The 60,154-nt window shown below is 43.3% G+C and overlaps 2 protein-coding genes and 1 pseudogene across 2 annotated transcripts; 2 read left to right on the top strand and 1 right to left on the bottom strand.

Moving 5' to 3' along the window:
• The first annotated feature begins 8,879 nt into the window (after positions 1 to 8,879).
• On the top strand, positions 8,880 to 21,897 carry GM2A (GM2 ganglioside activator). Its single transcript, XM_002920754.4, has 4 exons — positions 8,880 to 9,180; positions 14,450 to 14,602; positions 20,949 to 21,131; positions 21,512 to 21,897. The coding sequence occupies exons 1-4, from the start codon at positions 9,091 to 9,093 to the stop codon at positions 21,665 to 21,667; spliced, it is 582 nt and encodes a 193-aa protein (XP_002920800.1). The 5' UTR covers positions 8,880 to 9,090; the 3' UTR covers positions 21,668 to 21,897.
• Positions 14,470 to 51,320, top strand: LOC100472110 (annotated as a pseudogene).
• Positions 35,266 to 59,036, bottom strand: SLC36A3 (solute carrier family 36 member 3). Its single transcript, XM_002920759.4, has 10 exons — positions 58,800 to 59,036; positions 55,668 to 55,758; positions 53,113 to 53,201; positions 50,366 to 50,461; positions 45,726 to 45,810; positions 44,559 to 44,777; positions 42,666 to 42,764; positions 42,121 to 42,287; positions 39,068 to 39,237; positions 35,266 to 35,534 (listed from the first exon to the last, which is right to left on the bottom strand). The coding sequence occupies exons 1-10, from the start codon at positions 58,937 to 58,939 to the stop codon at positions 35,266 to 35,268; spliced, it is 1,425 nt and encodes a 474-aa protein (XP_002920805.2). The 5' UTR covers positions 58,940 to 59,036.
• Between the last annotated feature and the right edge of the window lie 1,118 nt (positions 59,037 to 60,154).

The raw sequence follows: 60,154 nt of genomic DNA, 5'->3' as shown, positions 1-60,154 counted from the left end.
GTAGAGTGCGGGCCCATTCAGTTTTGCTTCGCCAGGCACGAGACCCTTTCATTGCTCTACCCGGTAAATACTTGTTGAATGAATGAGCGAGACAGCTAATGGAATGCTTTGAAAACTGTAAAGGACTTGTGTAGAGGTTGTGACGATGGTCTTGGCTAGTGGAAGTCTGGTGCCAGCCAGGGCTTTGCTAGCCCCTGCCCCAGAGTCCAGGTCCTAGGTTCTGATGATGTCAGAAACAAAGGCAGAAGGAAATGTAGATAAAATTAAATGTCCTTATAACCTGCAGCGCACGGACAAATACTTGAGGCAGGCAGAGTATAACCTTCTTCCAGGAAGCTCCCAGCAGTCTTAAAGCCTTGTTAGAGGGAAAAAACCTTGGTTTGACTATAACAAGGCCTCAGGTTTCCTGCATCTTCTTTTAGCATATGAAAATCCTTTTGGAACTTCCCTTATCTTTACTTCCCTCAGCCCCAAAGTATATCATCCGTTGCTCTTCACAGTCCTGGGGCGGCAGCTGCTCTTCCTGCCCATGGGTCCTGTCCCTGTGCTTTAATAAAACTATCTTTTTGCACCAAAGAAGTCTCAAGAATTTTTTCTTGGTCTTCGGCTCCGGACCCCACCAACCTCATCTGTATTCCAAAACTACATCACTAAGAAGCGGCAAGATTCTTACACTCCCACCCCCACCCCCCAACCCTGTTGGGAGTTACCAGACAATTAAGGTTCTTTTAAAGACATTGCCTGGACCTCCTGAGAAGTCAGGGGGATTGTCCTTGGTTGGAAAATTACTGACAGAAACAGCCAAGGTCTGTTAAACTCAATCTTTCAGAACTACTTTGGCGACAAGTGCAGGGGAGCAGAGAAAGCAGCAGGAGGGAGGAAGGGTAGGAAAGGTAGAGCAGAGCTTTTTAAAGAACAGGCTTCTGGTCAGCCTGCTTGGACTCACCCAACTCACTGGAGCTGGATGCTGCTTCTGGACTGACCCTCAGACATCAAGAATGCCATCTCGCCTCAACATGCAGTAGTGTAATGTGCAGAGAAGGGAACCTAGGAACGCCAGGCTGTGTCCTTCCTGCTCTGTCTCAGTAAACCAGGAGGAGTCACCCGACGCCTTCCTTGGAAGGAAGCAGTGACTCTGTATCCTATCTCTGCCACTCAATGGTGGAGAAAAGTCAGTCTGGACCCTTGCTACTCTCATTGTGGTCCTCAGACCAGCAGCGCTGGCTTTAAGAGTAGTTTGTTAGAAATGCACATTCTTGGGCTCCACCTCAGATCTGGGGAATCATAATCTGCATTTTGACGAGATCCCAGGTGTTCTGTGTGCATTTTACCGTTAGGTAAAAGCAGCTTTAGACCAGTGGTTCTCTGTGTTGGCTTCACCTTAGAATCCCCTCAGGGGACTTTTAAAAATGCGGATGTCTGGGGTGCCTGGGTGGCTCAGTTGGTTAGGCATTCAACTCTTGATTTCGGCTCAGGTCATGATCTCAGGGTCGTGAGATTGAGCCCTCCATTGGGCTCCACCCTCAGTGGAGAGTCTGCTTGAGATTCTCTCCTTCTCCCTCTGCCTCTCCCCCACAAAATCAATCAATAAATCAATTTTTTAAAAATGCTGGTGTCTGGGTCCCACCCTCGGGTGCAGCCTGGGCATGGTCTCTCAGGTAATTTGTTTAAAGCTCCTCAGGTGATTTCAGTGTGTGCCAGTATTGAGACCACAGCTCTAGGCAAAGGCTCTAAGGCGATGAAAATCTTTGGGAGTCAGAGCCATGCAAATTTGTACAGGGGCCTCCCACCTTGGACCCTCAGACTCAGGCTGGTGGGGGAGGTCAGGTAGGCCTGGCTGGTGCTCAGAGGCACCTTCCCCTAGTAGCCAGACCAGGTCAACCCCTGTCCCCCAGGTCATTGTCAGGCTACCAGGTGGTCAGGTTTCAGATGGGTGGGGTGAGAAGCAGGTGGTGCTCCTCTGAGCTCTGCAATCCCTCCCAGGGGTGTGGCTCTGACCCGGCAGACTAGAAGGCATTGCCTAAAGTCAGAAATACCACTTACCATTTAGAGAAAAATTTTTGGCTTCAATGCGAAAATGTTCATTGCCTAGAGCATCCCCTTCCAATATGTGCTTGTGATTCTATGGGCGGGCGGCCCGTCCCTTTCATTACCTCTGAAGTTGGAGATAACGCATGACACTGGAAAATCATCTTTGCTTAGGGACATGTAAATGCTTGTCCTGTGGAGGTTAAATCGACTTCTCTCATCTGCCGTGGAAGAGGCACCTTTGCCTCCATTTGCACATTTACCTCAATATTCCTGATCTACCAATGGGTTTGTTCTTTAGACTTTCCTTTGCACGGGTTGCAGCATCCGTATCCCTCACTGAAGAAGTTAAATAAAATCTCTCACGTGTGCTCATTTTCTATCTGTATGAGAGCTACGATTTTACCTTCTTTTTGACAATGACCCTTTACTAACAAGCATAGCCACGATTTAAAACTAGATGTCCAGACTGCACCTGGGCAGAAACAAGAGTTGTGAACCACCTACCCACCGGGGCTGTGGAGACTGCAGAGCTCAGATCCCCCGGAAGGGGGCAATGACAGACAGCTCAGCTTCAATGCACTGTTGCCCGTGGGAGCGCAGGCTGGTGTGTCCAGATTCTCTGATTTTTTTCAGAAAAAGTTGGAAATCCACAATTTAAGGAGGAATGACTGGTTTTTATTATACATTATACATTGGCAACTTCGTACATTTCTAAGAAACACCATACAAACAAATCGTGAGTTTGAGGCTGGTGTTGCCTGTCTGGTGATTTCTGATCTGACTCAGTGCCTGCTTCATATGCATTTAAAGTGTTAAGCACTCCTCATTGCACTCAGGGCACTCACCATTCCAGCCTCTGCACATGCAGGGCCTCCAGCAACACTGACTCACCGCACAGGGGCACGGCTGGCAGGTCATGCTGGGCCATGTTATTCCAGGGCTCAGGTCCAGTCACTCCTCTAGGAAGCTCATGACCATGAACGTTAGAGCAATAACAATTTCCAGTTTTCCAACCCGTCACTCCTAGGATGTGATTTCTTCAAGGACAGGAGCGTTGTTTTAATAATTGCCATTTTTATGTATGTGTGCAACTCTCGTTGGCCAAGTGCTTCGCATCACCGGATGTCACTCTTGGCTACATATTTGCATTGTCTGGAATTAAACAATGTACCGAGGCCAGATATTTAGATGTAACTGGTCTGGAGTGTGGGCCTGGGGACAGGGATTTTTAAAAGCTCCCTCGATGATGGTGGTGTGCAGCCCCCACTAGGAACCACAGCCTGCCTGATGGTCTTGACCATGTTTACGTTTCCCACTGGCTTTTACCCCAGATGTTTTTCAGTTCTCCCAAGGATGATCAAAGACTGTCCCCGCAGAGAATTCCTACCAGACTCAAGAAGTCCAGCCTGCCATACTTTGTATTTGTTGTCTTCCGGTATAATTACTCTTAGAAAGTATCTTGTTTATGTCCTTACTAGCTGACTGCCTTTCTGGAATGGACTTCGTTGGGAGTGGGGCTGGGATTATAATGGTGGGGGCAGGACCTTTATATAGTTCAAATCTTTCTATAGTTTAAATCTGTAAGTATTTGTTGAATGAGTAAATAGTTTAGCACTGATAAGTAGTTGTTTATTATTATTATTTTAATCTTTGTTTTGTTTTGCAAATGAGGAAGCTAAGGCCAGAGAGGATAAGGCCCCTTCCTAGGCTCTCAATGGACAAAGGCCTGGGTCCACCTGATGTGGAGCAAGTGCTCTGAACAAGATAGTGTCCTTGTAGTTTCACCTTCCACCTTGGTTATGGTCTTTGTTTCCAGTCACTGTGTCTGTGGCTTTCCAGCATCTTCTCCAAAGCCCTTCAGATGGAGGTCAAATACTCTCATCCACAAGGAATGTGCCAGCTCACTGAGAGATCCTCCAAGATGGCTGTGAGCATTAACCTTTGATGTCCAAGATCAATAAGGGCTTGTGTGAAGGAGTGTGCCTGAGGCTCAGAGACTGGAGTGGGGAGGAAGTGGGTAAAGGAGTTGAAGGGCCTTGGCAGAGGATGCAAAGATGGAGAAGAAATGATGCTGCAAGGGAGTCAGTGCAGCCCCCTTCCTATTTGCCAATGAGGTTCCAGGGCAGACTAGCACTAGCTTCCAGTTCCCCTATCCACCACCCATGCAGCCACCAAGGAGTATAGCCACATGGGCATCTCTCATCCCACTGTGGGATTAGCTTCAGGAGAAGTGAGTTCAAATTTTTCTTTTGCTGTGCGTCATTGGACAAATCCTCTGCCTCAAGGGGCCTGAAAATGCACTTGCATATAATGAAGAGGCTGTTCTAGATGAGAGAAGGAAGAGCTTGTCAGAATAGGAAGAAGGTGTTCAATTTAAAAAGCATATCAACTTTAGCCATTCTGACAGGTGTGAGGTGGCATCTCATTGTGGTTCTGATTTGCATTTCCCTGATGATGAGTGATGGTGAGCATCTTTTCATGTGTCTGTTGGGCATCTGGATGTCTTCTTTGGAAAAATGTCTATTCATGTCTTCTGTCCATTTTTAATTGGATTATTTGTTTTGGGGGTGTTGAGTTTGAAAAGTTCTTTAGATATTTTGGCTGCTAATCCTTTATCAGATAACTCTCTTGCAAATGTCTTCTCCCATTCTATAGGTTGCCTTTTAGTTTTGTTGATTGTTTCCTTCACCGTACAGAAGTTTTTTTACTTTGATGTAGTCTCAATAGTTTATTTTTGCTTTTGTTTCCTTTGCCTCAGGAGACATATCTAGAAAGAAGTTGCTATGGCTGGTGTCAAAGAGGTTGCTGCCTGTGTTCTCCTTTAGGATTTTGACGGTTTCCTGTCTTACATTTAGGCCTTTCATCCATTTTGAATTTATCTTTGTGTATGATGTAAGAAAGCGGTCCAGTTTCATTCTTCTACATGTTTCTGTCCAGTTTTCCCAACACCATCTGTTGAAGAGACTATCTTTTCCCATTGGATATTTTTTTCTGTTTTGTTGAAGATTAATTGACCATATAGTTGTGGGTTTATTTCTGGGTTTTCTATTCTGTTCTGCTGATCTGTGTGTCCATTTTTGTGTCAGTACCATATTGTTTTGATTACTATGGCTTCATAATATAGGTTGAAATCTGGAATTGTGATGCCTCCAGCTTTGCTTTTCCTTTTCAGGATTGCTTTGGCTGTTCGGGGTGTTTGTGGTTCCACACAAATGTTAGGATTGTTTGTTCTAGCTCTGTGAAAAATGCTAAACAACAGGTGTTGGCGAGGATGTGGAGAAAGAGGAACCCTCCTACACTGTTGGGAATGCAAACTGGTGCAGCCACTCTGGAAAAAAGTGTGGAGTTTCCTCAAGACATTAAAAATAGAACTACCCTATGATCAGCAGTTGTACTACTAGGTATTTACCCAAAGAATACAAAAATACTAATTCAAAGGGATACATGCACCCTGATGTTTTTGGCAGCATTATCTGCAATAGCCAAATCATGGAAACAGCTCAAGTGTCCATTGACTGATGACCAGATAAAGATGTGGTAGATATACACAAAGGAATATTACTCAGCCACGAAAAAGAATGGAACCTTGCCATTTGTGATGATATGGATGGAGCTAGCGTGTATTATGTTAAGCAAAGTAAGTAAGTCAGAGAAAGACAAATACCGTATAATTTCCCTCATATGTGGAATTTAAGAAACAAAACAAACAAGCAAAGGGGAAAAAAGAGAGAGAGAGAGTTAAGAAACAGACTCTTAACTATAGAGAACAAACTGATGGTAACCAGAGGGAAGGTGGGTGAAGGGGTGGGTGAAATAGGTGATGGGGATTAAGAAGGACACCTGCTGTGATGAGCACTGGGTGATATACAGAAGTGATGAATTACTATATTGTACACCTGAAAGTAATATTATACTATGTTAACTGACTGGAATTTAAACAAAAACTTAACAAAAGCATATTAAAAGATCAGGTGAAGTCTGGAGCTGAGTTAATAGTAAGGTACCAATGCCAATTTTTTAGTTTTTATAAAAATACCCTATCTTTTTTTTTTTTAATTTAAAATCAATTAGTTAAGGCTGAAGAGTCCAAGATGGTGGAGGAGTAAGAGATCCTAATTTTGTCTGGTCCCACGAATTCAGCGAGATAGCTATCAAATCATTCTGAATACCTGAGAATTCAACCAGAGATCTAATAAAAGAGTAGCTGCAAGTGTGTACAATTAGAAAAGTGACCACTTTCTGCAAGAATGACAAGACAGAAAAACTCACCTCAAAAACGAGAAGAAGAGGCAGTACTGACTGCCAGGGACCTAATCAGTATGGACACACGTAAGATGTCAGGACTAGAGTTCAGAATAACAATTATAAAGATACTAGCTGGGCTTGAAAAAAGCATAGAAGACACTAGAGAATCCCTTTCTGGAGAAAAAAAGAACTAAAATCTAACCAAGCCAATATCAAAAAGGCTATTAATGAGATGCAGTAAAAAATGGGGGCTCTAACTTCTAGGATAAATGAGGCAGAAAAGAGAATGTGATATAGAAGACAAAATGATGGAGAAAAAAAGGCTGAGAAAAAGAGAGAGAAACAACTACTGGGTCATGAGGGGAGAACTCAAGAGAAAAATCTTTGACGAAGCAGGACAGAATACCCAATGGAAAAAAGACAGTCTCTTCAACAAATGGTATTGAGAAAATTGGACAGCCACATGCAGAAGAATGAAACTGGGCCATTTCCTTACACCATACGCAAAAAATAGACTCAAAATGGATGAAAGACCTAAATGTGAGACAGAAATCCATCAAAATCCTTGAGGAGAACACAGGCAGCCACCTCTTCAACCTCAGCCACAGCAACTTCTTCCTGGACACATCGCCAAAGGCAAGGGAAACAGGGGCAAAAATGAACTATTGGGACTTAATCAAGATAAAAAGCTTTGCACAGCAAAGGAACCAGTCGACAAAACCAAAAGACAACCGACAGAATGGCGGAAGATATTTGCAAATGACATATCAAATAAAGGTATCCAAAATCTATAAAGAACTTATCAAACTCAACACCCAAAGAACAAACAATCCGATCAAGAAGTGGGCAGAAGACATGAACAGACATTTCTGCAAAGAAGACACACAAATGGCAAAGTGCTCAACTTCACTTGGCATAAGGGACATACAAATCAAAACCACAATGAGATACCACCTCACACCAGTCAGAATTGCTAACGAGAGATGTTGTTGAAGATGCGGAAAAAGGGGAACCCTCCTACACTGTTGGTAGGAAGGCAAACTGGTGCAGCCACTCTGGAAAACAGTATGCAGTTTCCTCAAAAAGTTGAAAATAGAGATACCCTATGACTCAGCAATTGCATTACTGGGTATTTACCCCAAAGATACAAATGTAGTGATCTGAAGGGGCACCTGCACCCCAATGTTTATAGCAGCAATGTCCACAATAGCCAAACTATGGAAAGAGCCCAGATGTCCATCGACAGATGAATGGATAAAGAAGATGTGGTATATATATACAATAGAATACTACTCAACCAACAAAAAAAGAAATCTTGGGTATTGTGCTAAGCGAAATTAGTCAATCAGAGAAAGATAATTATCACATGATCTCACCGATATGTGGAATTTGAGAAACAAGGCAGAGGATCATAGGGGAAGAGAGGAAACAATGAAACAAGACGAAACCGGAGAGGAAGACAAACCATAAGAGACTCTTAACCATAAGAAACCGAAGAGGGTTGCTGGAGGGGAGGAGGGTTAGGGATGGAGTAACTGAGTGATGGACATTAAGGAGGGCATGTGATGTAATGAGCACTGGGTATTATGTAAGACTGATGAATCACAGGCCTGTATGTCTGAAAGCAATAATATGTTATGTTAATTGATTGAATTTAAATAAAAAAATGTTTAAAAAATTAAAAAAATACAATGCTTTTAAAATAAGATTTTTTAAAAAGCGAATTAGTTAACTTGTAGTAGAGTTTAGTGATTCATCAGTTGTGTATAACACGCCGTGCTCATTACATCAAGTGATAAAAATACCCTGATATCTTAATGTTAACAATGGGGAAATTGGTAGAGTTCTGTACTAGTTCTGCAACTTTTCTGTAAACTTAAAATTAATTCCAAAATTAAAAAAAATGTATAAAAAGAGATGACTAGGTAAGTTTTAAATTCTACTCATGCGTTCATTTATTCAACCAAGATAGGTTGCTTATTATGTGTGAGGTCCTAAGTACATGTTAGTGACCAAAAGTCATAGTGCCCCCTGCTGTGGGGTTTACCATCTAGTGGTGATTTGTAGGGAATTATATATCCCTACGGCTTTTTTAAAAAGCAAAACTCAACTACAAAGCATTAGAGTTTAACAAAATCTTGGTTGTGGGCTATATAAGCAGAACCCTTGCTCTATCACTCCCTAGCTTTGCGACCTTGGCAAAGCAAACCTCACCGCCTGCGTTTTCCTCAGTGTTAAGATGGGGTAAAAAAAAAATAGATTCCCTCATAGGTGTTTAACAGTGCTTAGCATGCATTAAAACACTTACTCTCGGTTATTACAATTATGATTACAATCATTAAAAAGACACAGTGATTCGTAGCATGGATACAGGAGAGCGTAATATGAACAAGGAGCGTGACATTTGGTCACGGAATGCACCCGGGTTTGAAACCAAAAAAGCTTTTCAGGCAGCGACGGGCCGCGTGACTTTAGACAGGGCAGCTCCTCCCCGCCCCCGCGCTCCGCCCCCGCGCTCAGGCCCCGCCCCTTTCGGCCTCAGGCTCCGCTGTCGCGGGTCAGAAGGAGGGGCTTGATGCCCACGCCCAGAGGGAGGGGCTGAAGCCGGAGCGACAGCCGGGCTGGAGTCCCGAGACCTCCGTCCGACGCCAGGCCCCGAAATCTCACAACCCCCGCGGGGCGGAGCAAACCTGGAAGCGGCCGCGCTCAGTTTTGCATAGCAATGACCAGCTTTGCATAACCAGTGAAGGCAAGCATTTAAAGGCGCCGCCGCTGCCGCAGACCTCGTAGTCTCGCGCAGACCCACTGTTGGCGATGATCCCACACATGCAGGCTCTGCTCCTGATGGCCTTGGGCCTGCTTCTCGCCGGCCCTGCGGCCCAGGCACACGTCGTCTGTAACCAGGTGAGCCCCCGTCTCCTTTCGGCCGTCTGCTTCCATCTTACCGGCCCCGTTGGGGTGGGATTATGGGGGCGGCTACTCCGGTTTCTAGAATTCCTTCTCCTCAACAGAGCCTGCCAGAGTCACTAACTGTGGGACTCTGAGGGGGTCCTTTTCTCTGTCTGAGTTTCGGTTAAGTCATCTGTACAGCCAAGGTGAGCGTTAGGCCTTGTCTGCTCCAGACTTTCGGGGCAGGGGTGATCTCCCTCAGGTCTCTCTTGGCCTCGTCTTTCCGAACATCTGAGTGAGATCTGGCGGCACTGCAAGCCTAAGGAACTGCTCCCAGGCCCAGAGACTCAGCCTTGTTTACCTGCCTCCCCTTCCGCCCCCTATAAGAAGGCCTGACACCCGTCTCTTCCCCTTCTGCACTGCTCTGTGGCTCAGCTCCTCCTGATGGGTGGGCGGGTTTGAGAGGCTTGTTCTTCTGGTGATGGAGATCCAGCCCTGTGACCCACTGCTTCTAGTTAAACGTCACGAAAAGTCTCCAGCTTCCTCCTTCGCTTTTCACTCACCCCATGCTCCAGATGCTTGGAAAAGGGAAGTTCTGTCATTCTGAGACCTTTGCTGCATAGCTGTGGGCAAGACACAGATGGTCTCTTCATCTGTAAAATGGGCATGAGGATACCAACCTTTCTCAGATGGGTGTGGGTGAAGGGAAATGCTTTTATGGGTAGAAAGTCTCTAAAATTTTAAACAAGTCAAGCGATACAAGCCAGTAGGCTTGGCCTCACCCTGCCCCAGGGGCAAGGGGTCCATTTTATTTTTCCTGTTGAATGAAGGCATAAGGACCTCTTGGCCTTATTTGCTCAGAGAATTCCCAGTTTGTCCCTGAGTGGAGGTTGAGAATGTTTCTCTTGGTTCCAGGGCTGCCCGCTATGAGGTGGAGTCTGGCTAGAGCTCCAATTTGCCCTACATCCCCATTCTCTTATATGTCTTGGCCATGGATACTATCCCAGACCAGAGGGCTTTAGATAGATCAGCAGTTTTGGGGAGGCCCTGAGACATCATAGAGTTCACCAACCTCGCTCAGGCCCCTAGAGGATATGGGCTTTCCTACCATTGTATAGCAAGAGGGACTTTGTTTCCTCTGGGACCATGGGCCAGATAAAGGCAGTGGGGTGATAGTGATCATTTAAGCATCTAGAAACTTGAGTTTTATTTCCTTTTCTAGCATTAACCAGTCTCTTGTCACTGGGCTGTGGCCAGCATTAGACAGTGGGGAGAAAGCCTAATTCCGTGCTAGGCATACAGTAGGTGCTTAATAGACTCTGTGACACTGTGTAATGACTGTCATTTATTGTGCACATACTCTGTGCTTTGTGTTGAGTTGTGTGCTCTTTTTTCTAATAAGCTTTTTTGGGGGAATACTTTTATTTATTTATTTTTAAGATTTTATTTATTTATTTGTCAGAGAAAGAACAAGAGAGAGAGCACAAACCGGGGAAGTAGCAGGCAGAGGGAGAAGCAGACTCCCCGCTGAGCAAGGAGCCCAATGCAAGACTCCATCCCAGGACCCTGAGATCATGACCTGAGCTGAAGGCAGATGCTTAACTGACCAAGCCACCCCGGCGTCCCTGGGGGAATAATTTTAGATTTACAGAAAAGTTGTGGAGATAATGTAGAGTTCTCATATACTCCTCACCCAGTTTCCCCTAGTGTTAACATCTTCTATTACCATTGTGCATTTGTTCGAACTGAGAAACTAACATTGGTTCATCACCATGAACTAAACTCTAGACTTCATTTGGATTTTACCAGTTTTCCCATGAATGTCCTCTTTCTGTTCCAGGATCCAGTCCAGGGTACCACAGTGCATTTGTCATCAGGTCTCCCCAGCTTCCTCTGGTCTGTGGCAGCTTCTCAGTCTTGTGTTTTCATGGTTTGACAGTCTTGAGGAGTGGTGACCTGTACTTTCTGTACAGACTTCTCTTTTTCCCAGTAGCCCTGTGAGAAGATATAATTATGCCCATTTAATAGATTGAGGAAACTGAACCTCAAGAGGGTAACATCACCCACTGTTTTCAGCTGGTACGAGCAGCTGAGGTATGATTGGAACCCAGGTCTGTGACGTATACCCATATTTTTGCCTCCAGAGCTCTGCCTTTCCCCTCTGCCCTATGTTGCCTCTTCCTACGTGTTGGCCTATACTGGGCATGGTAAATACAGTAGTCTCCCCCTTTTCTGTGGTTTTGCTGTCTGTGGCCTGGAAGCCCACTCTGGAAGCAGAGGATCCTCCTTCTGACATCATCGGAAGGTTAATAGTAGCCTAATGTTATATCACAATGTCTGTGTCATTCCCCTCCCCTCATCTCAACAGACAGACACTTTCTCGTCTCATGTCATCAACAAGAAAAAGGGTGAGTGCATTATAGTAGATACTTAGGCCACATTCACATAACTTTTATTACAGTACATTATAATTGTTCTACTTTATATTAGTTATGGTTGTTAATCTCTCACTGGGCCCAATTTATAAACTAAACTTGATCATAGGTATGTATAAAAAGAAAGTATGCATAGAAAACAAACATAGAATATATAGGGTTCAGTGCTATCTCTGGTTTCAGGCATCCACTGGGGATCTTGGGACATATCCTGCACAGATAAGAATAACTGCTCTGCCAGGTCTGGCCCCTACTGGGCATTGCTAATCCTTCATGCCTCCTTTTCCAGATGAGACTGGACCCAGCTGCAGAAATCATTGCCACAGAAACCTCTAGTCAGGCAATGGGAAACCATCTTGTTTTGCCTCCCTCAGGGCCTGAAGGAAAGGGACCTTGGGGGAAGGGAGGGAATTCTTCATCTCCAACAGGACATTCAAGAGAGCTGCCCCAGCCTGGAATGAGTCCTCGATGTGAAGCAGGTTGCCTCAGCATCTGTGAAAGCAGCCCCAGAAAATGGCTAGTCCTCCTGCCAACCCTCCAGCCCACCTCTTAAGTCCAGGCATTCTTTCATTTGACAGTGGCCTCCGAACTGGTCTCCCCCTTCCAGACTTGTCCCTTACCAATCCATTCTCAACCATAAACCGGAGCATGGCACTCTCTTGCAGTGGGGTTCCATTGCATTATAGTAAATCCAGGGTCCCAATTATGACCTACGAGGTCATACATTAAATGACCTTGCCATGCCTCCAGCCTCATCTGTGTCAGTCATCTGCTACACCTAGCCTAATGGCCTTGTAGTGCCCAGACCAGCTAAGCTTCCTACCACAGGGCCTTTGCCCATGTTGTCTCTGCCTGGAGAGTACATTCTTTCTCTCTGTGCTTACATGGCTAACTCCTCATCCAGCAGGAGTCCAGGTTAAGTATCATTTCCTTACCACCTTATTTTAGCAAGCCCTTTGTTACTCTCAACATGACCTGTGTGCATTTCTTTTCTGGCACTCAGAAATCATGGTGGGTAATACTTATTGGCATTAGACTCTAAGCTCCTCAAGGCAGGGCAAGAACATTTCTAATTGTTTACCACTACTAACACAGACTTAACCCAGGGCTTGTGATCATTGCTCCCTAAATATTTATGGGATGAATACTGAAGGAAACATTTCTTGGTACCTACCCTGTGTAAGGGGCTGTGGGGCATGAGGGCATGAATCAGACCCTGTCTTGTTTTTCTTACTCATGTCATGACATTTCATTCCAAGGGACAGAAACCCATTCCAAGAAGCTCAAGTAAAGGGAAGTTTACTCCAGGTATACAAGGAATCTCATGGAACTAATGGCAGGAAGTGGAGGCTGGGCCATATAATGGCTTTCATTCTGTGAGCCAGCCCATGCTTTGGGCCTGGCATCGTGTGAAGAGCTTCACATGCACGCTCTCATCCTCACAATCGCCCTAAGAGGAAAGTATAAAGCCTTCACTTCAAAGGTGTGGAAATTGGGATGCCAAAGGGGAAACTGACCTATAGAATCATGTGATAGGGTGGCCGTGCCACGCTTGTTGACTCAAGTTCTGATTTACCCTCTGTCTCACTCCAGAGTCATGCCTTTCACTGCTACCTCATACTGCCTATTTAGATGGGGGTGGGGGTGGGGAGGGGACACTTCCGTTCTCTCTTCCAGGGACCAGCAGAGCCCTTAGTTCTTGCCTCTTCCCAAACTCTGGCTTGGTCGTGGGTCACAGGTCTAGGTGTTGTGGCCTCATCCCAAAGGTTATGACTCAGTGACAGCACAAAGTCCTCTAAGTGATTTTTGCTTCAACCTCCATTTCCCAGAGGCAGAGAGAATCTGTCAGCCTAGCTTGGGTTAGGTGTTTTCTTTCAGCCCAGTTAGCTATGTCGATGATGGGGTCAGCTTGGGGGTATAGGGCTGGCTGGTTTTCCTTCTAAGATGGGATGTGCATGGTGGGAATGCCTAAATTGTCTCTTAGATGGCCTTCAGGGGGGCTGGGAAAGGGGTGAGTGGGTGGGCAGAGTCTGCACGATATACCAGGTGTTAAAGATCATAGACAAATAGGCAGGGTTCTGTGGGAGTGGGGAGTAAGTGGTCTTGTGTAGCCGGACAAGATGGTGGAATCCGGAGACCTCTGGGGGATGTGGACAAAGAAGAGGGGTGGCTCAGCAGAGGCGAGGAAGGTGATTCAGATGGGGCAGGGCATGGACAATAGGCTGGGAGGCAGAAAGCACTGGTTAGGATTGGGGAAGCTTGTTCACTAGGGTTCATCAACCAGTCCCCTCTGGGGGTCTCTCTAAGGGTGTCCTATTCCCTCCCTGGGCTGATTGCATACCCCTTAACAGTGGGGTTTTCCACTGTGTTAAGTTTCCTATTATTCCTGGCCCTGGATTGGGCATGGGGTGTGACATGAATAAGGTCCTGGGTGTGGAGCCGTAAAGGTGAATCCTCCAGGAGCTTCTCTCTAAGGAGATACCAGGACTGGCTGGAGAGGGGTCGGGGGCTGGGAGTGGGAGGTCAGAGAAAGTACACACCAAGGGCAGATGTGGCTAGTCACCTGTTTTAAAGCTCAAGGTCTGGTATATTGTGCTTTATAGATTACAGCACACTTTGGGGAGATTGTATCTTTTGAGTCTTTTAGTATAGTTCTACCTGGGAAAAGGGTACCACAAGGGTTATCCTGGGCTTACAGATACGGAGTTGCAGATAAAGCTCAGGGAAGGGAGGTACCTTGCCCGATGTCACACCATCAGTAGCCTGTTCTGTTGATGCTTCTGGCCTGTGAGGGTTCCTTTTGTCAATGTTTCTTTTCTTTCTGCCTGATTTTTCCTTGGCCATCCCAGCTGGCTAGCTTTTCCTGGGAGAACTGCGATGTTGGGAAGGACCCTGTGGTGCTCAGAAGCCTGACTCTGGAACCTGACCCTGTTGTCCTTTCTGGGAACATAACCGTCAGCTCCGAGATCCAGTTCGGTGTCCCCCTCAGTAGTCCTCAGAAGGTGAGCCTGGGCATGGGCAGGGTTGGGGAGGTGCTGGAGGGAAGGTGCCGGGGGCCAGCTGGCAGGGGCCCTGTGGGATGTATGTTCGGGCACCTGTGAGTAATTTTGCAATCCTGGATTTCCCAGAGCAGCAAAGGATGCATAGATTCATAGACTGTCTAACAGCTCCAGTTGGGCAATGTTGTTGTGGTGCTGTTGTTAATTATAAAACAGACACATCACTTAGTAAGTATCGTATAGTCACTTTAGAAATCACAAATTGTCAAAAGGCGGGGAGAAATATATCACCTGAAATCTCACTACCCAGTGATAAGGGGTAAGCACTTTTAACATTTGGTAGGTGAGGCTTTGGAACTGTCCCCCATACAATCACATATAACACACGCATATTAATTTTGAATGGATAATGTATGAAAAAAAGAAGCAGTGCTCCTTGTAAATGTCCTGCAATGTCACTTCTCAGGAGCTAGTCATGGTTAGCTATTTACATAATTGTCAGAATGTTTTCTACATTTGTAAATATATGTACATTTATACTTGTGGGTTTTTATGGCATGTGCTATTAAACTTACTTTTTTTGGCATCATCCTGTAGGTTCTATACCTCTTTCTATGGCATTTGGCATCAATCTACCTAATTTTTTTTTTTTAAGATTTCATCTATTTATTTGGCAGAGAGAGAGCACAAGCAGGGAGAGTGGCAGGCAGAGGGAGAGGGAGAAGCAGGCTCCCCGCTGAGCACAGAGCCTGACACAACACTGGGTTCCATCCTAGGACCTTGGGATCATGACCTGAGCCAAAGGCAGACGCTTAACCTACTAAACCACCCAGGCGCCCCTACCTAATTCTATTTAATGGCAGAAATATTCTGTTGTACATCTGTCCTCGTGTACTTAACAAATCTATTGTCAGATATTTAGTTTGTTTCTGTGGTAGCTTTTTGTCTGTTTGGCTTTGTTTATTTTTTGGCTGTTAGAAATACCTTTGCTGAAATTATCCTTGCAATGTATCTTTTTGTCCTTCTCTGACTATCTAGACACAGACTTTTTATTTTTTTTATTTTTTTTATTTTTTTTTATTTTTTATTTTTTTAAAGATTTTATTTATTTATTCGACAGAGATAGAGACAGCCAGCGAGAGAGGGAACACAAGCAGGGGGAGTGGGAGAGGAAGAAGCAGGCTCATAGCAGAAGAGCCTGATGTGGGGCTCGATCCCGTAACACTGGGATCACGCCCTGAGCCGAAGGCAGACGCTTAACCGCTGTGCCACCCAGGCGCCCCATAGACACAGACTTTTTAGGTCTTTAGATACAGATTGCCAGAGTGCCTTCAGATGTTTGAACCCATGTATCCTCTCCAACAGATTTGCCAGCAATAGGTTTGCCTTTTCCATACATTTGTTGATTCTGAGCATTTTCTAATAATGTTTTCCACTATTTTATGTCATCCCTAGTGAGGTTCGATGTCTTTTCATTAATTCTGTTGCCTTTTGTATTTACTTTGGGATTGGCCAGTTTGATCATGTCTGTTTCTTCTTTTGGGGGTGGCTATTTACATGCTTTTCAACAGAACCATAAAGGCTTTTCACTTATCTATTGTAACACCATACATTGTAGTCCTTCTCACTACTTTGAATTGCTGCCTTACAACATATTCTTATATGCCCTTCAGCTTGTCTTGGTGCAGATCTATTCTGGCACCAGTTTTTTTTTTTTTAATTAATTTTATTTTATTATATTATGTTAATCACCATACAGTACATCCCCTGATTCTGATGTAAAGTTTGATGCTTCATTAGTTGCGTATAACACCCAGTGCACCATGCAATACGTGCCCTCCTTACTACCCATCACCAGTCTATCCCATTCCCCCACCCCCTCCCCTCTGAAGTCTTCAGTTTGTTTCTCATAGTCCATAGTCTCTCATGTTTCATTCCCCCTTCTGATTACCCCCCTTTTCTTTATCCCTTTCTTCCCCTACCGATCCTCCTAGTTCTTATGTTCCATAGATGAGAGAAATCATATGATAATTGTCTTTCTCTGCTTGACTTATTTCACTTAGCATTATCTCCTCCAGTGCCGTCCATGTTGCAGCAAATGTTGAGAATTCGTTCTTTCTGATAGCTGAGTAATATTCCATTGTATATATGGACCACAGCTTCTTAATCCAGTCATCTGTTGAAGGGCATCTCGGCTCCTTCCATGATTTGGCTATTGTGGACAATGCAGCTATGAACATTGGGGTGCATATGACCCTTCTCTTCACTATGTCTGTATCTTTGGGGTAAATACACAGTATTGCAATGGCTGGGTCATAGGGTAGTTCAATTTTTAACTTTTTAAGGGACCTCCACACTGTTTTCCAGAGTGGCACCAGTTTTATTCCGATTCTTTACAGGTTTCTGGTTTGGAATCTATCCCTGTAACTACCCTTCAACCTGGTCAAATCACAGCCTTTACCTCATAGGTTGCTTGTGGACAATTACTGAGTTAATAATGTGCAGAGTGCTTTGCACAGGACCTGGCCCACAAGACCTGCTCAGAACGCATTAACTCTTGTTAATAGTTCAATTACTGTCAGTCTTTCCCTGCAGCCCCTGGGACCCGGACAGAAGCCCCAGATATATGTGGACTGCTCTCGGGCCCTGCTTTCCTCGGTACCTCCTTCCAAGTCTTCTCCAGACGAGATCCTTGCATTTTGTTTAGCTGAACTTCAACTGATAATGTAGCAGGGTCCCACAAATGCCATTTCCATGCTCCTTCTGCCCAGGGTGCAGGACTCTCTGGCAGGTGCTCTCCTGCCACTGTTATGCAAAACACTGGCATTTCCATGACACCGTGCATCTGACTTGGAAGGAAAAAACTGGCGATCTCCTGCCCCCAGCCTGCTTTTCTTGGCTTCTTCGAAGGCCATTAAGATGGACACCCCCCCTTTCCTATTATTTAATTACCTGTCATAAATTTGGGCCATTGCACATCTTAAAAACTGCACTCCGATTCCCTCTGTTCATTCCCTTCCCCCTACAATTCTCTTCTATATTTTTGGTTTAGTTCTTTTACTTCTCAGGTAATGTGCGTATTAGCTATTAAATGAAAGCCTCTGAACACTGTAGGGGAAGAGATGATTAGCCTCGTTTTACAGATAAAGGACACTGAGGCTCATAGAAGGGTGCAGTTTGCCCCAGGTCCCATGGTTATTAGCACATTCAAGGCTGGGTGTCTTTATGTTGTGTTGTCCCCTGTTCCTGAACTCTTTCAGGCAGGGAGGTGGACTTAGTGCTTGGTGTGTTTGTAGGAGAGTGCTCTAGAACTTTCCCTTGCTCAGCAGAGACCCCCTCGGGAGAGTGCCGGGACTCCAGCCCCCATATGAGCCTGGAGGCCTCAATGGTTCCAACTCTCGTTACTGAGGCCCAGAGAGCAGAGTGAGTGGTCCAGGCCCACAGCCTGTTAGCAAGAGAGCCAGCCCATCCTCTCTTCCTCTGACCTTGCTGAAGTGGAATTTTTTTAAATCCAGATCTCATCTTGGACCTGGATGGACTTAATCCCAGCTGCAGTGTTGAGAAGCTGGATGCCCTGGATTCCATGAGCCATGGGCAAGACTGGGGCCACCCAAGAGCTCTCTTTTCCTCTTTTCACTCGCTTCATAGGATTCGGCATAATTTATAACTCCCTTCTGTAGGCAGTCTCTCAAGTTCCAGTCTCTGGGACCCTGGTTTTCCCATCCTCAGGAATCCTAAATCGCTGCTTTATTCGGCATATACGCTTATTTGGGGCTTTTAGACGTGGCTTTCAGGCCTGATGGTTTGGCCTTCCCCCCTCTAAAATCATGTACCTGCAGTGCCCCTGCCTGAGGCCTGTGGCCTTTATAACTGCCCCCTTCCCAATGCCTCACATGGCTCCCCTTCAGTTGCTATCAGTGTGTCTTTATCTAGAGCCCTTGTGTGCCTATCTGTGTGGGAGAGGCCAAGAGAAATCATTTCAACCTGTAAGAAATTTTTACTCTTAGGATGTCAGAATGGGTAGGTGTCTTTGAGATCATGAGGTCCCAAATATTCCATTGTCAGGATGGAGGAGTGGAGACCTGATGGGGAAGGGACTTGCTTCCGGGCCCTGGCAGGTGTAGGGCTCCTGCCCTGATTACCTGTCAGTGCTTCTGTCTGTCCAGTTGTCGGGACAGGTCCCGTGACAGAAGTTTATTTAGATCGAGCTACCTAATTGCCAAAGAAGTCTTGGGCTAGAGATATTGACGGTACCTTATTATCCAGCCTTGCTTGCTTTCCTGAGCCATAGGACCAAGTAGGTTGAGAACAAGGGCTGGGAAATGAGCCATGGTTTGCAGTCCCCAAATGGTAGGCATGGCTGTTGCCTCAAAAGTGTCTGTTGCCTTACATTCCGTGCACCCCCACTGAGTACCTCTGATGCTGTGCTTGTCCTAAGTGGGGGAGGCATGGCTCCTGGTAGATACAGCCCCACAGGCTTCTAGCCTGATGGGAGGACCCCAGGCAGGACTTGACCCCCACTGGTCCCCTCATCTGGGCGTTTCTGCTCAGGGCATAACTGACTCAACCATTTTTCTTGGGATATTGGTGAAACGAGGGGAGGGGAGACAGTATTGGCTGAGGGAGAAGGTAGGACAGAATGTTTGGATTAATTAATGTTTTGATTTCAGGCACTGTGCCAAGTGTTTCATGGGCACTGTCTCACTTGATGGGATCTTGTGAGAGAGATAGGCATATCCTGCTTTTGGAGATAAGGGAACGGAAACTGAGAGAAGGAGCTCCAGGCAAAGGCGCAGTACTAGGATGTGATAGGATTAGCTTTCCAACCCAGGCGCTGTGACTCTTCCTAGCCTGCTGGAGCAGGCTCGGCAGGAGAGCAGAGAGGATGCCTGGGAGGGGACTGTGTGTGAGTAGGGGTGAGGGATGCTGTGTGTGTCAGCAGAGCGAGATGAGGTCAGCAAGGGAGGCCGTTTGAGTTTGTCCACCCAGAATCCAGAGTATACTGAAGTCTCCCTTCCTCCTGGGCCTGGATCCTGACATCTAGGGCAGTTGGAAGACTGAGTCCACAACCTGGGGAGCCAGCCCGAGCCCAGCAGGCTCTGGGGGGAAGTAAGCACCCATCCAGGATTTGTCTTTTAAACAGAAAAGTCCTAAATCAAGTGAGCCTGGAGTCTGGGAAACATGGAATTGCTAAGATGTCAGAACTGAAAGGGATCTTAACATTGTGGTTTCCCCGCCATGACATCCACAAGGAATCAGATGCGTGAGTGAGCTAACTTCCTCCTGCCCTTTCCTTACTGTTTTCCCTTGATACATTTTGGGGAGTTGAGGGCACGAACATGGTCGAGAGAGACAACTCACTTAGTGAATGCCTGGCACACACCAGGCACAACTGGGACTGTCTGCCTTGAAGTCCTGGCTACTTCTGGGTCGGCTGCAACTTCTAGAACAGGAATAGCATCATGATGGCATGGAGGTGTGAAGCACATTATAGATCTTCTCGTCCGGCTTTTCTCTGGATGTAGGGCTCCTTTGGTGGCTTCCCAGACTGAGTCCAGGGAGCCCACCACTTTTTGGAGTAGTTCTGTCTGTGGCAACCTACCTATCTATAATGGTTAAGAAGACCTTCCTTTATATCAATCCCAAAGTGATCTCCCAATAAATTCCTATTGTTTTGAATTCTGTCTTGGGGCACCTGAGTGGCTCAGTCAGTTAAGCGTCTGCCTTTGGCTCAGGTCACGATCTCAGGGTCCTGGAATTGAGCCCCACATCAGGCTCCCTGCTCAGTCTGCTTCTCCCTCTCTCTCTGTAATCTTTCTTGCTCTCACTTTCTCTCAAGTAAATAAATTAAAAAATCTTAAAAAAAAATAAATTCTGTGTTTGATGGCTATACAGAGAAAATTTGATCCAAGGATAGAAAATAGGTTTCTGTTCCAATCGGCGGGCAGGAGCTGAGATCCTACACAGACAAGGGCTCTGAAGCCAAGACTGGGCTGAGAAGGGAAGTCTAGGAAGTGATGCTAGTTAGCCAGTTAGCAGTTAGATGACAAGTTCATTTCAAATCCAGTGTTAGCTTCCACTGATGGTAGTGACACCATAAAGAATTCCGAGACTGTGGTTCAGTGAAGGGGAAAAAAAAATCACAGCAATGATTAATACCTGCCACGGTCACAGGGAAAGTTACCATTGGAATATGTGCCACAAAATTGTCACTTCTGGATCAGAATATCTCCAAGACCCCATCCGATGAAAAATTCTGTGATTAAAATAAAATGCGGATCTTTTAAGAGGTAGAAGGGCTGTGATGTTTGTCTTGGAATTCATACTGTTTCAAACTCTTTCTCACCAGCTGGAATTACTTATAGAGAAGGAAGTGGGAGGCTTCTGGGTCAAAGTCCCATGTGTGAAACAACTTGGTAGCTGCAGCTATGATGACTTCTGCCAAACACTTGATGCTTTAATTCCCCCTGGACAGTCCTGTCCAGAGCCCCTGCACACCTATGGACTTCCCTGCCACTGTCGCGTCCAAGCAGTAAGTACTTAGGAAAGGAGAGTATTATTTCTGTGGCTGGCGTAAAGACATGGGGTTTGGAGAGAAGGGTTCTTGCATTCTCCTCCTGCAGATCTGGATGTCTGTGGGTGTACATTGGTGTGATCTATCCCGGATTGCTTATGTCTGGGGGGCCTTGGTTTATCCATCTGTGAATTGGGAGACTTGAACTGCAGTGTGACCTCCAGTGCCCGTGAGCTGTAACATTCCATGCTCTGTAGTGCTCCAGCGATCTCTAATCTCCTGTGGCTCTCGGGAGAGTAGGAAGAGGGGCAGTTCACGGCTGCCGTCTTACAGGAGAGTTCCAGGAGAGTCCCATCAGTAGGCTCCCACTGACCTGCGATCCATTGGTTTTCCCGCAGGGCATCTATTCACTGCCCGAGACCGAGTTCACCCTGCCCAAGATGGAGCTGCCCAGCTGGCTCAGCTCCGGGTCCTACCGTATCAAGAGCATCCTCAGCAGTGATGGGGAACGTCTGAGCTGTGTCAAAATCTTTGTCTCTCTGAAGGGCAAATAATGTGGTGGCACCAGCCACAGCAGAATGAAGGGGTATGAGGAAGATGTCCCTCTTCTTCGGTCTTGCATTTGCCAAGGTCAAATCCTGTCCCCCTTCAAGCCCCTTTCTACAGTGATGTCACTTCCCTCACTGAAAATCATTTTGTGCCACCGACGTTTTAGGCATGGGCAGGCAGCCCTAGCCTCAGGAGGAGCTCGGCAGTTCTTGATGGCCCATGACACCTGCCAGGCCGGCCGCTTCATTTTCCTCCTCCAAGCTATGATTTTCTGTCTTAACACCTTAACTTGTTTTCTGAATAATCGAGGAATGGGACTAATATATTTTGAGACCCCAAGTTCCGACTGACCCAATCTTGGTTTCCTGAAGTACCTTCATGATTTTCTTAAATTTTTTTTTTTTTTTTTTTGTCACGGAGTTAAAAGCAGAATGAGAGTATTAACAGTTTTTGTTTTACTCCAGTCGCCTCTTACAATGAAGGGACTGAAGTAGTTCACCTTAGCCTCTTCCTCCATGAACGTCTGTGATTAATTCAGTTTTCCTTTCTAGATTTGCCCAATGAACAGTGGGGCATAGCGTATCCTGGGGAGGTAGGGCACGTGGTGGAGGGCTTCGCTGGGAGAGGTATTTAAGAATGCTCTATGTATTGCAACTAATGAATCATCGAACTTTACATCAAAAACCAGGGATGTACTGTATGGTGACTAACATAATATAATAAAAAAATATTTTAAAAAAATAAGGAATCTTTAAAATAACCAGAAGACAAATGACACCAAATTAATAAAAGTGTAGATCAAAAAAAAAATGCTCTATGTATTTAAGATAGTTTACAAACTCAGGTGCCTCCTGGGCCAAGCATGAGACCTAAACGAGTGAGGATGACCACAAGGAACATATTACTTCCAGGCATGTCTTTTTTCCCCCTTTGTGTAGCATCTCTTATCCACTGTTACTAGGCAGCTGAGGTCCAGTCTTGAGCTTGGGCTAGTATCAGGGATGATGGGGTCTGAGTTGAGTAGAGAGGGTGCCTGCATTCAGCCCTTAGGGGCAGTTGCTGTGTAGTGGTGGCAGCTGGTGCCACACTGTGGGCCCAGTATCACCAAATAGTCTCAACTTTTTTTCCTTGGAGAAGCCAGAAATCCAGACTTTTATATGAAATCTTACAGTTTTTAGATATTGACAACTAATTATTTTTTAAAACACTATGCAGGCCTAAAGGGCCAAACAGACTTGTCAGTGGGGAAATCTGGCCCAGTGTGGCCAGTTTGGAACCTCTGATGTAAGAACGTGCATTCCTTCTCTTTTCGGTCTTGAGACAACTCCTCCAGTGCCGTTTCTCGCTCCCTAGGGCCAAATCCATAGTGTCTGACCCACAGAGCAGGCTCTTCCAGGGCTCGGGGAGGGGGAGGCAGCCTCTCAGAGATGCGAGCTGCAGGGACCACGAGGCTGCCTGCCCCAGCCTAGGAATGTTGTCAGGGTGAATGGGGTAACCACTGAAGAGTTGGAACCCACCAGCAGCTGCTCTGTGGAGCAAGGATCCCACGAAAAGGCGTAAACTCACATCAGGTGCCTGGGTTTGTCCATCATCCCACCCTCCACGACAGCCTACTGACCCATGGATTGCTCCCAGCTTCTGGGCTCATTTGAAGCCTAGAATGGCAGTAAAGCTTTTTGACTTCCTGAGAATTCCTCCTTGTCTTGGCTGCCTATTTGTCCGTCTTGGGATTTTAGGAGCTTGTTTGTGGTGGGCTGTTCCTGCTGGAAGGGTTGGTTATGGCGGCACAGACCAGCCGAGGTGATTCCAGGGACTGTCTCTTCTGTTTCCATCATGTGACCTGCTTGTTATCCCTGCTTCATTCGGCCTCACCACTGTCCAGTGCCCTGGGTTTGCTTTTTTGCTTTCCTATTACCCTGTGACCACGCCAGTCTTTACCCCTTTGGCTTCTTTGGCTTGGTTCTCAGAGTTGTTCTCAGTTCATATCCTAGAATGGAATCTCATTAGCTCAGTGTATCTTTCCATGTCATGCCAGGCTCTTGGGTCAAATGTTCCCCCAGGTCTCATTGGGGAGGGGACAAAAAAATCTCAAATCACAGGCAAAATAGACTTTAAGGAATGGTACTGAGCCAACTCAAAGCCATTTGGAAAGAGTTGAAAAATAGATTCATACTTCACACCATATGCAGAATAAACTCCAAATGGATCCAGGGTCTAAATGTCAGAAAATGAAACCATACAAGTACTAAAAGAAAACAGGTGAAACATCGAGAGGTGATAAAAGATTGATACATTTGACTACATTAAAAGAAAAAAAGTTGCTGCTTAAGAAATACCATAAAGTCAAAAGACTGGAAGAAAACATTTACAGCACATATCATAGACAAAGCGTTAATATTTCTAAATTATAAAGAATGAAACATTCAAGGGAATAAAAACCTAATAGAAAAACTGAGAAAAAACACGAGTAGACAACTCTCCTCTCTCTCACACACACTCACACTAACATGTAAAAATGGCCCTTCAACATGAAAAATGTACAAACTTACCCGCGATTAGAGAAATGTCAATTGAAACAATAGAGAGAATGTCACATCTCAGACTGGTGAACAATGGAAGTACAACCACACTGCTAGGCAAGGCTATAGGGAGACAGACATCCCTACACCGCTGGTGGGAATGCAAAGTGGTACAATTCTTAGAATTTTGTCAGTACCTAACCAAACTTCCAAAACGCTTACTCTTTGACCCAACATTCCACCACTGGGAATTTCCTCTGAATACGCACTTCCAACAATACAAAAATACGCCCACACACGATTATTCATTGCAGCACTGTGACCACAAAGACTGGAAATGTAAATGTCTATAAGAAAGTGACTGCATAAACCACAGTATGTCCACACAGTACTTTAGCTATAAAAAAGAATGCAGAAGAGGCTCAGAGAACCCCCTTCAAAATCAATGAAAATAAGTCAACACCCCGACATCTAATAGTAAAACTTACAAATCTCAGAGACAAAGAGAAAATCCTGAAAGCAGCTCGGGATGAGAGGTCTGTAACCTACAACGGCAGAAGGATTAGATTGGTAGCAGACCTATCCACAGAAACCTGGCAGACCAGAAAGGACTGGCATGATATATTCAGGGTACAATAACGAGAAAAATATGCAGCCAAGAATACTTTATCCAGCTAGGCTGTCATTGAAAATAGAAGCAGAGATAAAAAGCTTGCAGGATAAACAAACTAAAAGAATTCGCAATCACCAAACCAGCCCTACAATAATATTGAAAGAGGTCCTCTAAACAGAGAGCCCCAGGGTAACATAGACCAGAAATATACAGTAACAGTCACCTTACAGGCAATACAATGGCACTAAATTCATATCTTTCAGAAGTTACCTTGAATGTAAATGGGCTAAATGCCCCAATCAAAAGACACAGGGTATCAGATTGGATAAAAAATCAAGACCCATCTATATGCTGTCTGCAAGACACTCATTTTAGACCCAAAGACACCTCCAGATTTAAAGTGAGGAGGTGGAAAATCATTTATCATGCTAATGAATATCAAAAGAAAGCTGGGGGTGGCAATCCTTACATCAGACAAATTAGATTTTAAACCAAAGACTGCAATAAGAGATGAGGAAGGAGATGATATCATACTTAAAGGGTCTATCCAACAAGAAGATCTAATAAGTGTAAATATTTATGCCCCTAACATGGGAGCACCCAAATATATAAGCCAATTAATAACAAAATCAAAGAAACACATCAATAATAATACGATAATAGTAGGGGACTTTAACACCACCCTCGGTGCAATGGACAGGTCATCTAAGCAAAAGATCAACAAGGAAATAAGGGCTTTAAATGACACACTGGTTGAGATGGACCTCACAGATATATTCAGAACATTCCATCCCAAAGCTACAGAATACAAATTCTTCTCCACTGCACATGGAACATTCTCCAGAATAGACCACATCCTGGGTCACAAATCAGGTCTCAATTGTTACCAAAAGATTGGCATCATTCCCTGCGTATTTTTGGACAATGATGCTTTGAAACTGGAACTCAATCACAAGAGGAAAGTTGGAAAGAACTCAAATACGTGGAGGCTAAAGAGCATCCTACTAAAGAATGAATGGGTCAACCAGGAAATTAAAGAAGAATTTAAAAAATTCATGGAAACAAATGAAACTGAAAATACAACTGTTCAAAATCTTTGGGATGCACACAGGCAGTCCTAAGAGGGAAGTATATAGCAATACAAGCCTTTCTCAAGAAACAAGAAAAATCTCAAATACACAACCTAATCTTACACGTAAAGGAGCTGGAGAAAGAACAGCAAATAAAGCCTAAACCTAGTAGTAGTAGAGAAATAATAAAGATCAGGGCAGAAATCAATGAAACAGAAACCAAAAGAATAGTAGAACAGATCTACAAAAGTAGGAGCTGGTTCTTTGAAAGAATTAAGAAGACTGATGAACCCCTGGCCAGAGTTATCAAAATGAAAAGAGAAAGGACCCAAATAAACAAAATCATGAATGAAAGAGGAGAGATCACAACCAATGCCAAAGAAATACAATTATAAGAACATATTATGAGAAATTATATGCCAATAAATTAGACAATCTGGAAGGAATGGGAGCGTTTCTAGAGATGTATAAACTACCAAAACTGAAGCAGGTAGGAAAAGAAAACCTGAGCGGACCCATAACCAGCAAGGAAATTGAAGCAGTAATCAAAAATCTCCCAACAAACACGAGCACAGGGCCAGATGGCTTCCCAGGGGAATTCTACCAAATATTGACAGATGAATTAATACCTATTCTTCTGAAACTGTTCCAAAAAATAGAAATGGAAGGAAAACTTTCAAACCCATTTTATGAGAGCAGCATTACCTTGATCCCAAAACCAGACAAAGACCCCACCAAAAAGGAGAATTACAGACCAATATCCCCGATGAACATGGATGCAAATATTCTCACCAAGATTCTAGCCAATAGGACCCAACAGTACATTAAAAGGATTATTCACCAAGACCAAGTGGGATTTATTCCTGGTCTGCAAGGGTGGTTCAACATCCACAAATCAATCAATGTGATACACTACATTAATAAAAGAAAGGACAAGAACCGTATGATCCTCTCAGTTGATGCAGAAAAAACATTTGACAAAGTACAGCCTCGTTTCTTGATTAAAAGTCTTCACAGTGTAGGGGTAGAGGGTACATACCTCAATGTCATAAAAGCCATGTGTGAAAAACCCACAGCAAATATAATTCTCAATGGGGAAAAACTGAGAGCTTTTCCCCTAAGGTCAGGAACATGGCAGGGATGTCCACTATCACCACTTTTGTTCAACATAGTACTGGAAGTCTTAGCCTCAGCAATTAAACAACAAAAAGAAATAAAAGACATTGAAATCGGCAAAGAAGTCGTCAAACTCTCACTCTTTGCAGAGGATATGATACTCTATGTGGAAAACCCAAAAGACTCCACCCCAAAATTGCTAGAACTCATACAGGAATTCAGCAAAGTGGCAGGATATAAAATCAATGCACAGAAATCAGTTGCATTTCTATACACCAACAATGAGACAGAAGAAAGAGAAATTAAGGAGTTGATCCCATTTACATTTGCACCAAAACCCATAAGATACCTAAGAATAAATCTAACCAAAGAGGCGAAGAATCTGTACTCAGAAAACTATAGAATACGCATGAAAGAAATTGAGGAAGACACAAAGAAGTGGAAAAATGTTCCATGCTCACAGATTGGAAAAACAAATATTGTGAAAATGTGTATGCTACCTGGAGCAATCTACACATTCAATGCAATCCCTATCAAAATACCATCAACTTTTTCACAGAAATGGAACATATAATCCTAAAATTTGTATGGAATAAGAAAAGACTCTGAATATCCAGAGGAATGTTGAAAAAGAAAACCAAAGCTGTGGCATCACAATTCTGTACTTCAAGTGCTATTACAAAGCTGTAATTATCTAGACAATATGGTACTGGGACAAAAACAGACACACAGATCAATGGAACAGCATAGAGAGCCCAGAAATGGACCCTAAACGCTATGGTCAACTAATCTTCGACAAAGCAGGGAAGAATATCCAATGGAGAAAAGACAGTCTCTTCAACAAATGGTATTGGGAAAATTGGACAGCCACATGCAGAAAAATGAAACTGGGCCATTTCCTTACATCATACACAAAAATATACTCAAAATGGATGAAAGACCTAAATGTGAGACAGGAATCCATCAAAATCCTTGAGGAGAACTCAAGCAGCAACCTCTTTGACCTTGGCCACAGCAACTTCTTCCTGGCCACATCACGAAAGGCAAGGAAAGCAAGGATAAAAATGAACTGTATACACAATGGAATATTATGCTGCCATCAAAAATGAAGTCTAACCATTTGCAATGACATGGATGGAACTAGAGGGTATTATGCTAAGCGAAATAAGTCAATTAGAGAAAGACAATTATCATATGATCTCTCTGGTATATGGAATTTGAGAAACAAGGCAGAGGATCATAGGGGAAGAGAGGAAAAAATGAAACAAGAAGAAATCGGAGAGGGAGACAAACCATAAGAGACTCTTAATTTTGGGAAACAAACTGAGGGATGTTGGAGTGGAGGGGGTGGGAGGGATGGGGTGGCTGGTGATGGACATTGAGGAGGGTACATGTTGTGGTGAGTGCTGTGTATTGTGTAAGACTGATGAATCACAGACCTGTACCCCTAGAACAAAAAATACATTATATGTTAATAAAACAAAAGAATGAGGAAGATCTTTGAATTGATATGGAGTTATTTCCAGGATATAGTGTTATGTGCAAAAGCAAAGTTCAGAGAAGTGTGATGTGCTACTTTTCACGTAAGACAGAAGGGGTGGATATAAATAAATATATGTGCATTTGCTCATTAGTAAATATGAGCCAGGACTAATGAGATCGTTTTGTGTAACTGTGACTCTTAGAACCATAACAATGTTCCTCACACCCAGAACATGATTAGGATCATCCAGGAGATGAGGGGAATTCAATATGGAATACAAACAATAACAAACGAATTGTATTTCAAATGAATGCAACTGCATTGAGGGAGGTGAGTAAGAAAGGTAACTAACTGAAGTTACAGTATTTCAATGGGATACTATAAAGCTAAGACCAATGGATTTGCACACAAATATTGGACTCGAATTAGTCAGTCTGTTTTTCACAGGAGTAGGGGTTAGCAATTCTAAAAATATGTGTATGTTAGGATTGAAAAAATAAATATATTGTGGGCAATGAGAGCATCGGGGCATACTGAAAGGACAAAGGAGCCAACTTGAAGGAGTTTTCAATGGTCAAATCTTGGACATTTTGAGCAATAAAATAGTAATGTATTCTAATCCATTGAATTAAAGAAAAATCCATGAGTCTATTCACAATAGAATCCCAGTTAAATGTAGAAGGAATGTCAGGAAAAGAAAAAAAAAAATCACCCTTAGGCAAATAGCATTGTAATAACAAGGAACACCTATGGATACTAATTATTGGGTCAAAGTATGATTAAAAACAGGGTTTTGCAGGGTGCCTGGGTGGCGCAGTTGTTAAACGTCTGCCTTCAGCTCAGGGTGTGATCCCAGCATTCTGGAATCGAGCCCCGCATCTGGCTCCTCTGCTGGGAGCCTGTTTCTTCCTCTCCCACTCCCCCTGCTTGTGTTCCCTTTCTCGCTGGCTGTCTCTCTGTCAAATAAATAAATAAAATCTTTAAAAAAAATTAAACAAACAAAAAAACCCACAGGATTTTGCAGGGTGCCTGGGTGGCTCAGTTGGCTAAGCAACCGACTCTTATTTGGGCTCGGGTCATGATCTCAGGGTCAAACTGAGCTCCCCATTGGGTGCCACACTCAGCAGGGGTGTGCTTGAGATTCTGTCTCTCCCCATCTCCCCCCACTCTCCCCATCCCAGCTCATGTGTTCATGCCCTCTCTTTCTCTCAAACAAAATAAAACAAAACAAAACAAAACAAAACAAAACAAAACAAAACAAAACAAAAAAGGATTTTCATGGTTTCTAGGTGTTTCCTTACAAGATATCAAGTGCAAAGGGGAAAACAGTCACTTTCTGGTGAGAAAACTGGCAGACGCCGTCTTAACCAAATGCACATCGCTACGTTAACATCACTAGCAGTAAGACATTGACTGTGTGCACCCCTGCTATGACGCACTGATAAAGCATCATGAGACTGCCGTGGTCTTGTCAAAAATGGGTTAGCCTCAGTGAGGGGGAAAGAGGAGACAATCCCAAACTGAGAGACACTACAAAGTAAATGGCAGTGTTCTTCAAAAGTGCGGGGCCATGAACAATAAGGAAGGACTGAGGAACAGTCGCAGATTAGAGAGAATAAAGAAACTGTGGGCTCTTGAATTGGATGCTGGATTAGAAAAAGGCCCAGAAACAGGACTTCACCTGTGTTACTTACTTGGCTTCGATCCTTGCATTAGGGTTCTGTAAGATGTTAACATTAGTGAAAGCTAGGTGAAAGGTATATTGGGAACTTTGTATTATTTTTGCCACCTTGAATTTTTTTCAAAGTAAAAAGTTGTAAAAATATATTGCTGAAGTTCCCATTTTGAGGGACAAAAGGGTTATGTGCTAGCTCTCATGCAACTTCAGTCCAGGAAGGGAGACAAACAAATAAATACCGCAACTGTGATGTGTTACAAAATAGAAGTTCCTGGGGACTGCAGAGTCTGGGTGGGTGCGTGAAGTCAGAGAGGGTTCTCTTGAGGAAGTGGTAGCTGACATCTGAGAAATGAGGAGGAATGAATCAGGGAAAGAGAGGAATAGTGTATGTGGAAGCTCCGCAGCTAGGGGGAACATGGTGTTTTAGGGAACTCGACAAGGGCTGGTAAGACTGGAAGGAAAAGGTGCTGCTGCTGCTGCAGGAAAAAGCTGGAGAGGTGGAGAGGGACCAGATCACCCAGGGCCTTGCAATTGGGTCCCAGTTTTTGCCAAAGCGGCACAGACAGTGGAGATTTTATCCTCCACGTAGAAGCATGTAGCTGCAGAGAATTCAGCCTACGTCGTTGCAACTGGAATGGCCAGTTCGGGTCCTGTCGGTGATCTTCAGAACGTAAGTTGCCATCAGATAGTGTGTGTCGTGCCAGTCATATGGTGCCTGACGTTCATTGTCTGGTGGCTTACTTCCCTAATCTGATTTAGCATTGCTTTACTTTGCATGCAAACCTTAGTGCCAAAGTAGGTTATCCACTATCTGTAGATTGTTCAGTGCTATGAGAAGCGGAGATTCTTGCCTTCCTTTTTCCAGAGCTTCTTTTGCAATCCAGGGTCTATTAACTTCATGGACTTTGTGATTGCTCCTGAAATTGCACATAAAACTTGGCATGTGTGCATATATGTGAATTTTATGAAGGAGGATCTATGGCTTCCATTAGAATCTCAACAAGGTGTATGACCATCCCTTACCCTAAAGTCATAAACCATACTGTCTTATCTGCATTTTATCGCTCTGTATTCTATAAGAAGCCTTCCATGTATTTCTCAAAGCCTCACTTTTTCCACGCTTGTGGTCTGGGTCTCCAAAGAGCAAAGATTTTATTATTGGGTTAAAGCTTTCTTATCTAGTAATAGGATGCTCTGCTCTACCTCCCTTTCTTTCATAGCTAAACATCTCCTCCAAGGGCTTGTTGCTTGACATCTGACCATTGGTAAATGGATGATGATGCACTGTGAATGAGAACTCTGCTAACTCCAGCTGGGATTCCTGGTGTTTCATAGCATCAATCATGTTATAGAAGGGGAGGCTGAAAAGTGACATTACCTAGAAGTATTCATTATACTGTACATTTGTGCTTTATGTACTTTCCCATATGAGTTAAAAATAAATTTTGTTAACATTGTATTTCCATAATAGTGAAACAAATCATTACAATTTCTCCTCACATGAAGTTTTTTTAATTGTGAATCAATACATTACTGTTAAAAATACAGTAACACAGGCAAGCAAAAAAAAAAAAAAAGCATTGAATTTCACTCCTAACTCAATCAACTTGGTGAAAATTCCTATAACGTTTTATGTTCTGCATACCCTTCAAAAGTGCTTGACTATATATGCAAATGACTTCTTTTTAAAAAAGAACCAAAATTGAATCATGCTTCACATTTTTAGCAGCTGTATTGGGGTATAGTTAATATTAGCTGCACATATCTAAAGTGTATAATTGGTAAGTTTTGAAATATATACACACCCCTGGGAAACCATCCTCACAATCAAAATTATGAACACATTATACATAACATTCAATAGTTTCCTCATGCCCCTTTGTAATACCTCCCACTCACTCTACCCACCCCTTCCCCTTTCAGAAACCAGATTTGCTTTCTGTCGCTACAGAACAGGTTGCATTTTCTACTATGCTAAAGCTACCATGAACATTTATGTACAAGTCTTTTTATAGGTATTTGCTTCCTTTTAGGGGAGTTCCAGTTCCTCCACATCTTTGCCAACACTAGTATGGTCAATCTCTTAAATTTTAGGTATACAGTGGTATCTCACCATGGCTTTTATTTGGATTTCCCTAATTACTAATGATGTTGAACATATTCTCATATGTGTATTTACCATCCATATATCTCCTTTGGTAATGGGTCTATTCAAACCTTTGCCTATTAAAAAAAATAAGTTATTTCCTCATCACTGGGCTTTGAGAGTTCTTCATGTATTCTGGGTATGAGTGTTTCAATAGACATAACTTTGCAACAATTTTCTCTCAGACTGTGGCTTTTCCTTCCATCCTTTCAACAGTGTCTTTTGAAGAGCAAAAGTTTTAATTTTGATGAAGTCCACTTTAGTGATTTGTTCTTTAATGGATTGTGCTTTGGGTGTTGTAGCTAAGAAATCTTTGCTTAACCCAAGGTCACAAAATTTTTCTCCTATGATTTCTTCTAAAAATTCTATAGTTTTAGGTTTTATATTTAGGCCTAATATCCATAGGTCTATTTTGAGTTAATTAATATATATAATGTAAAGTATGGATCTTTTTTTTTGGCATATTGATATCCAATTTTTGTAGTTCCATTTCTTGAAAAGGGAATCCTTTCCCACTACTTTGCCTCTGCACCTTTGTCAAAAATCAGTTGCCCACATACGGGTAGAATTTATTCTGGGCTCTATTCTGGTCTATTCATCTACTTGTCTGTCTTGGCAGCAACACTATGCAGTTTTGCTTACTATAGCTTTGTTATAATTCTTGAAATCAGACAGTGTTAGCTCTTGATCTTTGTTCTTTTTTTCAAAGATATTTTGGCTATTCTAGGTCCTTTACATTTTCATGTGAATTTTAGAATCAGTTGGTCAACTTAAAAAAAAAAAGCCTGCTGAATTTGGTGAGAATTGATATCTTAACCACAAAGAGTCTTCTGAGTCATTAACAAAGTGTACCTCTCCATTTATTTAATTTCTTTTAGCAAAATATTATTGTCTTTATGAAGATTATATAGTCTTTAACAGATGTTTCATATCTTTCATCAGATTTATCCCCCATTATTGCACATTTTTGATGCAATTATAAGTGCAATTTCTGATTGCTCTCAGCTAGTACAGAGAAATACAATTGGATTTTGTATATTGACCTTGTGTCCTGAAGCTTTGCAAACCAATTAGTAGTAGCTTCTTTTGTAGATTCCATTGGGTTTTCTATATTGGTATCATGCCATCTTCATAAAGACATAAAGACAGTTCTTTCTTTCTTTGATCTGGATGCCATTTATTTCATTTTCTTGCCTAATTTCATTGTCTAGATATCTGACACAATATTGAATAGAAGTGGTGAGAGTAGATGTCTCTGATTTGCTTCTGATCTTTCTTACAGGGAAGGCATTCAATTTTTTCCATCAAGTATGACATTAGCTGTAGGTTTTCATAGATGCTTTTTACCAGTTGTGAAAGTTCCCTTCTATTCCTAGTTGCTGGGAGTTTTATATTAAGAATAAATGTTGGATTTTGCCAAATTCTTTTCTGTGTCTATTGAGATAATTATTTATTTCGTTTTTTTTTAGTTTGTTAATAATGGTGAATTACACTGATTTCAAATATTAAACCAACCCTTTATTCCTAGGACAAATCCCATTCTGCCCTGATGCATTACCCTTTTAATATATTGTTGAATTTGATTTGCTAAAATTTTATTTACAATTTTTACATGTATGTACACGAAACATTTTGATCTGTAACTTTATTTTCTCCTAATGTCTTTGTCTAGTTTTAGTTTGCGTACTGTTTTTAATAAACCAGCCTTTTCCCACTGATCAATCAAAAATATATTTGCCTATCAATAGATGTATTTTTGCAACGTGTGGGGACATCGCACCATTTTATTTTGGATGAGTCATAATTTAACCTAATGTTGGATTTGTGTTTCCAACTTTTTAATATTATAAAAAATACAAGCTCTCCTTTTGCATAAATTTTTGCAAACACAAAACATACTTAGGATAAATTCCCAGGATTAGTGGGTCAGAGCGCCACATATTTAAAAACTTATGTATTATAAAATTGTCCCTCAGAAAAGCCATAACAATGTATACTCCCAACTGCAGAGTACAAGGTTGTCTGTTTTTCAAAACCCTTTCTAAAACTAGGTATAATTTTTTTTTAAAGTAGGTCAGTAGTCCTTGCACACGATGAAATCCTTCTCTCTCACACAAATTGCACAGCCTCTTCAGCCTAAAAAGCTCTAAGTGGCCTTCAGATATGAGAGAAAAAAGAGAAAGAGATAATGTCCTTCTAGGTAGGGAAGTCACCATAATGACGGATTGCTAAGAAATATGTTGGTATCCCTACCTACTTCTGGTAGGCCCACATCTCCAGGGCAATAGTATGGCTTGCTAGATGGCAAAAATTTTGATTTTCACACATGTGGTTGAAGGATAAATTAATTTCTTTTTTCACTTTCAGAATGGTAGATCTAGACGAACCCTTAACAACCAATTAGTCCAGTCCCTCGTTTCATAGATGCGAAAACTGAGACAGAGAGAGGGAAGAACTTGCCCAAGATCCCATAGGGAATTAGTGGCAGAGCCAAATGGTTGGATAAAATTACTGCTAAGTTCTGTTCTTGTTCTGTCTGTGACTCTTCCACTTAGAAGAACATTCAAATAGAAAACCCTACTTCCCCCAACATCCACTTCTCTAAATCTTGCACTCTAAGGGAAGCAATTGCAGAAAGTAGAAAACAATTGCTTTTGCATTTACATTTATGCTTGGTCTGTTTCCAGGGATATCATGGGCAAATGACATCCCTTTTCCTAGTAAATGAGGCTGATGATACAAATGGTTGAATGTGGTTTTGGTTCATAGGTACAAAAGACCTCTGAGGAAAGCCAAAACCAAAAAAGGCACAGTCTGAGAGGAATGAGTACTGACGTGTGTCATGTACATTTCTCTTGGAAAGACAAAGAAGTCGCTAATTAATATAGACATTTTGGGGTTTGATGAATGTATATAACATCCACAATGGAAGTCAAGTTGGGGATGGAAGGGAGCGTTATTAGAATAAAAATATATAATTATGCATAGACACCTGTGGAGTTGGTTATGGAATGGTTGATGGGTTGGATCAACTCATAGAGGGCTTGGTATGTTCCAAATACACACCCCAAAAGGCCCAGGATGCTGATCATGATGTCCTTTGCAATGGTGACACAGCTCATGTCTTCAGCATAAAAGGTGATGAGCTCCAGGAGGGGTGGGATGATGAGGGCCAGGGCACTGCTGCTCACAGAGCCCACAAAGGAGATGACCAGGTCCAGGCGGGGGATGAGGATGGCTGAGACACCTGCAGAGAGAGAAGAAATTTAGAATCACTGATTGTTCCTGCAAGAAGGAAGTTCAGAAACCAACCGTTTCTTTGGAGCCTTATAATCCCATGGTTGCCAGACCATTTTGGAAATGTGGGAAAGAGTCCCATTGCAGATGTGAGCAGTAGGTCAGGCACTGTGGTTCTGGATTCCCCCCTCTGTTTTAAAAGCCAATATAGGGGGGCGCCTGGGTGGCACAGCGGTTAAGCGTCTGCCTTTGGCTCAGGGCGTGATCCCGGCGTTATGGGATCGAGCCCCACATCAGGCTCCTCCTCTATGAGCCTGCTTCTTCCTCTCCCACTCCCCCTGCTTGTGTTCCCTCTCTCACTGGCTGTCTCTATCTCTGTCAAATAAATAAATAAAATCTAAAAAAAAAAGCCAATATAGGGCACCTGGGTGGCTCAGTCATTAAGCGTGTGCATTCGGCTCAGGGCATGATCCCAGAGTCCTGGGATTGAGCCCCACATCAGGCTCCTTCGCTGGGAACCTGCTTCTTCCTCTCTCACTCCCACTGCTTGTGTTCCCTCTCTCACTGGCTGTCTCTCTCTGTGTCAAATAAATAAATAAAATCTTTAAAAAAAAATAAAAGCCAATATAGATGCTCTCCTTTTATGTTTTATCTATTGGGTTTTTCACATATAATCGTTATTAGAAAGGCTCCTCTACCACCTATTATCACCTTCTCATTAAAAAGATGGGAGAATCTAGAGTTCTGGAGGGAATGGGATGTGGCCAAGGACACATTCTCTGAGATGGGAATCCATCGAAATGCCTGTTTAAGGTTCTTTCCACTCTTCTATGCTGCATCCCTTGTATATGAAAGAACTTGTACATCATAGGTGCTCCCACCCAGACACGGAATCTACTGTGAATTTGTACTACTCTACAAAATACAAACACTGTCTAGAAGCAAGAATGAATAAAAAATGAGAGATAGCTTTGTTGTCAGAATCTCAACTACTTATTTTCTTACTCCTGGAATGATTCTGGTAATTAAAAAGAACATAAAACATGAAGACAGCAGTAGCTGCCCCCTCCCCATCTCCTCTAAAACACCATCTTCTTAAATCTTTTATATAGATGATGAACATACATCATGAGTTTTCCAGGGGAGTCCAATTTCAATAATGTATGAATGAATAACTATACCACTTCTGTGATTTCACTTTGCATAACTGTATGATTTTCCTATGAACAAATTAGGGAAAAACTGTCCTGGAAAGCACTCATACTAGCTCGCTGGATTTGAAGAAAACCTCACCTCTTTCTGAAATTGCTGCAACAAATCCAATCAGAGAATGAGAGAAACTCATCAACTCTCGCAGTTGAGAATTTGTCACCCCCTCTGATGGGACGGTCCCATCTACAGCTTTCTCTTCTCAGATATTTAATAAATTGCTTACTGGAGGAGGCACAGAGAAGAATCAGTTCTCCAGGAGACCTCACACTGACAGGGCAGAGAAAATATTTTAAAGGAAAGCTATAATGCAAGGTAGACTGGAGGAGTTCTCTGTCAAGATCCCATTTGGTCATGCCAACTCACTGCTCACGGACTTTCCATGGCTCTCCATTTCCTGATCTCCTTAGCACAAGGTCTCTGACAACTTGGGCACTGCCAGGTCCTCTGGCTTCATGTTTTATCACTGCCCACTGTTCTTAGTTCTCCAAAGAGGCCATACATAAGTACTTGCCTCAGATCTGTGCAGAGCCTACTTCCTACACGTGGTACATTCTTCATTATTCCTTCTACCTTCTACTTATGTCTAAGGTCTATTTTATTTTATTTTATTTATTTGAGAGAGAGGGAAAGAGAGAAAGAGAGAGAGAGCACAAGCAGGCAGAGGGGCAGAGGGAGAGCGAGAAACAGACTCACTGCTGAGGAAGTAGCCTGATGCGGGGGTCCATCCCAGAACCCTGGGATCATGAGCTAAACTGAAGGCAGACGCTCAACCAACTGAGCCACCAGGCGCCCCTATCTCTTAGGTCTTAACTGAAATATCACTCCACTGGAGAGGACTCCCTGACCTGGCCTTGGCTAAAGTATAGGACCTCCTAATGTGTTCTCAGAGAACCCTCTTCTTATCTTAACCATCATAGGGTACATCGTTAGGTACCATCTTAACATTCATCACAATGTGTTTAATTATTTCCTTGCATATATTTCTTACTCAACATGTCTTCTTTATTATTCATTATGGTATCCCCAGTGCCTGGCACAATGCCAGACATACGGTAGGTGCTCAGCAAATGACTGTTGAATGAAGGAAGGATAATGGAATTGACAGCCAAATAAAGGAGGAGGAAGGGGTCATCCGGCATATAACAGAAGCAGGGCCTGTCATTAGACAGTCAGCTCCGTCTTGCACTGCCTTTCCTGATCTCAGGTGGCCTGAATTACTCAGGTTTTCTCTTCAACTCAGACCCTTCCTATTAGGAATGATCTCAAAACAATAGAGCTACAGGTCCTTAATGTCTTGGTACAGACCTGAAACAGGTCCTTAATGTCTTGGTACAGACCTGAAACAGCAAGTGTGTTGTTTCTGCTTCTAGAAATCCATTTACATGAAGCATAACATCTGATAGCATATTCTCCTGATGGAATGCTCCAACAATCACGCAGCTTCTCCTGACCTTGAACCAAAACTGCATTTCCTCAACTTGAAACTCAGACTCCTGGAATCTTTAAGACTAAATTTTCTCTCTCTCTTGCACAATATACCACAGGTGTTTGAGGACAGATAAAGAAGTTCCCCAAGCCTTCGCTTCTCCAGGCAGAACGTCCCTAGTTCTTTCCCTCTTTCCTCATGGGGCACCTTTTCTGATGTTCTTTCTCTGGACATGCTTCAGAGAAAAAAGTCCCCAGCCCTGTTCATGATGTTTCCCAAACATCTACAACAGTGCCTAATGTAGAATGAATGAGTGAATCAATGAATGAAGGAAGCATTAAGGAAGGAAGATGGGAGGAGGAGAGGAAAAAAGATTGCACCCAAAAAATGATCTCCAAGACTTTAACAAATCAGCCCCTTGTTTTCTCCTACAGTTCAAGGCCACTTTATGATAAGGGACTTGATCTTAATTTATGACAGGAAGGAATATGGCACACGATGGAAAACAGGCTTAGGTGCTATACAACTTGTGCTCAATTCCCAGCTCTGTCACTTAGCAGCTATATGATTTGAGTGTGTTACCTAAACTCTCTAGGCCATTTTTCCTCAAGTTGGTAATATTATGTTGCTAGGCTGCCATGAGCAATGTCAGTATGGTGCCTGGCATCCAGCAGGCACATAAGAATATGATTGAATGAATGGTACTTCTTTCTCCTATAAACCAGCCAATGGATACTTCCACGTGTAAGCCCATTTTTCAGGTGGAAAGTTGAGGTTCAGGGAGGTGAAGTATCTTGGCCAAGGTCACAAAGAAGGTAAGTGGCAGAGCCAGTGATAGGAGAGTAGATGCCAATGTGACTAGCAGCCACAGCTTGGGGCTAAGAGTGCCCTTTTATCCTACTCACAGGTCAGACAGACCAAGGCTGTGCGGACAGACAGGTCTATAAACAGTGTCCAGCTCTCTGACACCTGGGAGATGACAAAGGGGATGATGATCTCGGCTGGCACCTGGAACTGGAGGGCGTAGGTGAAGAAGATGCCGATGGAGTACATCAGCTTGACCGACTGGTACAGCCTGCAGACAGATGGATAGGACGTGAAATTTGATGTGGCTCCTGGGCAGGGCCATTCAGGACTCATTCAATGCTCAGAAGCTGGTAGCTGCCACTGAGTTACAGAACTGGCTCAGGCCTGACCTGCCATCAGAGCCACCTGGGAAGCTCATTAAAAGTGCACATTCCCGGAGATTTGGATTCAATAGGCCTGTACAGGCCTATTATTCTTTTACTTTCTGGGTATTTATTCTTTTACTTTATTTTTTTTTACTTTTACTTTTATTCTTTTACTTTCTTAGAAAGTTCTATCTACATAGAGTAAAATTCCTAGTTCAAAAGTCATAGTGAAAATCTTCCCTCCCACCCTTGATTCCCATTCTTCTTTCCATAGGCAGCTCCTCTAATAATTTTCTTGTAGCCCTTTCAGAAAGAATCAGTGTATGTAAAAGCTTATACCGAATGTAGGTAGACCTCCACGCATGCCATAACACCCTCTACACACTACTAAGCTCCATTGTTGTTCATTCAATATTTCTTGGAGATTGTTTCTTATCAGTGACCTTGGCCAAGATACTTCACCTCCCTGAACCTCAGCTTTCCACCTGAAAAATGGGCTTACACACACAGAGATTTGGCTCGTCTATTTATTAGCTGCTTGGTATTCCAATTGCATAGATACTCTATAATTTTTTTGACCAGTCCCCAGTTAATGGATATTTAGATTATTCCCAGTCTTTTGCTAGTAAACAATGTTGCAAAATACATTCTGTTACATAGGTATCTATGCACATTAAACATACAACCTGAGAGGTAAAAATGCTGGCTAAAAGTATCTGTGATTTAAACTTTGGATAGCTATTGATATATTCCCCCTTTGTTGTCATAGCATATTGGAATGCTTGCTTCCCCATGTCCTTGTCAAAATACAATGTGTAAACACGTGTTGGTCTTTGCCATTCTGTTTTTTCTGGCATTTCTGTTATTATGAGGGAAACAAAGTATTTTTTCAAATATATAAAATGGCATTTAAAAAATCTGCTTGTGAACTGTGTGCTCATGCCCATTTTTTCCTTGGGTTGTTGGTCTTTTTCTTATTGGGAAGGGGTATTTGTCTAAGGCTCCTCTGGGGAATCTGGTGGCCAGCCAGGTTCAGAGCAGATGTGAAGTTCTCATGCTACCTGATGCCCAGGTTTTCCAGCTGATGCCCCCCACAAGGAAAGTGCCCTGTCCAAGGTAGCCAATGGCAGCCTGAATGGCCCAGAATAGGAACAGCATATTAGAATGATATCCTACTTGCATAAAGTAAATTATGACTTCAAAGAAATTCCACATTATTACCCCACCTAGTCATTACCACAACACAATGAGGTGGGTTGGCTGGTGGTATTTTTCTTATTTTATAGCTGTGGCCTTGTGGGAAATGAATGCCCTACCACTCTACTCACCTCTGAAAGAACAAGGCTGTGGGGAGACATAACAATGACAATAGCTAATACTCGACAAGTACTTACAATGTGCCAGGCATTTTTTTTTCTTTTTCTTTTTTTTTTAAGTAGGCTCCAAACCCAGCATGGAGCCCAACGTGGGTCTTGAACTCATGACCCTGAGATCAAGACCTAAGCTGAGATCAACAGTTGGACGCTTAACCAACTGAGCCACCTAGTTGCCCTTGTGCTGAACACTTTTCTAAGCAATATGTATATATTAAGCCAGTTAATCCTCACAGTCACTCCCCGAGATAACACGACAGTCATTTATTTATGCTCTTCATTAATATTTCCCGTTCTTCCAGGCAGTGGTAGAATTTCACTTCCTTGCCCTTTGGATGAGATGTGGCCATGGACTTGCTTTGACCAATGAATTGCAAGCAGAGGAGATGTATGTCACTTCCCAGCGAACCATTAGCAGCTTCATGGTGAAGGGCATGATTCACTGCGCTCTCTGCCATGGCAACATTTGAGGGAATGGCTGTCTCATCATTCTGTGTCCTTGAGTGGGGATGGTGCAGAGCCGAGCCCCAGCCACCCCATAATGGGCATGTAGCACAGGATTAAGCATTTGTGTGTGTTCAGCCATTGAGATTTTGGAGTCGTTTATTACTGAAGCGTAACCAACCCTATACACATAGGCATTAGTATAATCTCCATTTTCCTGACGGTGGAAATGAGGTCTGCAAGATTAGGTAGCTTGTCCAAGGTCACTTAAGAACCAGGATGCGAATGCCTTTATTTAGCTTTAGAACCTGTGCTCTTCAACACTTGGCTCTACTGACTGCTTAGTCGCAATGCACTCACTATCCTGACAGAATAACGATAATAGCTAACACTCGATGAATGCTGCGTGCCAGCCCCCCAGATGTTACCTGGATGAATGAGTGGATGAGTAAATGAATGAACGATCAAATGTAAGAACTCCAAACTAAATTCCAACTGGGGCATAACAATGGCAGCCTAGGTCCATTTCTGGAACTGGGAGCCTGAGTAGTGGTCCATCTGCAGGACCCTCGATCATTATTCTGGAGTTATACTTTTTGTTGTTGCTGTTTATGTTTCCCAAACACTCCCAGATCATTCTGTTTTAGGGTATTTGAACCATAGAGTCAGACAGGTTCAGTGTTAAGTTTCAGCTTCTCACAAACAATGTGAGCTGGGAAAGCTCCATACAGCCTCTCCAAATAGCAACTTCCTCATCTAGTGAATGGACTTGATAATAATTATGCTAACTCATAGGGCTATTGTGAGGGCTTAACCAGATAATGCACAATGCCTGGATTAGTAAACCTACTAATATTGACAGTTACTATATGGTGCTAGTGACAATGCAAAGGAAAGCCACATTCTGTTGCTAACGCTCAGATTCCATGACTCTACTCCCCTCATCACCCCAGGCAGGCAGGGACGTACCAGCAATTGGGCAAGTTGAGGGTGATGCTGGCCTGGGTGTTGGACCCAAACTTCATGTAGCCCAGTGTCCCCAGGCAGATGTAGAGGATGATGACAATGGACATCCCCAAGTACAGAACAAAAGAAAACTGTTGTGGATGCTTCATCTGATTTTTGAGAGGCAGAACCTAAAGGTAAAAAGGAGGTTGAGAAAGAAAAGGTAGTCAGAGGTGTGGCCCCTCGTGAAGGAGAAGGCTTCCCCTGCAGGCACAGATGTCCTTGTCCAGGTGGCCCAGGGTCAGGAAGGGCCACACTCGTTTTTATTTTCTTTCACTCTCTATTGCCAGGAGTGCCCTACTCCGGCTGGACTAATGAGTACATTTGCACTCAGTCTTCAAGGCTCAGTGGCGCATGGAGTGGTTGGTGCCCAGGACGGGTCCTGATTTTCCCTTCTACCAGGAAAAGATCATATGCTGCACTTTTCATAAATACTTTCAGACATCTGGAACCACTGGCTTCCCCAGAGGGCACCAGGGACCATTCACCAAACCCCATATCCATCTTACCATACCGACGCCTTCAAATGTGAAGATGGCTGTACCAAAAAACAGCAAGAAGGTCTTCCAGCTTGCCATCAAGGGGAGGCTGCTGGGATCTGGAATCTCCTAAAAGGAAGTAGAAGGGCATTGGTTTTGCCATGGTGTAAGATTTGTCCTCTAACTTTTCCTGGTAGAAAGTTGGCCCACACCTGCCATCAGCAGAGACACAGTCATGAGCACCTGTGAGATAGCTAGAGCTGAATCAACCTTCTTATCTTTAAAAAAGTTCTTGGGGTGCCTGGGTGGCTCAGTCGGTTAAGCATCCAAAGATTTTATTTATTTATTTGACAGAGAGAGAGAGAGAGAGAGAGAGAGAGAGAGAATGGGGAGCAGCAGCAGGAGAGGGAGAAGCAGGCTCCCCGCCGAGCAAGAAGCCCAATGTGGGGCTCCATCCCTGGACTCTGGGATCATGACCTGAGCCAAAGGCAGGTGCCCAACCAGCTGAGCTACCAGGTGCCCAAGCATCCAACTCTCGAGTGTAGACCAGAAGTTCATTCCTTCTTAAGGAAAGCATGGCATGTTTTACCACATTTTGATTTACCACATTTTTACATGTAGGCCAAGTAGAACCCAGGGAGGAGAAGGGAGTTGCTTGAGGCTACTCTGCAAGGTAGTGGCCCAGCCCAGACGAGAATTCAGGTCTCCTGTCTTCCCATTCTCCAATGCCTCCTTCTCATTACTTCTACTGCAGCAGCAATGTGCATGCAGAGAATGGTTCTCTTAATAGACTCCTGTGGTGGGCAAAATAATGGCTCTTTCCCAGAGATGTCAGTGTCCTAGTTCCTGGAACCTGTGAATCTGTTATGTTACATGGAAAGGGAGAATTAAGTTTTCAGACTGAATTCAGGTTGCTAATCAGCTGACCTTAAAAGAAGGAGATTATCTTGGGTCATCTGGGTGGGTCCAATGTATTAACAAGGGTCTTTAAAAGTGGAAGAGGGGATCAAAAGAGAGAACTAGAGAGATGGTGGCATGGGAAAGACTCAGCCTTGTATTGCTGACTTTGGAGATGGAAAGTCGCCATAAGCCAAAGCATGTGATCAGCCTCTAAAACCTGGAACAGGCAAGAAAATAGACTCTCCCCATAAGCTTCCAGAAAGAAACCCAGCCCTGCTGACACCTCAACTTTATCCCAGTGAGACCTCCAGAACTGTAAGATAAATTTGTGTTGTTTTAAATGGCTAGATTTGTGATAATTTGTTACAGCAGCAATAGGAAACTAATATAGCCCCAAAGACTTTCAGATTCAAAGAAATGAAGCTATAATGGTAGAATTTCAGGGCCTGTGATAATGGCAAAGCACGGGCTTGGGAGGCAAACTGATAGGAATTAGTGAAAAAATTGATTTCTGCTTATCAGTTTCCTTGTCTATAAGCTGAGTACTTACAAAATATAAAACATAAAATAGTATCACTGGAAAGATTCAATGAGTTAATGTATGTTAAGAACTTGACACCAAGTAAGTAAAATTTCTTTATCATACATGCATCCCTTGTCAACCTACCACTGTTACAACTTTTGTTGGTTATTAGTTGAGGTTTATCTCCCTAGTGAATGTGACCTCTATGAGAGCAGATATGCCATCAGTTTCACCTACCGCTGAATCCCAGGGCCTTGCACCATGCCTGGATCACAGAAGGTATTCAATAACTGTCGAATGACTCACTGTTATCCAGCGTGACGACAATGATGATGATGTCAACTAGCTCTTATAGCTTGTGGGGCCAAAGTGTTCATAGATGTCACTTTAGCAGGTGCTGCTCAGGGCTGGTCACCTTCCTCACCTTCACCTGCCCATAATGATACTAACCTTCCCCAGCTGTCTTAGAACCCCTTCTGTAGTCGGTTTCAGGCACAGACCTGTATGATATACTCAAAGATGAGAGCCATGCTCCCCAGGGTGGTGACGTTGGCCAGCATCGAGAAGATGGACAGCATCCTGAGGTTCTGGATAAACACCAACAGGACCAGGAAGGGCAAGATTGTCAGCATGTAGAAGCGAATGTCCAGGATGGGGGTCAGCAACAGGATCTTCCTGGGTTGGCAGTTGTTGGAGGTCATGTGGGCTTCTTCCACCATCTGATGTAGACATAATGAGGGGCAGTGGAGTTAGAATTGTCAGATTAAATACAAAAAGCCCAGTTAAGTTTCTATCTCAGATAATTAACAAGCAACTTAGTAGTAAAGTACGTCCCAAATATTCCGTAAGACATACTCATAGTTAAAAAAAAATTTGTGGTGTACCTGAAATTCCAATTTAACTGGGTGTTTTGTGTGTGTGTGTGTGTGTGTGTGTGTGTGTGTTTTTGCCAAATCTGGTGACCCCAACTGTGGTGCCCATGACTGTGACAATAAGAAACCCTCAGAATCTTAAAATCTCCTTTTGTCATCTTACCCAACCTCTTCTTCCCTGTCGGATGATTTCCTTTCATATACTCAGAGAATGGAAGTTGATTACACAAGAATATCTTCTCTAACTTTAGATAGCCCTTAAAGTTAGAAAGCTCTGAATACTGAGCAAAATCTATCTGCTTGAATATTTCATCCACAACACTTGTCATAGTTCTGGCTGTTTGAATGCACAAAACCAATTATGCTCCCTTTATTCCATGAAGCTGAGAAAGAACGCTATGATTGATTCATAATGCCTCTTGGGAATGCAATGAGGGCAAGATTGCAGCTTGTTTGTCTCATATTTAGTTAGTTGTCTTCTATGTGACAACCCTGAGATACCAAAAGTGAATCTCACCAACACTTTTCAGGCTAAAAATTCTCAATTATTTCTGATTGGACATGATTACAAGCCTCTCTTTCCATCCTGGCTACCCTCCTCAGATGTTGCTTTGGCTTCTCAAAAATCCTCTTAACAAGTGATTTCCAGGACCGAGAGAACTCCCAAGTAGTCTGATGAGGAATGACAAATGAAACCATCTCCTCCCAAGATCTGAATGCTATAATTTTGCTAATGCAGCCCTAGCAGCGGAATGTCTGCTTTTCTCCCACTCCGCCCAGAAGAGTCCTCTTCACCTGTTGTAAGTTGTCTGCCATAAACATAAAATAAACACTGCAGAATCCCAGCTGGGTGGTGATTAGTAAGAAGCTGACAGTGTACCTGAACAGGAAAAGAAGAGACAGACAGAGGGAGGAGACAAATTAGTTTTTAAAATGTATTTCTTTTTATTTTTTGAAGTGATTATTTCTGTTGCTATTGTTTTTAATACTTAGCTACATTTTCTTATTTTGAAAAATTTCAAGCCTACAAACAATTGAAAGACTGGTATAATTAACATCCATATGTCCTTTAACTAAATATGCTAATTGTTAACTTTTGGCCCTGATTATATAAATACGTACGTGTATGTGAATGCATGTATTCATCCACACACACATGCATTCTTTTTCAGACCCACGTGAAGGTCAGTTGCAGATATTATAATACTTCAACCTTAACTCCCTCAGCATATCCCTCTTGAGGCTATGATATCCAGAAAATCAACTTTAATGTCCTCAAATATATAGTCCATATTTTAAATGACCCAATTGTCTCCAAAATATCTTTTACGTTGTTATTTATTTTTTGGATCAGGATTTAATTGAGGTTTATATATTGTATGTAGCTGTGTCTCTAGTCTTTATCCATGTAGACCAGCCCTGGGAACATCCACATTCTTTGGTTTTCCATGACATTGGCTTTTTGGGCAAGAATTCAGGCCAATTGTCTTGTAGAATGTCCCACATCGTGGACTTGGTGATTGCTTCCTCATGATTAGATTCAGGTAAGTATATTTGGCAAGCATACCACATAGGTGATTTTTGGTACTTTTCCCATCATATTGGGATGCCCATGGTGTCCTGTGGCTCCACTGTGATGACGAGTGTCAGACATCTCTATTGCAAATGCACATTTCCCTTGTTATAATCTGGAAGTAAAGCTTTGAGATGGCATGAATATCCTGTTCCTCTCCAACCAAGGGTTTTAACATTCCTTGGTGATCCTTGTCTGAATCAGTTATTTCATTGGTGACAGGGTGATGGTTTTCTTATTCTATCTGACATTTTTTCTAAATTTATCAGTTGGCATTTAAGAAAGATATATTCTTCCTCTTTTTTGGCATCACAAAAAAAACCCCTCACATTAATTTTTAAAATTTAGCATATTATACTCTATTATTGTCATTATTGTTTTGTGTTCTTCAATTGTCCCAAATTTGAAGATGCATTTGTTGTTTAAGAGAACAAAAATATGTTCCTCTGCTTAGATTGGTTTAGACGAGATTGGGTGCGTTCAGGGTAGTATGGCCTTAGATCAGTTGTTTTCAAAGTTGGGTAGCAGCACCACTTGCATCAGAATTACCCGAGGTTTATGCAAAAAATACAGATTCCTGATTCTCGTCAGGAACCTATCAAATCAGAGGCTCGGTGGTATCATGTGAGATCAGGATAGAGACGTTTTCTCTCTTTATTATGGAATTTTTCAAACATATACAAAAGAAATGACAATAATCCATGACTCCTCATCTGCCAATCCCAGCTTCAACAATTATTAACTTTTTGCCAGTCCTCTTCTATTCCTTTACCCCTACCACACACATGCTTATTTGTTGAAGTATTGGTAGCAAACTAGAGATTTAAAAGCACTTCATCTGTAAATAACTCCATACGCAACTCCAATAGATAAGGACATATATATATTATATATACAGCATGCCATTATCACCCCTTGCGAAATTAGTAATAATTTCTTTATATCACTTAATAATAGTCCATATTCAGATTTCTCTAATTGTCTTAAAAATATCTCTTTTACTGCTGGTTTCTAAACAAGTCTATACATTGCATTTTGTTATTACTGCTATATCTCTTAAGTTTTTAAAACTGCTACATTCCCCTTGCTCTGCTTTCTTTTTTTCCCTTGCAACTTTTAACTTTTTAGGGGATGTTGATGATACCAGATTATTTATCCTATAGTATGTTTCACTTCCTGGATTTGGTTGATGACTTCTTCGTAATGTCAGTTAATGTGTTTCTCTATCCCCCGTGTTGCCTGTAAACTGGTATTAGATCTAGCAGCTTGACTAGGTTGAGGTTCTTTATTTATCTCTCTGGCAAGGATATTTTCGGGATGACATGCTGTACTCCGTACACACTGTGTCTGGCTATCGCAAGTCTAGACATGAGATGCTATGATTACCTGCGGTCAGGTGGTGTCAGTGTTGTCTTCCTTTATAAAGTTTCCCAGTGACCTTTCACCTAGTGGTTTGAACATCCGTTGATGATTGTTGCCTACATCAAGCTCCCAGGTATCCCTTAGCATGCTAAAAATTACAAGTCATTGTTTAAAATATGTTCCCAACTCTTTTTCAGTTACTGGGCTTCCCAAGAAATGGTACAATGTAATGGGTGGGAGCTAGATGCTCAGGGTTCTAGTTCTTGCTCTGCCACTAAATTCCCATGTAACGTTGGGCAGTTTTATTGCCCTATCTGGGCTTTATATTTCTCCATTGAATAGGCATGGATATAGTGGCCTCTCAGGACCCTTCTGACCTGAAAGTTTTATTCAGGGGTCATAGAAACATAAACCTTGGTGAGAAAGGATGAGGGCTTGCGAGTCATTCATTATTACTGCCCCATAACCTCACCTGTCTGATAATCAGTGTCTCCTGATCAAGAGAGCGATGACCTACTCAGAGTCCCAAGAGAGGAGCTGCAGAAGGGATCTTGGCAGCCACAATACTGACTCACTACCTCCTGAAGGGCTCTGCTGGGAAAGGCTGAAATGTTAGGTTTGGGTCAAATTTCTGTGCAACCACTACCTATACCTGTTTGTGTACATGCTATGTTTTTTTCCTTATGAGCCTTGAAGTCATCTCATATTTCCAGGACAATGAAGACCCTCCCTGCCTATCTACAAAGTCAAGGAGATGATTAGAGGAGCTAAGACACAGAAAGCATCTTGTATACGAGACACTTTTTATCAAGCAAGGGAGCAAGCCTGAATGTTCACCATTAGAGGAAGGCTTAAATGAAACTATGGCACATGTCTCCACTGAGGAACACCGTGAGCCTTAAAAAATAATCAGGTAAGCCCAGCACCATCCTTAGCTGCCACAGGACACCATGAAGCTGCTGCCAGTCTTGGAGCCTAGAGACAAGCCCAAGAAAGCAACATGATACACCCTGACCAACCCCTGCCCCCAACCCCGAGACAGCTCCTGTGCTCAGGTTGGCCACAGTCGCTCATATATACCCCCAGTTAGTGATGCCAAAAGAGGGAAGCTCTTCATTGTTGGGGGAGCAGATCCAAGAAAGAGCTTCTCAGATGTGCACAGCACAGGTCCAGGAACACACCAGTGGGATGTAGCCACCCTGGAGGGCCTCTTGCCCTATTATAAGCATGCCAGCTTATGCACCTCATAGCATCTGAGTGTTTGGAGGTGTTGACTAGTCAGGAGACTGAAATTGCCTGAAGTTCTGAATCCTGAAACTAGGACTTTGGGACCATGTCGGAGGAGAGCAGCAACCCCCTCCCCTGCACCGTCCCCAAGAACATTCCACACATCATCTGCAGCCATTAGAAACCAGTTGTATGTCTTTGTGGGTGGAGAGAGAGGTGCCCAGCCTGTGCGAGCTGTGAAGTTGCATGTGTTTCACACAGACACTCTGACCTGGTCACAGGCAGACACACTTGGAAAACCTCCATCCCTGTGGCATGGTCATGTGATGGCGGCAGCAGGGGACAAAGCTCTTCATCCACGGAGGCTTGGCAGGGGACAAATTCTATGACAATGTCCATTGCACTGATATAAGTGACATGAAGTGGCAGAAGTTAAGTCCCACTGGGGCACCTCCCATAGGCTGTGCTGCCCACTCAGCTGAGGTTGTGGGGAATCACCTGTATATCTTTGGAGACATGATGCCCCCAGGGGCACTGGACACTATGTACCAGTATCAAGTAGGGAAGCAGCACTGGATGAACCTTGCTTAAATTTGAAACTTTTCTACCACCTGGACGTTCCGATCATTCTATGTGTGTCATTCCATGGCCAGTGATGTGTACTTCTGAGAAAGAAGATTCAAATTCTCTCACTCTGAACTGTGATACTGAGAAAGGGGATTCCGCTGACAAAGGAATGACCCAAGGTGGTGACTCACATGAAGAAAGTCAGACTGACACACAGCTCTGTTTTGCGTTTGACGGGATAAATACAGAAGGGGAGATCTACAGTGATTGCATTGTGACTGTAGTTGACTAATAAATCCCATATTCTTATTAAATGACAAAAAAAAATAATCAGGTAGATTTCTATGTCCCAGTGTGGAGAGAAATTAGAGACATATTGTCAGATGAAAGAGCAAATTTCAAAAACAAAATTCTAATTAGTATACAAGAAAATGCAAAATGAAGTCTGTATTTCCACTCACACATGTATTTTCACGTACATGCAGAGACAAAGAGTATTTACTAACTAGGTATCAGGGGTTACTTATTGGGTGAAGAGTGGGATGGGGATGGAGTTATCAGAGAAGATTCTCTGTATTGTTCGACGGTTCGTAATAACAACACACACCCTTAACCCTGTGTAACTAGGAACAAAGGAAGATCAGGTGAGGATTATTATTGTTCTTACTACTCCCACCATTACTACTACAACACCTATGAATACTACCTGCCCCACACCGAGTGGGTCCTCAGCCAGGCGTTTGGGCAGGTTTCCAGGCTGCACATCATGGCCTCTCCATAGCTCACAAAAGTCTTTTGCAATCTACGGAAAGTGCAAACAATGTATAACTTAAAACATTTTTGTTAAAGGTATACTTTACTACCAAAGTGAGTAATTATTATATATTCCATGTGTTAGCACGGAACATTCTGGAAATTTTCTAGCAATGGTATTAACAAGATAATATTTTATAATACACTTTTACAACTTTCAGGAGACTGCCTTTTTTTCTTTCTCGTAGTTGCTTTCTTAAACACCAGTATTTAAGTGAAAAAAGATTTCTAAGGACACAGTAGCTTTGCACTGACTTCAGTCTACAAACCAAGAAAGAGTGGTCATGAAAGGTGTGAGGTGTGCAAACTTAGGGGGAGGAGCAAGTAGAAGAGGGGTGTGGGTATTGCCAAGCTAGTGCTGGTCGTTCTTGGACTTTATGCCCTCCTTCCCACTGCTGAGGGTGTTGGAACATTTGAGATGCCTGCCTCAGACTAGGTCCCATACAAACATGGTACTTAGGCTTCTGCCCAGCACCCCCATAGGATGTGACACCCAAGTTGCAGTCTGTCTTGTCCCTCTGCCCTAGATGGCCCTTCCTAAGGGTAGGGAAGCCCCTACTGAGGAACCATCTGTGAACAGTGGGAGCAACATCAGGTGGCTGAGGGATGGATCCCCACTGCTAACTGCATGACTGAGGGGAGTAGTTGGGAGAGGGAAAGAGACCCAGACTTGGGTCTTGGTTTTAAATTCCAACCCGCCCCCCGCCTTAAAAGGCTGAGAGACCTTGAGCAAGTCTCTTTAGACTTCTGAGCCTCAGCATTTTTCACACAGTCTGGGTTTGGGGGAGGAGACTGTGAGCAATGAATATGGAGACGTGCTAGAAACATGGCATAATTCTATTTTTATTATTGTTCATTGTGCTTGGCATTCCCATAGAAATGAGGTCACATTGCATAGGAGTGGCAAATTCATTAGTCTGAGGGTTACAAATTCAAAAGCTATGGGGCCAGTGCGGTTATCAGTGATATGGGGAGAAGGGCTGATGTACCACAGAAGGGGGAGGAGTAGAGACCATGGCAAGCCCCTGGCACACATCCTGTTGTAGGAGGGATCGACCAGGACTCGGTTCCCCCTGAACAATGAAGGAATGAGATCCCAAAGATGCCAGATTGGCAAGGAGAAGGTGGAGTTTGGTTTTTTTCCTAATGTGAAATCTCCAGGTTTTTAAACATAGGCTAGAACAAAAACAAAACAAAAATTGCGAAGCTCTTAGGTCATCAGTCGGTAACCTCCACATTAGAAAAAACTGAAAAAAAAAAGTCATCAAACAAAAAAAATCAGGGGGCAACTGGGTGGCTCAGCCAGTTAAGCGTCTGCCTTCAGCTCACGTCATGATTTCGGGGTCCTGGAATTGAGTCCTGCATCAGGTTCCTTGCTCAGTGGGGAGCCTGCTTCTCCCTCTGCTCCCCTCCAACCCCTCATGCTCTCTCTCTCCTGAATAAATAAAATCTTTAAAAAAAAATCAGGAAAAGACTTAACATACAAGGTGATATAATTGTCCCAGCAAATGTGAAGGGAGAGAAGATTTGCAGAATGGTTGGAATGGGTCCCACAGGCCTTAGAATACTGGCTCTGCCACTTCCTAGCTGTGTGACCCTGAGCAAGGCATTTAATCCACCTAGGTCTCAGTTTACTCGTGTGTAAGATTGGGGTAATAATAGTGCCCGCCATAAAATTTTACTGTAAGGAGTAAATAAAAGAAGGCTTGTAAAGCTCTGGCCGTGCACCTCGCACATGTAATCGTGCAATAAATTTAATTGTTGAATAAGCAAATGCTCTTAAAAGTGCCTTGCAAGCTGGAGAGTGCCCTACAAGGTAGGTGTGACTGATGTCTATTCCAGGTACACCTGTTTGCGTTTGATAATTTGGCTTTATGAGGAATTTCAATTACTATCTCTACTTTGACCTATGGGGAGTTCCTGCGTATCTACAAGGACCCCTTTCGATCTGCGTGCTTCCGGAGCAGCTAAGTGTTGCAGATAGAGAGCCACCAGGCAGTTGACTGTAAGGAATTACTAATCACCCACGAATTGTTGGTTTGTAAATACGAAACTCTCAGCAATGTTTGTCTTCATTGCATTTTGTCTTCTCTTTTAGGAATTTTTTTTTTTTTTTTGCATTCAAGTTTCCAGTATGGAAACACTGAGTATTGTATGTATGCTTTATTAATGACTGGAGCCATTGTGAATTATTCATTTCAACTATGTTTTTTGCTGTTACCGAATGGTTCCAGAAAGGGTTTACCTGGAACAAATTACCCTTACAAGGTGTGTGTCTTGGAGTTGTAGGGAGGGTGGGCGTGGGGAGATAAGAGGGAAAGAAGGGCATCCTAAGTATCTCGCATATTCACAGTAGTTTATAGAGCATGCTTCCATCTTTTATCACTATTGATCTTTCCAGGTACAGACATTTAGGGTCAGAGGGTGCAGGAACTTGACAGTCATCCAGCAGGTTAGCGGAGTTGAGCTGGGACCTAGGAGTTTCCAGTGGGATTGTAACACTCTCTCCACCACCTCTACAGAATCTAGAGCAGTAGGTGCGGTGGCTGGAGAAGTGGCTGGTTAATTGGGTCAGTGGCCAAAGGAAACTCAACACAGATGGGGCCTGGCTTTGGGGGGAGAGAGAGGCAGGATTCTAACCTCTGACTGAGGTGATGGGCGCAGTTCAACAGGATGACCATGCAGTGCACAGTGAGGATCCCGATGGCCAGCAGGCTGATAGGACCCACCTGGAGGGAAAGAGAGGTAGGGACAGTGAGCCGTACACTGGTCCTTCCCATAACTGGCCCTCTCCCAGTCTGGGAGCTAGGGTCCCTCTCAACATAGAGCTGCCTCTGGGATGCAGGTCCTTGCCTGAATGGCCTTGTGCCCCTAAACACTCTAGTTCGAATGCCCTTCTTAACATCACTGCAAAGTAGTTGGCCAATCTCTGCTAGGGTGCTTCCCATGACTACCCCACCACCTCCACAGACAGCCCATGCCTTTCCTCATCTGCCTTGGGTTCTGCCTTCTAGATGCTTCTTTCCTTTTTCACACTCCAGCCCTCACCTCCTCCAAGATACTTGAAGACCAAGGTTTCTCTTAGGACTTGGTTCTCTTCCTCTAGCATAGAGTTGCCAACAGGGGACATTAGTGATATTTTGGACCAGATGATTCTTTGTTGTGGAGGCCCTCTTGTGCATTGTAGGATGTTCAGCACATTTGTTGGCCTTTATTCAAGGGTCAGCAGCACTCCCTTTCCCCATGAGTTGTGACAACCGAGAATGCCTCTTGACACTGTAAATGTCTTGGGAGGTGTGTGTGCAAAATTCCCCAGTTGAGAATCATTGATCTAGTGTGTCTAATTTGTCATTAGCCCTATTATTTTTTAAAGATTGTACATATTTAAGGTGTACAACATGACAATTTGACATACATATACATAGTGAAATGCTTACTGCCGTCAAGCTAATAAAACTATCTTATCCTCACATAGTTTCCATTTTTTGTGTGATGAGATTAAAAAACAGAACTCATTATCAATCCTAATCTCTCAGATATGATCAGAGGAGCATAGAGTAAAGAGGGACTCCCTCATCTCCTCTGTGCTGGACACTTGTGCCTTTATAGATGTGACCCGATGTAACATTATCACAAAGTTACAAATGAGAGATCAAGAGCACCCCTAGATTTCACTAGAACATAGCCTCCATATAACAGAGACTTCTGATCTTGTTACTTCTACATTCCCAAGGTCTAAGAATGCACATAGTAGGTGTTCAGTATGTATTTCTCAAATAAATTATGGTCAGAAGTTCTGGTGGGAGATGAAGGGCAGAGAAATCATCGAATGATTCTTAGGAAGCAAAAATGAGAGGACAACAGAGCTATCTTCAACAGCTAATTCCACAGTGGCAAAGACAGTTTGGCTGAGGGCCATGTGGTAATAATACTCTTCAGAGGTTCTAGAACCCTGAGGATTTCAAAAGGGGAGAGTCTCATCTAGTGGGGTCGTAACTGCCACAGATAGCAAGTCTCGTCAGGAGAAGCCAGAGTCTTGCTATGCCTTCTTTTGACATGCGGGCCACTTACCAGGCCTGGAGAGAAGGAGAAATTAGCATCATCTAAATGGAAATCATATATTTGGCATCAATTCAATTCCATAGACATGAAATGAGACTTCCTGTGTGTCAGTCTCTACAGCATGTACTGTGAGGAGGTGTAAAAATACATCAGAGAGTTCCTGCCCTCAGGGCTTTCAGGTAAGTGAGGAAGGTCGGTATACTAAAAAATTGTGTCTCTTTGTAAGAATTTTGTAAGAGTTCTGGGTGAGGTAGATATAAGTTCTAGAAAAACACAAGGGGAAGGTGGGATTAATTTTAATAGGAAACAGTTAAAGTTTCACAGAGGAGGCAGATTTCAAAAAGACAGAAACAAGGGAGAAGGAACAGAAGCCGAGAGAGAGGCGGGATGACACGGGGTGTCAGGGGACTGGAAAGGCCTTCACTACCCTCCTCTTCTCAGTCTCTCCTCCTCTCCCAGCCACTTTCTCGGTCAACCTCATGGTTTGAAACAAGAGCCAGTGCTCACATGTCTGCAGGGACCAGGCTGCTAAGGTAAATGAAGGAAATGGGATGGGTACAGTTTTAGGGACTGGGGAAGACTATGGTGAAGTGGATTGCACACCAGTATGTGAGTATGGTGGGTCTTTAAGAACAGCGCTGAGGTGGGGAATTGGATGAAGAGGGTCAAGAGGTACAAACTTCTGGTTCTGAGATAAACAGGTACAATGTGATGACCATAGTTAACACTGCTGTATGGTATGCCTGAAAGTTGCAAAGTACATGATAAATAGTATATATACATGTACGTGAAGAGATGGATGTTAGCCAAACTTATTGTGGTAATCATTTTGCAATATATGTATACCAAGTCATTACATGGTACACCTTAAGCTTATATGGTACTGTATGCCATTTATATCTCAATAAAACTGGGGAGGGGAATAAGAGTAATGGCCTGTCTCTTCTAGGAACACTCCCTTTGGCTCCAGGCTGGCTCCAGTAAATTGATGCCAAGAGGCACGTTTCCTATTGCAGAGGGTACCCCCAAATTGCCCATTGATAAACAGTGCAGAGGTCTTAGGGGCCCACTACCTCTTTCCCTCTTTCCCCCAAATGGGTAAACCTAGTTTCCATTGCACAGGTCCCTCTTACCAATAAGCCGGCATTTTTCATGGCCAAGGGAAGCCCCAGAAGCCCTGTGCCAATGTTGCATTTCAATAAATGGATCAATGTTTGCATGATCCTATAGGGGGAGAGTAGGGAGACAAGAGGGTATGTTAGTGGACAGGGAAAGTGACCCAAAGCTCAGGTCCTTCCAGCATCTCCAGCATACTCTGTTGGGAAGAGGGACAAAACCAAATGAAGTGGACCCTGGAACATCTGATCCAGGACTGGTGCTAGTTTAGGTGACCTACCAAATATTTAACACACAATAGACTCTAATGAAAAGATTAACAATTGCTATCATTCTGGATAACTCCCTAGGAGCAGTTTATGCATTAATTCATCCGATGATCTCTTTCATAACTTATTCACTCACATAATATTTATTGAGACCTACTAGCTGCTTGGATTTTAGATGAACAGTGAACAAAATTAATAGTAATTTTCTCAATTTCTAGAGTAATTATTGATGCCAGGTCATTTATTAATTTCACTCACTAGAAAAAAATGTAACCTCTCTTGACATATGGAGTATTTACTGGTTCTAGTTCACTCCATCCTCAACCAACATTCCATGAACTATTTCCATGCTCTGCATTGGATACACCTTAATAAGAATTGTTACTGTGCCTACAGAATGCTTATTGCGTGCCTGGCAGGGTGCTGGGTACCAGGGTTCTAAACACTCTCCATGCCTGTGCTCCTGCCCAGGCACCACCCATCCACTGGGAAGGGGGAAGGTAGGGCAGGATCAGGAAAAAATATTCAAGAAGGAACTGAAAGAAATGAAAAACTGAGTGCAAGAGCAATGAACTCAGAGGTAAGGAGCCCTGAGTTCTGAGTTCTAGCTCTGCCATTAACCTATGAAGTTTGGTCACTTCTTTGGAAAGACCCTTAGCTGCTTACATCTTCTGTCTCTTCATCTGCCAAAAGAGAGAGAGAAGGAATAATTCTTGCCCTTACTTCCAGGGAAGTGGTTAAGAATCTGAAGAGGTAATGACATGATGAATCTTGGAATCACGAAGTACTTCTAAGATGTGAGGCAATCATCACCACCACAACCATCATCACCATCCTCTTCACCATCTGCATCACTACCACCTTTGGTCTGACCTTATGGTGCTCACCTGCTAGAAGGACTCCCCTGAAGGGGAAGCTGAGCTGGGTTGATAGAAAAAAGGCAAGTAAGGGTGGTTTAAGCAGGTAGAGGTGTCCCCTCCTCCTGGAATAAAAGGGACCTTGAGGAGGCCATTGAAGGTACCTCCTTATGCAGTCTTAGAACTATCTAGAGGCAGCCTGCCTTTGGTCACAGAGCGAGTCCCTTAGAGATCATGCTCATGTCTCCAGGTCTTTGTCCCATCGGTTAGGGAGTTAGGGCTGTGTCCAATTTTACTGTTCAAAACCCACCTGGGAGAGGGTTGGGGCTGAGAGAACAGGGTAGGCCGTTAGGACCCCCTGACTTCCCGCATCTTCATTATTTTGGTCTATTCACCTGAGGATGGCAGGAGGGGCACCTGTTTTCCCTTCACTCCAAGAGGCCATTTTTATGGCTTTATTTCTTCATAACTGTAATTATTGGAAAATATGTCAAAGCAAAAAACAAAACAAAACACTACTTTTTATGTTTTGTCAATTTCTTCGTAGTAATTTCTCCAACAGATGTGCTCTTCTCCCCCCTTCCTGCCCTCTGTCCTTCCATTCCTTACTTCTTGCCCACAGCAGTGTCTTGTCCAAGTTGGATCAGATCTCCTGGAAAAGATGAGACCAACTTTTGGAGAAGCCAGGTGCACTAGCTAATAGCATTATAGATCAGGGCCTTGGAGAGTAAAACACAGGTTAGGATTTAAAAAAAAAACAACTTTTTTTTCCTTGAGAAATGACACATTGCCATCATAAAACAAAATACCAAAATTTCACTAATTGGAAATAACCACTGTTGGCATTTTGACTAGCATTCCTCTGGGCATTTGTTTTTAAAGGTACACACTTTTACACATGCAGAACCATTATAATACTGTATCCTAAATTAATTTTCTTTATGAATAGTATGTCCTATACATTTTCCACAGACAGATTTCCTTCATCACTTGCAATGACCGTATTGCTTTCTACTGTATGTGTGTACCATACTTTATTTAAATAATGTCTTATCATTTCCAAATTGTCAATAGTATAACCGGTGCTTCAGTAAAATTGTCATGCATACCTGTGTTATTCTCTCATTAGGAAAAATTCCTAGAAGTGGGATTTATTGATCAAAGGATATACGTATTTGTATCTGTACTTAAGAAATACTTAAGTAACACACAGTATGAAATTCAAAAGGTAAAACAAAAACAAGAACCAAAACCTTATCAGTGAATATAAATCTCTCTGCCTCTCGGTCTCCCAATTTTCTTACCCCCAAACCGCCATTGCTTACAGCTCTATGTGTGTATATGTGTATACTTTCAAAGGAAGCATACGCCAAGTAAGTATCTGTGTGTTTTATATAAATAGGTGTTAGGATTTGACATACATTTCAACATTGCCATTTGGAAAGGTACCAGTTTAATTCTTCCTAGAAGGACAAGCGAGGGCATTTTCTGATGTCCTTATCCACACTGGCTATTGCCATTTACAATCTCATTACACCCAAGGCTATTATCTGATCTGATTACTGGATAAGAGTCTTATTGGCAATAAAGTTCTAAGAGAAAGTTCATGTGTCTGAGTTTATAGCAGTAAAAGTGAGGACATGGCCTAGGTGGTGACATTTTGTTCCCTGGGTAGGTTTGTAGGAAGGAAGGAGGGAGGGAGGATGAATAATAGCAGATGCAGAGAGAGAGGACAGCAGTCTGAAACTATGGAAGGGCAAGCAGCCAGCCTATGATAAAAATTGTCCCTAGAATCAAGCTCATGTTGGGATGGCTACTCTATTTGTGTTCTCTGCAAAAACTAGGAGACAAGCCCAGAGCCACACGATCAACCTTCTTAGATTCGGCTTTCATCTTTCCTCCATGCATCTCCTGTTCAGTGGGGCTAAGGGTGTAAGGAAGAGAGAAGTAGGCAGATGTGGCCCAGAGCTGTGAAGGCAGCAGCGCCTGACCTCAGGTCTGGAAGGGCAATGCGGCCACTTACGACAATCCATTGGCTTCCTCAGCAGGATGGATGTTCTCCAAAGCAATGCGGCCCCTACTCTCCGAGGGTGACTTGGACCTGTTGTCCAAGGAGCTGGGACCACTGCTGAAGTCCTTTCCAAGCAGTGACGTCTTCAACATGGTGGGTAGGGGGTGGCAGCTCAGGGCGAAGGCCTATAACAGCCCTGAACCAGCCTCCCATGGGTTTTTCTCCAGAGAAACCAGGGCTGCAGGCCCAAGATGCTGGTTCCTGTTTCCCGAGGGTGCCTGATCCAGACTGAAGCCCAACTGCGCAGATCAGTGGAGCGCTGGTGGCAGGGGAAGCTGATGTTGACTATGCCTCACCTAGCTTTTGGGGGACTTAAGAGAGTCTCATCTCAACATGACCCTCAGTGCCCCTCACAATTGGACGACCACACGCCAGGACTCACCTGGGCTTCCAGTCCCTCCCAGGTCAGCCCTAAGTGCTACAGGGCAAAGTGAACAGTGTGACTGGGAGGAGGAAGTCACCATTGGACTGCAGGTCCTGGTGCCTGGATGTGGGGCCAGGCTCAGCGCTTGTCTACCTCTGCGAGGAGGAAGCCAGAGTTACCTCACAATGAAGGCTGCCCAGCCAATAAGGTGCTGCAGAATCTCAGGAGGCAGGTGTGGCCCAACTGAGACTGACCCAGCCACCACCTTCCCTCAGTGGGAATGAAGAGCAGCTTTTAAGGCCCAGTTCAAATGCTGCCTGCTCAGAATTCCTGTACAGGAAGGGTGTATGTTCTGTACCTACCTGGAAGGGAGTACAAGCAAACTTTTAAAAAAATCATTGGTTCAACAAATATCTATTGAGCACCTAAGATACACTTGGCACTGTTCTCCCTGATGGGAATACATTAGGGTAGGAACTTGTTACAATCTCATGGAACTACAGTCTAGTGAGGAGACAGACAATAAACAAATATGTCAAGTTATGTTAGTTGGTAGTAAGTACTACAGAGAAAAATAAAGGAATAAAGGGGAATGGGAAGTGTTGGCTGGGGGGAGGGTTGCAATCCTAGATGGAGTAGTCAGAGAGAGCCTCACTGAGAAAGTGACTTCTGAGTAAAAGGCTGAATGGAATGAGGGACATGTCTTGTGTATGTCTTGGGTAAGAAACTTAAAGCAGAGGAAACAGTAAGTGCAAAGGTCCTGAGGTAGAAGAGGGCTTGCGAATTTTGGGAATGGTAAAAGGCCATGTGGCTGGCTCAGCATGAGCAAAGGAGAGGGGAGATGAGTAGAGTGGACATATGTCTGGTTTGCCCAGGACTGTGCTGATGTGTGTTTATTGCCCTGGCATAATTACCAACAGTGCCTCTTTTTGTTATTGAAAGT

This window comes from Ailuropoda melanoleuca, chromosome 3 (genome assembly GCF_002007445.2).
Source record: "Ailuropoda melanoleuca isolate Jingjing chromosome 3, ASM200744v2, whole genome shotgun sequence".
NCBI classification, from domain to species: Eukaryota; Metazoa; Chordata; class Mammalia; order Carnivora; family Ursidae; genus Ailuropoda; species Ailuropoda melanoleuca.
Note: the sequence above shows the minus strand (reverse complement) of the source record. Positions and strands in the feature narration are given on the sequence as shown.

Bases quoted from the DNA above. Each gene is read 5' to 3' on its own strand.
- GM2A (XM_002920754.4), top strand. From the start codon at position 9,091: ATGATCCCACACATGCAGGCTCTGCTCCTGATGGCCTTGGGCCTGCTT. The intron at 9,181-14,449 runs GTGAGCCCCCGT...TGGCCATCCCAG, and splicing joins CACACGTCGTCTGTAACCAG to CTGGCTAGCTTTTCCTGGGA. The intron at 21,132-21,511 runs GTAAGTACTTAG...GTTTTCCCGCAG, and splicing joins GCCACTGTCGCGTCCAAGCA to GGCATCTATTCACTGCCCGA.
- SLC36A3 (XM_002920759.4), bottom strand. From the start codon at position 58,939: ATGTTGAAGACGTCACTGCTTGGAAAGGACTTCAGCAGTGGTCCCAGC. The intron at 45,811-50,365 runs GTAGTATTCATA...TTTCCTGTTCAG, and splicing joins ACCCACTCGGTGTGGGGCAG to GTACACTGTCAGCTTCTTAC. The intron at 35,535-39,067 runs GTGAGTAGGATA...CTCTCTCTGCAG, and splicing joins AGCCTTGGTCTGTCTGACCT to GTGTCTCAGCCATCCTCATC.